We start from the raw sequence: 72,089 nt of genomic DNA on the forward strand, positions 1-72,089 counted from the left end.
TGATGATGATGATGATGTTGGGGATGTGTGATGCCCATCTGGCAGTGGGCAGGATTTAGCTCTAGTCCCAGAGTCCCTCGGCAGGGAACCCCCAAACTGCTGATCATGCCCCCCCCCCTTGCTGACAACCTCAACACTGCAGACCTCCTCCTGAACATAGACGCACAGTGACCTGGGACCAAGAAAACACATACACACACACACACACACACACGCACACAAGACCTTGATATTTCCGCAAAAACTTTCACAAACTGTGTCTTATCATCTTATACTAGAAATATACAGTACATGTATATGTCAATATTGAGTGAATGGTTTTGATATGTTCAGCTGGGACACACAGGCTTAGTGGATGGACTGCAGTGCACAAACACAAACACGCACTATGATAAACAAGGTGGAAATATGACCCAAACAAATAATGACACACAGAGGGGGGGAAAACACATCCATACAGAGGGTGCAGAGAAGACTTGTTGTCGTGAGGCAATATGCAGTAACACATTTATCACACACACACACAACGGGTAAATATAAGCACGCACACGCACTTACACACACACACACACACACACACACACACACACATATAATTACAAAAACACAGACGGATAGGGGACAGGCAAACATACAAAGACACCCAGAAGCAGTCACCCAGCCATACACACCACACCTAACCACTGATAATCCCCTAGACAGAGGAACACACACACACACTCATACACACACACACACACACACACACACACACACACACACACAGCATCATTATGTTTATCACTGCGAACCAGCCCACCGACACCCATCACTCTAATTCCGTTTGTCTGTTTAGATTCGTTTTGCTTTAATCCTCCCTTGTTTGTGCACATCTGCAAGCACTGCAGTAGTAGAGACAGAGAGAGAGGGAGAGAAAGAGAAAGAGACGAGAGAGAGAGAGAGAGAAAGAGAGAGAGAGAGACAGAAACGGAGAGAGAGAGTGCTCATATGTTGCACTCTCCCTCCTGAGTTTGTGGTTCTGGTACCAAGAGCTTCAGTGCAGGGGGCACACAGGCATATCTCCTAGCCGAGAGAAGCTCCCTTGTCCCAGCCTTGGAGCAGCTACCAGGCCCGCAGGCCCCCGGTAATCACTGCAAACAGTCAAACACCCAGTCACACAGGCTCATACACCAACACAACATTACAGGCTTTTTACACAGTATTACACCACATCTTATTATCCCATTCAAGTCCCTCTATTAGCTCAATTGGATGGTGGGATTTTCATTTGTAAATTGGGGGATTTTAGATTAGCTCGTCTGTCAGCGATGAAATGCCCCCTGAGACTGTGAATTATGTGACCAATCACGTATGAATCAATGCTTACGCATGCTGTAGTCATGTATGAATGGATGACGTCGGGGGTGCAGAAAGGAAATCAGGCAACCTGAACTTGAACCATGTCTTTATGGGTCACATGCACTATCAATCCAGCAAGTCATTGTTTCAGGGTCTGGAGGATATAAAATAAACAAGGTTCCTGACTTGGTTTAACTGCGGCGGCTTTAATTTAGAGCTAAATCTGGGCATGTAGTGACACAGTAATAATGAGACTTGACACCGTTTTCATACACTTGACAATAAGCAGCATTAGGTTGTGTGAAGCTAATGATATTCAGGTCTAATAGCAAAGTATCACAGAGATAAATATTAGCTGCTATACACACCTAGCAGCAACATTATGCAGAATTCAAGCGAGTCGACTGAAAGCAGGCGAATGAATTACCCCTCTTCTTCCCCGGGCCCTCCGTTCAGACACGGAGTGAGAAAGAGAGCGAGAGAGAGAGACAGAGAGAGAGAGAAACAGAGAGAGACAGATACTGAGAGAGAGAGAGAGAGAGAGAGAGAGAGAGAGAGAGAGAGAGAGAGAGAGAGAGAGGAGAAACAGCTAGAGAGAGAGAGAGAGAGAGAGAGTGAGTGAGGAAGAGAGGCACCCCGAGCAAGTCGAGAGATGTGGCAAATTATGAAAATGCCTCTCTGTGTCCTAAATGGAGGCCGAGCTCTTTAATGTGGCACAAAATTAGAACCTGAGGGAGAAAGTGTGGCCCGCTTGATTGGCGAAACCCCTCCTAGCCCACTAGCCTCCGTCCCCCCTCCCTCTCACCCCCATCTCAAAGCACAGAGAGATATTATCCTGTGCCCAGTGGCGCTCTCTTGTATGGGGAAAACGGAGGGACCCCAGAGAGAGCCCAGAGGCGTCCATAAAGGTGCCTAATTTGTCAGTTTACCCCTCAATTATTTAAATAGATCTAAGAAGAGAGCGGAGAATGGGGCTTTTTTCTGCCTCGTCGTACTCAAAGCACAGGGAGACCTTTCTCCACGGTAGCCATTTTCAATTATGCTCTGCGCTGCTGTCTTTGATATACAGACGTGCTGTAGTAGAGAGAGGGGCTGTATCAAATAAACAAATGTGTGTACACAAGATAACAACAGGGACTTGGGGATACAATTCAGTTTGTTCCAGAAGAACAAAAAAATTAAGTTATTTTGTACTCACAAATTTAGATTAGAATTAACTTAGATTAAAATTTACTTTACAAACACGCTTGCATATGCAAGCACATACACACAAGCCCTCATGTTTACATATCATACTACATTAAATGTCCATCTGCACATAAACATACATAATATACACTGTGTATGCACACCTCTCATTGAGGGGGAGGGAGGGACGATTGTTTGGTTTGATGATTGTAAGGATTGTTTGTCCACTCATCCCCTGGGGTCTTCTATCCATCCATCCATCCATCCATCCATATACCATCAGGGCAAATCTCTTCTCCCTGTGCAGCTACAGCTCTTGTCCTCTCTGCCTATCCTCACACCCAGCTGGAGGAACCAGCGCTCACCGCCTGGCAGGGCAAGCTCTCAGCCTGGCAGACCACTGAAGGTATGCGAGGCCCCGGTGGTTGTCGATTGATCCTGGAAATGTAGATGGGCGAATTTCCCCAGCCACCCCCAGACCCTAATCCTCACCATATCTGTCAGGTGAAGATGAGGAGGATGATGATGATGTAGTGTGTAGGTATAGGGGGATCCACACCAGGTGCTGGGGGTGACTACACGGTACACATCTGCCCAGATGCCATGTGGCAGCAGGTAAAGCACTATGTACTGTATGTCTGAATGCTTTGCTGCAGACCCCTGTAGCGAAGGACTCTCATCTGTGTGTGAAACCAGCACAATCCTTTCAATAATCCTTGCGTCGGCAGTGATGCCAACATCGGGTCCAGTGGCGGTGGTACAATAGAGGCCGGGGACGCCTACGCAGAGACGCCAAACAATGCCGTGCTCCATTAAATACAGGCAAGACACACTTGCAAGAGGAGATGCACTGTGCATTTTTGACACAATGGAAGCAAAACAAACCACCGCAAACAGGGGGGGGGAGGGACACAAAGGAGAGCACTACAAACACCTGAACAAATAAACTCAGCAAATCTGCAAACATACAGCACTGTACCTGCATTGCAGGCATACTAACAATGACTGCCACTGCCCCCCACACACACACACACACACACTCATCAAGGTGATGGCAAACTTAAGAAACCGAGGAAAGTTACACATGAAGTCGTGTCAACAACACAGACAGCCATTAAAAGCCTAATTCCACCCAATATACGCATTCTTATGCGTTCGTAGGAAAACATCCACACTCTAAAAATAAATGGTGCGAAATGGGACCAAAATGAGTTATTTAGCTCATAATCATAGGGGAACGACTATTAGTGCTATATAGCACCTATCAAGGTGCAATGTAGCACCTTTGTCAAACGGTGCCATATATGCAACCATCAGGTGCCTAAAGTAAAATGAAGAACAAGTAGAGAACCAGTAAAGAACCATAAAGGGGCTTAACAGGGTTTTTTTATATGGCAGAAGATCTATATAGCACGTCAATCATTGCAAAGAACCGCTGAAGAACCAATTTTTTTTTGTTAAGCCCCATGGGCATGCTGTGCTCATGACAACAGCCATTTGGGTGATTTATTTAAGTGGTTATGTGGAAAATATTTGTTTATGGCATGCAAATACATACTTAAGTTTAGACACTGGTGTGTTGAGAGGCTCCGCTGTTAACTACAGTGAGAGGAACCAAATGGACGGACAGTTGATGACTGCGATACATAAACCTGCCAACTTCACAACTTTAACAATAATCATCCAACAATCCCGTGCTAAAAATAGGAGTGTGGAGTTTGGTGGCTGGAATTGGCAGCATCCACAAAGATGGGTGGCACCTCGTAAACATCCTTGAAACAGGTTTCTCCTGCTTAGGAAAGGGATCTGCAGGCGAAAAGTTTTTCCAGAGTATAAGATTCTGCGAAATCTGTGGCCAGCTCAGTATATCATGCCTCTCACGCCCTCCATTCTCTACCCAAAACACTAACCAACACCCCATACCCCCCCGCCCCATCCCCGTCCCTGACTCCACTCCACTCCAAGCCTCCATCCAGCCAGGGAGAGGAGAGAGGAGAGAGGAGATAGGCCCGGCTGCTAAAGCTGCCTTTTCAGCCCCTGCTCCCGCTCGGTCTATCTGAGATACACAGCACGCGGAGGTGTCGCTTTTCTGCTGGCATTTCGGACAGTATCTACTTATAGACGGGAGGAGAAGAGAAAAGAAAAACAGAAGGGGTATTATCAGGGAGGGATGAGAGCAGCAAAGGCATTTTGTCTTTTTATTCCCCTCCTAAGCCCTGGGCTTTGCTCCCAATCCGATTGGTCGATACGGCCAGGGATGTAAATGAAATGCAAAGAGGAATAAGGCTGGCTTCCCATCTCCAGTGTGTGCCCCCCTAAGTCCCCCTCCCCTCTTTCTCTCTCTTCCTGTCTCTCTCTCTCTCTGGCTGGTTATAGTGTTGTGTTTCTGTCTCCCATTCACAGACTTGCCACTTTCCCTGTCTCTGTTTCACCCTCTCTCAGCCCCCCCCCACACCCTCTCCCTCCATCCATCCCTCCCCTCTCCCTGGCTGGGCTCACAGCTCTTATCTCCTCAGACGCCCCACATTCCAGCGTTGCCGTGGCTCCCTGCCTGCATCCCTGGTCACGGCGATTCCACGGGTTCCCACAATCCTCGGCAGCTTGCTGATTTAGGGTGGGCAACTGACTCTCAGAGACAGCGGAGAGGAGAGGAAGGGAGGGGTTGGGGGGTGAGAGAAGGATGAGAGAGAGGGAGGGTAACAAGGGGGGAGGACAGAGAGAAAGTAAAGTAAAACAGGCAAGGGACAACACATGAGAGAACAGTGCATGTTGGTACCAGGAACACAGACCGATACAAGAGGTTCAAGTGAAATCAGATAACGATTTAATAGCGAAACACAGTTCAAGTAATATTCTTTCATTATTCTGGGTACATTTGAACATAAGAAGAAAGCGTAAACAATATGAACAATGACACTGGAAATACTAAATGTATTTCTCAAAAAACCTGACGATAAAAATAAAGGATGAAAAGAAAGCAAACCATCTGCGCTCGGTCCCATCTCAAATGCCAGCCAGCGACAGAACACCAGAGTCAGGCCCGTGAACAGAAAACCTGCTTACTGTCGTCGACTTTCTAGTCCTATATCTCTGACAGCCGGCAGAAGACAGGCTTTTATGAGTGCTTATGGCAGCAGCACACTGGCATCACCTTGACATAGCAACTCGTATGGTCCCAGAGTCAATAAAATACACACCAACGTCTGACGTCTTAAATGAATGTCTCCACCTGAGGTCTTCTGCTGTAGACTACAACAAGGAAACAGAGGAAACTAGAAAAGTGCACTCCTCGGAGTGCAGATCCCCACCAGGCCGGGTTGCCTACCCAGGGCAGTTTTGGGACCCGTTATAGCACCAACGTGAGGCCGATTTGAAACATTTGGGGCGGCAGATCTTCCTTGGGCTACTGGGAGTGTGCGTGCAAAGTTTCACACCGATTGGTCCAGCGGTGCCAGAGATTAGCTGTTCACGGACGGACTCAAAGGAGCAACAACATAATGCTCAACACCATATAAATATATATTCTCATCACTGTTGATAGACAGGACATACTGTATATTAATTCATATACTGTATATATCGTGTTCATTGTTCACTGTATATTCATTCATATACTGTACTCAGTGCTGATACTGTTAATGGACCGTGTTTATATCCACCCGTATACTCATTTTTGAGAGATTGTACATATAGTTTCCAGTGTCTCATGAGGCGTTGCGTGAATTATGGGCATCACTTCCTGTTGCCATTCAATCCATGTCAGTCAATAATAATGTGGGAACACAACCTGACAGAAATCAAAAAGCGTCACATTAGTGTGCCTACTTCCCTACAAGAACTCCCGCCACACAGCCGATTCAAACAAACTCCTGTCTTGTGTTTCATTCTTACTGGCTGCTGTTGCTGCTGGACCACCTGCATCTCTGCATAGGGATTAAAACGGTGCTTGTTAAGAGACTTCAGCGCTTGATAACAAGCATTGATCATTAATTTGAATCAGAGTGTGTGGAGGGAGATCTTGTAGGGTAAGTAGGCAGAGACTAATGTGACCCTTTCTGAATTCTGTCAGGTTGTGTTCCCACATTAATGTTGACTGACACGTTCATTCATATATTCACTGATGACAGATGTGTAGCAATAGATATTCATTCCTATTATTAACTGTACATTTATGTTGTTCACTCCTTCAGAGGTGCAGTGCAGATATCTAGGGCCATCATCTCAGTTTTGTATTTGTATCTTTATTCTTATCCATCTTGGTTTGTTTCTTACTCTTACCTGTACCTCTCCTGTGTTTTGTTCTCATGCTCTAGCTGCTATGACAATAAAGATGATCAATAAAGCTTTATCTTTTCTCATCTTAAGTGACTCTCCAGGTCCATTTGCTGGCATTTGCGTGCCACAGTCTCTCTCCAAGCAACCTTCATGAGGCTGAGAGTCCATCTGTCAGGGAACAGAGTGCTTGAGGGTCTTACGTGTCTGTGTGTGTCTTGGGGGTTAGTGTGACTTGTGCTTCTCTAAAGACGAAAGCACTTCACGCTGCATGTGGTTGCTAGCTGCCTGTAGACACGTTTGCATACTGCATACCCATACAAGCAAGTGCACATGTATGCTCATGCACACCTCCACACAGCTACGTACTGTATGCAGGCACACAAACACCTCTAAAAAGGGTCCCTGGCATTGTGACATTTCGAATTTCATTTAAATCCACGAGGGATTATAACCCTGTCATCAGGAAGGAAGAGAGTAAAACGCTCATGGAATCCATTAGTTTTTAATGCGGAAAGGACCATCTAAGATAAACTGATGGAGGGATGAATGGATGGAGAGAAGGAGGGATGGATGGATGGAGGGGAGGGTGGTCAGTGACGGTCATAGTGAACGAGGGGCATATAAAGAAACATCACATTACAAGTCTGTCCTAGATTAAATTAATCTCTCATTTTGGCCCCCATAGTGGGTTTCCCTCAATCTCAGTTCTGTGCCGCCCTAAAAAATAAAAAATAAAAAAATATAACTGGAACAGCAGGAGGCAGAGGCCAAATAATCATCATGTTAACTCATTCACTGCCAGAACTTTTTCTTTTTTGCGTTTGCCCACTGCCAGAGATTTTTCATTGAAAAAAAAAAGTACTCAGGAGCCGAGATACAAAATGTTTAAGTTTTAAGTTAACAAGGAAGTGGATGGGAGTTTAGATCTTCGTTCTTGGCAGACAGGGCTTAAAGGACAGAAGTCGTTTTAGTCGTTCTAGGCAGGGAATGAGTGCTGTGAGAGAAAGACCAAAAATGAGATAAAGCGATAGAGCAAGTTAACAAGTTGAGTTGTAAGGGAAACACAAGCAACTTGATTGGGGAGGAGACCCCTGGGTTTACAGTAAACATCTATCCAATGACACAGAACTCAGATCTATGTGCTGAGCTCTGTTTTCTCTCTCTATATATATATATATTTTTTTATATACATTGTAACTTTCCCCTCACCTACATTTGTAGATATCTGCATCCTACAGAAGTGCTACAGTTCCAACTAGAATCAAACTTTGCCACCCTATATTGCACATCTAGAACGACACCTGTCAACAAACTGGTTCGTTCAGGCTCTGTCCCTGGCTGGTGGCGTTTTGGATTGAGGACTGTTGGCACGGTCTACCAGCTCCATGTATAGATCCCTCTGGACTTGGATTGGGGTCATTGGTTTTTCATCTGGCGGAGTTGGTCTCTCTCTTGAAGCAGGTCTGAAACAGCCGAACGGATGGCGTCGGCCTGTGGATCGGCAGGCTCTTTCTCCAAGTAGAGACCGAAGTGGCGTGCGCTGCAAGTCAGCAGGGTGTCCGGGTCGTGGCCGCTGTGATCCGAGCGGAGGAGCCTCTCACAGGCCAGTGCCAGGTTCTTATCCCAATTGGGAGGGTAGTCGGACTGGGCCTCCACAATCTCCTTGTACAGCTGCATGGCGGGAAACAATGCACATCGCACGGACACACATGCAGACACGAACACACAGAGGCAGATGTTATCCAATACTCTACGACGCCTGCCAGCTAAAAGCGAGTTCTAAAAGTGAGCAGGTTGGATCCTGGTGAATTATGTTTGCGTTTGTGTGTTAAGGGCAGACTCACGGTGTAAGAGAGCTCAAAGAGGCGAGCCTTCACATCTCCCTGCATCCTCTCTGCCAGGTCAAACAGAAAGAAAGGCGTCTTCATCCTGAAACAAAGCACGCAGCACTCAGGGCTAAGTGCTGGATGGATGAGCCATGCAGATTCAACGCTCTCTGACGCACCAGTCCAATAGAGTGGTTTATGTAGATTCTGGCAGCAAGCAGAAAGCACATGCAGATGCTCTGCCGCACAAGACTGGTTTATGGAGATGTTGTGTAGCGGGCCGGTGGTTAGTGTGCCGTCGTGACACAGCTTTCTATCTTGCCTGCTATGGTATACGACCCCCCCCTGCTCTAAAGAGAGCAGAGAGGCAGCGGTATCAGAGAGAAATAAAAAAACACCAACGTACCTGGCTTGCCACATCTCCTCGTTAGCAACGTGCTCCCAGGACGCAGGGTGGAAACTGTGCAGAGACACACGGAAGGAAATTAAAAGATATTGTTATCTAAACAGCTACAGGCTTTGCCTTGCGCAGAGTTCCACTGATTATAAATGATTATTCACGTAGGTGCATGTACTGTAGTAAACAGTATATAGAGTATACACTATTCTGTATACACTGTATATATAGAGATTATCAACTAGGCAGCCATGACATTAGATAACAAGGGCTATGACAAGTGCCGAGCGTTATAGCATTCCGCAATTTAAGGTAACCACTTAAAGCAATGAGCTTTATATTTGACTATTTTTGCCAAATGTCCGCCTATTATGACATGCCCAGGAAAGGGACACTGGGGTTCATGTGGTTAATAATTAGATTAACATGGCCCAGCAAATCAGGGAGTGAGCTGAGAACCAGGCAGGTGTTGCTGGCAGCTGGCAGCGGAGATCGTTGTTTCCCCGCTCTGTTCTGGTTCCTTTGCACCCGGTTAAACCCCAGTTACTCGAGAATTCTACCACACCTTTCAAAGGAACCATGTTTCGGCGGCCAAGTTTGACATTGCGCACTCCTTCAGCAGTGACGATGCTTGTGTTGACTGTTCAGCATACGGCAGCACTTTAGGCTTGCGCCGATTGGTCAGCTGCCAGGCACTGCCTTATCACGTTCTCAGACCTTTTATATACAGTATATGTATATAGTTCAACTCTGTATTTGCTTCATGAGCGCCAAATGATTATTCAACAATACCAGCCAGCATATATTAGACATGGACTAAACCACAGCACAGCAGCCCCCCCCCCTCCTCATTTTTTTATGCCCATAAACACTTGACCTCTTCTTCAAAAGAATATTTTAACAGGGTTGCTGAGCTAATATTTGGCTCGTGGGCATTGGCGGACACGCTTGTAGTGAGGGTGAGGGAAATAATGTCACAGTATTCAGTCGTGGGTATCTGAAGTGAAGGAGGGGCTGCTGCCGGCGCGTACAGCAGACATAATATGGGAGCTTTGACTAATTCCACTTTTGACACACTTATTGACAAAAAGCAATAAGAAACTCATTATGCTTCATCTTCAGTCTCATTCCGAATGGCCCGAGAGCATAATGTCTTTGCTCTGGTTTAATTCATAAAGAATCACATCACGGTGAACAGAGGGAAAACCTTGCTGGAGAAATGACCTGAGACCACATAGACATTTTATTTATGGTATTTATTATGTATTTACTTATTATTATTCATGATATTTATGCTTTTTTGTTGTTGATGATGATGAGGAAGAAACATTTCTGTAGGATGTAATTAACACCGTGAATGGTACTAGTGCCGTGCAATGATTACATTATTAGCTGATTGAATAGTGTGACCAAATATTTACAACGTCCCTGTCTCTAACCTCAGTTTCCTGTCTCTCTCTCTAGTCTACACTCAAAATAAAGTAGAAACGAACAAAAAATATCTTAAAATAACTAATCAAAACCTTGTGAGTTTTTTTTAAACAAAGAAAGCTTAGATAGTAAAAATGTGTGCGTGGGTGCGTGCGTGCGTGCGTGCGTGCGTGCGTGCGTGCGTACCTGTTGTGTGGTTCACTCCAGTTGTAGATGCCACGCGTGTGCTGGGCCCACTCTTCAGGGTGGAACTGCCTCTGGGCGGGCACCAGGTGGTCACACACGCCCAGGGGCCAGCGAGTGTAGCTTTGTGCCCAGCTGGAGTCCCCGTCTGGTAGCCCAATGCAAGCGAACATGGCCCTCCTGCACACACACACACACACACACAGGCCAGGTTCTCACAGCGCTCAGAGAGGCCAGGACCACAGGAGGTAAAAACCCCCACATCTATCTCCCTTAAAACACTTCCCTCTTTCAGCCCAGGTGACAGCTGATAACCGACCAGGTATTCATCTCACATTCCCAACACATTCCACTTGCCCACTAGCCTCCCTGCTCCTCCCCACCACTGTGGGCCCTCAGGGTTAATCCCACAGGTCAGTGTTGCCCCTCTGGGAGACAGACGCATTGGCCTGGCAAATACTGCCCCCTGGTGGGCTTGGTATTAACAGGTCTCCTGTCTTAATGCCTCTGGTCCTCTGTTCCTCCCTGCAGTGAGTGGTGAGAGCAGTCCTATCTGCCTGGAAAGCGTTTAAGCAAATCGAGTAGATTAGTCCGCACTTGTACAGTTCATCAGACTCCTCTCACGGCAGCAACAGTTCTATGGGCTTATCTCTGCCCTGCACTCACTGCTGTATCGGCCCGTTCCACTGTTCTCCACCTCATTATATCACACGCACTCTTCCAGTCACTCCATTGTAGCTCTCCTCATTCACTCTTCTCTTCGTCTCACAGCTTTCTATTCTTCCACCCAGGCCATCTCTTTGTTCTCTCCACTCTCTCTCCATCTCTCGCTCTCTGCTCCATGTCTTACCGTAAGTTGTGGGAGAGGAACAGCTCCAGACTGAAGGTGTCCTTCTCCTCCGGGTTGATCGGGTCCCACCAGCGACCCGGGAAGTGGACCCCCAGGTGATGCCGCCCCAGTTTGGCCACGTACCAGCTGTAGGTCATCATCTGGAGAGATCAGAGGGAGAGAGACTAACTCAGTTTCACTTAACACTACTGACAACCATTTTCCAAAGCAGACAGTGGGTTGTTTGATTTTCGAGTAAGCCTTTGGAATCCATTCATTTCAGCATGCTATGCAAATTTCCTTGGAGGGACTTGGAGGGAACACACTAAATATTAATGCTATGATTGTTAGTCCAAATTGCGCTTTCATTGCATTTAATGCATTGTAAAGCTGCAATCCATAACTTATTTTAATGAATAAAACATGATTTAACCGATGTGTATGGTAAAGTATGTTAATTATATAACTAGAACATCTGCAGTGGTTGGAGGTGGTCTCTCTACTCTTCCACTGACAAATTTAGACCCTGTGTCAGATAGGACACCTAATGGTTGACAAGTGGTACTGCCTGAAGCTCACAAGCGCAATATCTCCCCTGCACTTAACTTAAACCCTGTATGCTTCCTTGATCGGAGTCCCGCATGGGTTTATACTAGGCCCCCTCCTTTTTTCCCTCTGCACCAAATGTCTTCACTGAATACTCATCCCAGAATACAGATGATAGGGTTCATGTGGCTTAAAATGGGCACTCACCCAATACCATATATTGATAATCTGGCCCTGATCAATAATATTTCTTTGAATCTTAAAGAGGAGTCCCTCAGAAATGTCATCTACCATGTTGATAGGAGTGTTACTGTGTTGAAATTGGATGGATTTTGATTGCGATCGGTGAGCACGCATTGTGATGGTGGTGTGAATGCAAAGTGCTGCTGACCTCCTGGTCGACCAGTTGTACATCAGGCCGCACTGCCTGGCAGTAGTGCAGATAGCGCAAGGAGTTCCCTGGCAGGTCTCCTCTGGTGAGAATGATGGAATCAGCCGGGACGGAGGCCAAAACCTCTCTGCCGAACCTCTCCACCACACTGTTACTGCTCTGATCACAGTCCCTAGATGACCACACATGACACACAGACAAACTTTTTACATTGCTTGTTGCGACTCAACCCAGCGTAGGATTTATTCATGATAATACATTAAAATGTACAATAACACACACCAGTAAGCAACATATGATTATCAGCGAATTCATTTTAAGAACAGATATCACTCAATGCAGTATGTTTAAAAGTCAACATTTAATGTAAAATTCTTTATTCATTACTGGACCATTCCAATGTTGCTGCACACACAAATACGTGACCCAAACAGATATCGCCCGTGACCCAAGTTTGAGTCTCAACCCACAGTTTGAACACTGCTGACTTACAGTATGGCTGAATGCTTCCTCACTCCCACTGAGAGAAGTGTGTGTGTCGCAGGTAATTGCATGTGCGCGTGTGTTTGTGTATAGCTTTCAAGGTTCTCTGAGGGTAAGTTGTCAGCCCCTCAGCATCATGCTCAGGCTGCCTATCTAATCATGGGTGAGACAGGTGTGATGGGTCTGACAACATGGGCCATGCTCTCCTCTTGATCAAAGCCGCTCAGTGATGGCTGTCTGGCGCTCCCCGGCACCGCACTAGTGTAATCTGCCTCCTCGGACGGCTAACATCTCAGACTGAGCACCGCGAAGGGAATCTATGTGCTAACCGTGGCTCTCTTTAGCCTCTACCATGGGGCAAGCACAGAGAAACCTGACATGTGGAGTTCAGGCCTCGAGTTTGAAGTGCAGGGGAGAAATAAATCGCGTTGACTCAGGGAAAAGTTATGCACAGGGGTTTTAGAAGGAGGCTAGAATCAAGTTCTACTATAAAGAGAAAGAGAGTCTGTTTTTTAATTATTCCGTTTAAGTCAACTATAGAGACAGTTGGGAGTGCAGCAAAGTCGTTGCAAATAAAACACAAGAGGTAGTTTTTCCCCAGGTATAATCAACATGAATGTATTTACAAGAATCACATGGAAAAAGCAATGGAGGTGAGACACTTGCTCCATTGGAAAATATTACCGCTATTCAGTTAAATGTCATGGGGTTTCTTTAGTCAGTTTCTGCTTTATTTTCTTGGAGATGGGAGCGTGTACAGAGACGGGAAGCTGAGGGTAAAGACGTGCATCACGGCTCCAGCCGGAATCAAACCGGAGACGTTGCAACTACAGCACAGTATATGGTTGCTGTACAAACCCTTCAGCTACCAGTGCGCCCCAAAATATCAGGTTATCAGGTTTAACTGAATAGAGAGAGCCAATATTTTAAATGGAGCTAGACTCATACCTGCTTTTCTTTTTTCTGTGAGATATATGCGTATATTTTGAAAGCGGCACCTCGACTCTGGTTGTTTGAGCGGCAATGAGCGCAAAACCTTCCAAACCTCAATGATCACAGGGAGTAAAAAAAAAGTCACAAAAATCACACGCACATCAAAGTCAGAGGAAGAGCATTATGCTCGAAACAACCCAGCTGTAATAAACGTCCTTTGGGGAATGCACAACTACAACCATCCAACAGCAGTGTCCTGCTCTGTCCCCACAATGCTCACCTATGGTTGGAGTGTATCATGTGTGCCAACAGAGCCCACGTGAGAAACCAAGCACTGGTCTTCCACAGCCTGCCACAACCCAGCCTCTTCTCCAGCCTAGTTTGTGTTAAACTCAGCCCAAGGCCGGCAAGCACACACACCACAGCATCACTCTGTATCCAGAAACGCTCAACCTGCAGGGGCCGGCAACAAACACACGCACGCATGCATGCCACACACAGAGACACACACACACACACACACACACACACACACAAACACACTTAAGCTCAGCAAGCGGATGTGATGTAAACCCAAAGGCCTCTGGGAGCGCATGGTTCTCCTTGACCACTTAATCTGGACCAAGCTCACAAGCTTGTAGATCTTCTATTTTCATTTCCACCAGAATGTGGATGAAGAAGTGGTTAAACCCTCATAGCTCACCACTCCCAGCAGTAGGGGTCTGCTGATGTCCAGGTTGGCTCTCCATGCGAAGAACAGTGAGTAGACAAACAGCATGATGGTCAACAGCCAGGACACAGTACAACACCGCCTAGGACAACATTCACCATGAGATCAAATGACATTTTTTTTAAATATGTATATATATATACGGTAACTGTATGTTTATTCAGTAATTAATTCAGTAGTAATAAAGCCATCTTTGTGTTGAATCAATCTATGAAAACATTAAGGGATGGTGTGCACCAGCCAACAGCAGGTGTGTATATACCCCAGTTAGCTTAGAAGAGCATGACTGATTATCTAACGCTGAGTGAGTCATAATGTATTTGGTGCCAACCACTGCATCATCACAAACGCATTATAGCATAGCTTTTAAAATGAATGTCCAAAATAACCAGACAACGTGCGCATGTGTGACCGCACTGTGCACCTGTGTGTGTGTGTGTGTGTGTGTGTGTGTGTGTGTGTGTGTGTGTGTGTGTGTGTGTGTGTGTGTCTGTGTCTGTGTCTGTGTCTGTGTGTGTGTGTGTGCGCATGCGTGTTCCCAGGTTTATTTAACACATTGGGTGCCAAAAATGTATATATACGTTTTTGCAAATACAACTGTTGAGTGCCAAAAACGTATATATTCCAAAAAAAAAAAATCCTTCACAGCACCAGGAGATATCATTTTTCGAAGATTTAGACTCCAATCCACTTCCTGGTTAACTTATGACTTCAAAAGCCTGTATCTCGGCTCCTGTGTACTTTTTGGGCGGTGAAACCGCCCCTATAAGTGAGGTTTGGAAATTTGTACAATTATCCTGCGCTGTGATTGGCCAGGATAATTGTACAATTATCCCGCACCGTGATTGGCCAATCACAATCTATTCAGGACTGTGATTGGCCAGTGTCACATGACACATGTGCATAGCCCTATATAAGAAACCATAACTTGGAAAAAACCATAAGTTGGTTTTTTCCAAGTTATGGTTTCGTCCATCATAAAGAGTGTTTCAATAAATGTATTTATCTTTTGTACATGATTGGTTGACTCCATTCAGTATTGTGATTAGCTAGCAAGTAGCCTCGATCTCCAGGCTTTTATTGTTTAGTTTTGCTAAAAAATAAAAGCCTGGCCCAACGAGTCGGTGAACTCGGTATGAGGAAGTGTTTCATTTCCCAACCAACCAGAGTGCAGTGGGCGTCGCTCGTAATGTTGTGTTAACGGGGCGGGGGTTGACGGACAGATCGGTGAACCAATGGGATCAGGCGCAGTCTCTCTCCGGCTCTATACACCCGCCCCTTTATACACGAAATCAGGAGGGTTGGGGCAGGCTAGCTAGCAAGACACCGCCCACTTCACACAGGGTGTGATTTTTTTTTTTACAATGTATTTTTAACTATTTTCAACTGGCTGCAACTATGGAATGGATTACCGAATGTTTTTACATTTTTTCCCCCAATTGTACGAGACCTCTATGTGTGTAATGAGGGGATCACCGTGAGGATGGTGATCACTGAAAATATTTTGTGACTACTTGAAAAAGGTTCAAAAATGGTTAAAAATCCTGGCACTCAACGTATAATATTTTAATAAACCTCTGGCACCTCAAGTGTTAAGTGCACCCCAGGGGGCCGGCCTTGTTCCTAGGTTTTCTGCTAGTCCTTATCAGTGCCCCCCCTACAGACCCCAGCAAAGACACTACTAGAACGAATGAGTGGATCACATAAGCATTGTAGTGGGTAGTGTGACAGCTGGGAGTCTTGGTTGTCTTTGTATTTTTTAAGATCAGCATGTGATTTCTAAGATCAGCATGTGATGGCGGGTTTCGTTCAACGTCTCTCACTCAGAGAGACTTAGATTTTTGGGTTCAAGTGGCTGGTGCAAAGCGTGTGTGTGTGTGTGTGTGTGTGTGTGTGTGTGTGTGTGTGTGTGTGTGTGTGTGTGTGTGTGTGTGTGAGAAAGAGACACAGACAGACAGACAGAGTCCGATGTCTTTCGCATACTACCAAACTTACCTGTCCAAGGAGGAGAGGAGTATGCCGGTCCCAGCCAGCACCAGAACAGGGGTGGAGAGATCTGTGAGGCAGTGGTCCAGTTGAGCCCTGATTTATTCACACACACACACACACACACACACACACACACACACACACACACACACACACACACACACACACACACACACACACACACACACACACACACACACACACACACACACACACACACACACACACACACACACACACACACACGCACACACACGCACGCCTATGATGGACATCGAGGACCAAGCTCTGCACAACCCCACTGCTCCACAGCTGCCAAACTCAAGGACACCAATTAGTAAATGCCCTTCTAAAACGCCCATCCATCCCTTATCAAAACAAACTCCTAGAACTGCGTGCTACCCCCTTTCAATCAGGATGACGGGTACCAACGACACCACACACACACACTGCAACCCCCCCGCAGTGCCTGTCAGTCACAGAGCACTTTCGCAGAGCAGAGAGAGAGAGAGAGACTTCCCTGCCTCTTCCTTAATACCCATCTCTATTTGACAGCTTATTGAGTCTCTATCTCTCTCAATGTACACTAAATGTGTGGATGTGCTGAACCGTTGCCTGCGTCAGTGTGTGTGTGTGTGTGTGTGTGTGTGTGTGTGCGTTTGCGTGTGCGTGTGCGTGTGTGTGCGACTATGTCAGCTTCACGAGCGGGTTTACGTCTCCAGTGTGACACGCCTGTCATGTTCGTCTCTCGTGCCCGTCATGAAGGTGTGCTTGTCCGTCAACCAGCGGGGGCTATGGGAAAGGGGGCGGGGAGGGGCTGGAGCTAGTAGTGGGGGGTCTTAAGATGAACACTCCCCATCCCGTCAGCTGGAGAGAGATACCGGGAGTGGGATGACTGTAGCAGAGGCGGGTGGGGGGGATGGGGTGGAGGTGGAAGAAGGGTAGGGGTGGGGTGGGGTGGCGGTTTGTTGGAGAAGAGAAATACAATTTTTCCAGCTATATTGCAGTGTCTGTCATCACAGCTTGTCACGCTTAAACAGCAGAGCTGAGTGATCATTTCAAACTGCTGGAGAAACAGAACACAGATTTGGCCATCTAAGCAGGTTCAGTTCTGCTTTGATGGAGAGAGAGAGCAAGAGCGAGAGAGAGAGACCAGAATGGGATGGAAGAACAAAAGCTGCCAGGTAGAGGAGGAAGAGGAGGCAGGCTCTGGAACTGACTGTGCAAACTAGTGGATCAGTTTGCATGCGGTTAAAACATCTCTGTGTAGAACGCCAGAAACGTGAAACGCTGCACTTTTGACTTGTTGACATGGAGCATATCGTAAGTCTGTGATATGATGGGCAAACCCTGTACAGTAGGAGCCAAACAAAGTAAGTAAAGCCTAATTTATACTTTGTTGCACCGAAAATAGCCAATCTACAAGTTCAACAGAGTATAAATTAAGCATACGGTCATTTCTCAGTAGTCAGTATTTTCTCATCAATTGTACATTATGTGTATTACAGCAATAAATGCTGTATCTGTGTCTCACTGCAGCAGTGAGCATGGCGGTTATGATCAATGTTTGAAATGTGTAAAGGGCTCAAGTTTATGTCAGAGACAATGACAAAAGGGTGGACAAGTCCAAGTAACACAGTAAAAATCCTCAGTGTTAACATGAGGCTATAAAAATTGCCCCAAATGGACCCCCGTAGCTGTCAACTGGTATACTCACTGCAGCATCATGGTCAGGTTCACTGAGGTCTCTGTCTTTGCCTGTGTCAAACAGGGAGAGGACATACTTGATGATTATTAGGAAACCCAATATATGACAAAATGCAATTAAATTCCCTTTATTGTCATTGCAGGTGCAAATGCATGCGTGCGTGTCAGTACCAGGCTGAAGGTGCCATATTCAGCCCTCAGAAGGTGGGTCAGTAGGCCAGACAGGGTGGTCTGGTCCCCCCAGCTCCAACGGGCAGTGTTGAGGTACGAGGAGATGGGAAGGTAGACGTAGGGCAGAAACCCTCCCAGGAAGCATGCACCCAATGACACCAGCCCACACACAGACAGCTCCTGTCAAAGTCACACAGAAAGGGATTAGCATGCTACAGCAACATGCTAACGGTGGCAGCACCAGCAGCAGCAGCGGTAATGGTAGTAGATGGTGTGGTGGTGGTAGTGGAATACATTAAGGGGGGTCAGAGCAGAACCTCCACTGTGAGAGCTTTTTCTATGAATTAGCATACCAACATACTAACAGTGGCAGCAGTCGTTAGTCGTAGAATGGAGTACAGTAGGGGACATCAGAACTTACCCTGTGAGAGTAAAGTCGGTACAGCACCCAAGGAACGATGACCAGTACATACAGTACTAGAGTGTGTTGGTTACATAGCCCCAATCCACAACACAGCGCCCCCCAGTGAGCCACCTGGCACAGAGCACAGAATAAGTGTTAATTCTAGCTAGAATCAGGGGTAAATACATACTAAAATATTAGTTAAACTGATCTTGAGTCATGATTATAGAAAAGTGATAACTTTAAAGGACCATACCATTGTAATTTTGTCTTTGTAATTTTGTCTTCTAACCATTAGCAAAGATTGTCCCTGTCTTCAGATTTTTTTGAACAATAGGTTTATGCAGTCAGTGCATAATTTAGTAAATCTCAGGCTGCATTTTTAAACATCATGTGTCAGTCAAATGTTTGACTGGCTTCCAACGTTTGTGGGACGGGACGTTTTCCTAGTTGCATCTAAATTTGCTGTATTACTCTAATAAAAGCCATTCACATTTGCTCATTGATATCAATACACCTGAAGAAAAAAATATCAAACTCAAATTTTAGCTTAAAGAGAAATTTTAATGATACAGTTAGTTTTAGATAACATTGAAAAAAAAATGTCCAGGTGCATTCAATGAATATGGACAAAATATCTAAAACAATTAAGCAATTTGGGGGGAAATGGTTTGTGTAACCTATATGCCAGATGCTGATCCTTTAAAAGTGGATTAATGCTAGAGGTATGAGGTGCTGGCTACCTTGTTCCTCTGTGAGGTGCTTTCAGAGGAATGAAAACTGGCAGTCAAAGAGAAGAGCAGACCGACTAAGACGTTGTTCAGGGTGAAGACCTCTGCCACCATGGACCACTGCCAACTGAGCCTGGACACAGCAAACACCCCTCCAGCCAGCACTGCTCCCGGGCCTGGGCCAGACAACCTGAGGTTAGGTAGAGGGAGCAGAGAGCTGAAGTAAAGGCTAGAAAGGTCACACCCAATTTGAGAAAGACTTTCATACTCAAGTCCCCTTCTTATTTGCCCTGCCTGCATTAAGACATGTTAAGGTATTGCAATCGCTCCTGTCTGTGTGTGTCTTTAAACAAAATAACTCTGAGAATAACTCAAAACCTGGTAATGATCAGAAGAATGCCTCTAAGAGATGTTGTGGTGAAAATTACATAACTGATCATATCTCAGGAAAGGAGAAAGATGAGATTTTATGTGTGGATGGGCAGAATCCTTCAGTATCATAATCATTTTATTGTACAAGTAAAGTATGTTAACATAAAAGGAATATGACTTGGTGCATTGAAAAAAATATATATATTTAAAAAAATATATATAAAAAAATCCAATATCAAATTCGGCTAATGGGAGGGCCGGCCGGCCGGCCGGCGGGCGAGCGGGCGGACCTCTAAAGTGTCTTTTGAAGAAAACGCATAGTGGGGATGTGCGTGCAAAGTTTCACGGCAATTGGAGGGTGCGTTCATGATTTGAGACATTTTGTACAAAATGGGCCACTCCTGCAAACTTTGGAAGCCAATCTTAGCCAATCAGGATGGAATATGAAAAATCTGACAGATCCGTCTTGATCACATAACTATAGGGATAATGTGTAGCGTGACATTTGGATAAAATCTCTAGGAGTAATATAAAAAAAATGTATTGCAAAAATCGGTCTCCTGGTGCTATAATAGGCCGAAAGATTTGGCCTCTGCGTGCAGTTCACGTTCAAGTTTCACGCCGATCGGTCCAACGGTGCCGGAGATTAGCTGTTCACAGACAGACGGACACACACACACACACACACACACACACACACACACACACACACACACGAGGACGGACAGAGGCAAAAACATAGTCTCGGCCACGCCTTCGGCCTGGCGGAGACAATAATCAGCAGAAGACTATCAAGGGCTATAAACTGCATGGGCTTTTTTTTTCCAAAAACTGATTGCCTGTCTGCTTTATGCTCTAATTTTAAATCTGTTAAGCTTTCCTGGAGGAGAGTATTGTAATTTCCAGTGCTGTGCTGTAATGTCAGTGTTAACAACATTATATTTGAAGTATCGTTTGGATGTTCATAACCTTGCCATGACTTATTTTTTCCTTTTTTAACAATTTGTAACTCATATTACTTACCAACATGGTTTGATTCATATTTAAAACTGACACTAGCAACCCTTGTAATCTACAGCACTTTTATTCAGTGTAACTTAACATTGCAGGGACACAATCTGATCACAATCTTTTAAAACGTGACCCACGTTTGCCATCCGGACAAGTCCTGAATCTCACTGTCCCACTCTAATGGGTCGCACTGGCGTTGGCGTATCATGAGAACTCTGTAGCACCCGCTTGATCTCTAGCAGACTGGCACAGAAAACCAGTGTATGCACAAAAGCCCCCCCCCCCCTTCTCCTCCTCTCCTGTACTGTCTCCATCTCTTTAGTAGTAATTGAAGCAAACTTGGGATAATCTGTCATACGCTAAGACCCACCACTTACTAAAAAAGAGAGACAGAAGGGGAAGAGAGAGAGAGAAAGAGAGAGAGGGGACAAACTACGAAGAGTGGAAGGGTAAGAAAAGGAGGAGAACGGTGCAGAGGAGAGGAGTGCGTGTAGTGAGGGGGTGAGGGGGGATAGTAAGGATGGAGGATGAAATGATGAGAAAAGGAAGAAGGGAAGTTGAAGAAGGGGGAGGGGGGGGGTTCAGCGGGTGTTGGGGGGGGGGGCAGCCCCGGTCCCCGGCATGCTGGCTCTGAAATATATGAGCTGGGGCTCGACAATTAGGGGAAGTCAGGCAGTATGGCCCTCTCCGCCATTGTGTGGAGTGGCTTAGAGTCCTCATCAGCCTATCAGCTAACTGACAGGCAGAGAGCTGCTCTATTCAGCGCCGCAGATACAAGCTGCAGGCCAAACGACTGCCAGCTCCCTCATGACCCCACAATCCCTCGCCGGTGACAGCTTCAAGCTCCATAGCAAATTAGGCGCTCTCACATTACAATCGCGGAAGACAGATTCCATTAACGGTATCTGAAATTGAGTAGAGAGCAGGCCCGTTATCAGACCTGACTCATAAGCACCGCCATTAATCACGAGGCATGATACCATTTATACATTTCCAGCTCTCTGCCTGCTGCTGTGATAGTCGGCCACAAAAGGCCTGATGAGACTTAGGCGAGGGGAACAATGGAGCTTTTCTGAGGAAACCGCAGTAAATCAGGAAAAAAAAAAGGCGAGAGAGGAGGGAGAGAGAAGAAAAAACTTGCATGCTGACTACTTCCACATTTTTGTGGGTTTTCTCTTTCCTACCCTTTATTTCCTCTGTGTTCTCTGTGAGCTTCAAGTGTGTGTGTGTGTGTGTGTGTGTGTGTGTGTGTGTGTGTGTGTGTGTGTGTGTGTGTGTGTGTGTGTGTGTGTGTGTGTGTGTGTGTGTGTGTGTGTGTGTGTGTGTGTGTGTGTGTTGGGGTGCTGATGGGGCGCGTCTCGCAGTGGGTCTTAATAAGAGATAGCAGCGTCTTTCTCCCCCGTGCCGCTTCAGGAATTAGTAGTAACTTGCAGGAAGGGTGGAATGTGTGTGTGTGTGTGGGGGGGGGGGTGCAGGGGGTGAAATGGGGACTTTTGTAGAGGTGCAGAGACCCCCCATACCCTCGAATCTACCCCCCCCTTGCATGACAATTAACCCACAGCTCATACGCTTAGCAGGGGGGCTGGTTTCAGGCTAGCGCAGGGTGCAGGGTGCACCATTGGGGGTCCGCGGACGAAGATATTTAACCAACTCTACTGTGGCTTCTGAAGCCCCGTCTGACAGCCAAGACTCGTCAAACACACGCACACGTGTTTGTGTGTCGCGCGCACACACACACACACACACACACACACACACACACACACACACACACACACACACACACACACACACACACACACACACACACACACACACACACACACACACACACACACACACACACACACACACACACACACACACACACACACACACACACACACACACCTCTTCTCCAACTCGTCTATTCCTCCTGAGTGGCTGCCACATCTCTCTATTAGAGCCTGTCAGGCAGTGATGTGTGTACACTGCTGTGTAAATGACCTGTATGTCTGCAAAGGACCACCTGGGTCCGCAGTCAGCCACTGAGCCTCTCCCATCGCTCATTCTTCCCGTCTCGCTGCTCCCATGGCAGGCAGATAAAGGCTGGAAAAGACTCTGACACCGTTTGTGGCCATGTTCCCCCTGTTATCACAACTCAATGCAGTGCAGGATGCTGGTGTGTGCTGTAATGTTGTGGCTCTGTGACAATGGCCGCGTGGTTGAGACGTGGCAGGAGAGGAACATGGCTGACAACGAAACTATTCCATCCTGAACTGATCCCACCCCCCCTACCCCACTGCCAAAATGTGTCCATGCCATCACTTGGGTAATTAACTGCATGACAAAGGAATGCAGCGAATAATATGCACAGAGACTTACAGTAAGTAAAGTGTGATTCATTTCATACAGGGATATCAACAATCCCAATAATTGCTGACGAATAATTCCTAGTTTTGTTAATAAAAAATTCACTGAGAATTTACCAGACAATAATGCAAAAAATATATATAAAATAAAAAATAAATTAATAAAATAATAATAAAATAAATTAAATAATGATTTCTACATAAATGGTAAGGATGAGTTCAAAGCAGAGGAAACCAACCAACCTCCAGAGAGGTGAAATAATAAAAGACAAAATGAGCCCAGATACAGCAATGTCCTCCGCAAGGACACAGGAACGGCTTGATCACTTTGATGTGTCAAAGCCGAACCTGCCTCGTCTACCCCCCTCAGTTCTACAACATGGGGCCAGAACTAGCCATGTGCTAAACAACAGCACGCACACACACACACACACACATATATACAAAAAGCCAACACCAGCACTCTGTGGTGAATGGAGCTTCACAATGGAGCTGGCCAGGGGACCCACTGTCACACAACCACCCCAGGGGACCAGACAAAGCCACAGCTGTGCCATCGCGGATCAGCTCTCCACTGTTCTCTCACTGCAGTGGTGGTTCTGGAAAAGAATCACACATTCCTGAAGAGGTTGTGGAACCTCATGGCGGAGGTTTCCTGGTGGGGCCAGGGCCGGGCTAAGGGTTCCAGCTGGCCTACGTTGACAACAACCCCAGGGCTTTCTTCTGGCCACGACACTGGGGTAGCTACTTAGCATGCTTTCATTATATGACACTGGTAAATGCTCTGTGCTGTGGCATTGCACTGAAAATTCTCAGCCAGGCAGGAGAAAAAAGGCAGCATCGACATTGATACACAATTTCATCACATACCCATAGGCTTTATTTCCCCTGCGTGAGGGGACTGATAAAAGGACAGAGAGGGTGATATCTGATAACCCCTTGGGCTGATATCCCCAGGGGCTGATATGACAGGTAACTAACCAATCAGTGCAAGCAAAAATACCATAGCGTGCTGAGCTGTCACTACGAGCAACCTCATTGCGGAAGGAACTCTTAATCATGGCTAGCGCCAGTTGCTGTGTTGATCAAATTCTATTTTCTCCTCTGTGACTAAATAAGGCTATGGTTATGTGATGAATTATCATCTGGGCATTCGTGGTTGTCCTCGGTAACCACCCTCAGGCCAGTATATCAGACCAAGTCGTTGGATAACCACGGGTACTGCGCGATTTGCCCGGGCGATAATCTATGTATATAAGCTTTCAAATGAACACCCCGAGTGCATTTCTTTGTTTGATCAGTGATGCCACATGGCCAATGGGTGGCATTGTGCGTTGCACCCAAACAGGCATTTCTCTGGTGTTCCTTGCCCGTCCAGAAGGCAGAGAGGAGGCTTCCTTCCTGCTCTGACAGAGAGAAGGGTAAATGAGGACCTATAGGCTCGTCTGCTGAGACACCCCACCTCCAGGAGAGCGCTCCAGTGCTCCGAGTGCGTGCAAAATTAATCACCACAATCCTACTCAAACAATGCAGCCACTGACATGACAATTTCCCCCAGAATGCCATCTTAATCTCCACCCAACACACAAATAGTACAGACAGGGGGGGGGACAAAAAAAAAGAAAACAATTTACAAAAATCCTGTGTTTATGCAATTCACAGAATGCCATTTTATTGCTGCTTTTTCCAACTAAGTCATTAGGCACACACAAGTGATATATGAATGTCGCTGTACAGATTCCATTAACTAATTCTGGGTGAATTGTAATTGCAGAGTCTGATCCGTCTCTGTGCCTGGTGCCTTATTAAGACTGCCTGTGGTGGGTGAAGAATGTAATATTTGACGTCCGAGGCAGACACAATCTCAGGCCCACGGGCGAAAGGAATATTAAACTGGTACTGTATTCTGCTATGCTGTCTATCTAGCTACCCCCCCCCCCTCTATCCCCATTCCATATAGCCGGTAATGAGGAAATAACATCTTCATTAGACATCTGTTTAAATGTATTACCGAATGGGTCCTGGGGGAATCATTGGTCATGCTGGGGATGCAGGGAGGGGGTTGGGGGGTTCTGCTGCCCCATAATATCACACGGGGATGCACTGAACAAATGGTACGTGCATTCCCAGATGAGGGGTTTTCAAGTAGATAGACTGACAGGACAGTATAAGATTAACCCCTGTATGGTCAGATGGAAACACGATGGCTATAGTCTCTGTTGCCGCTCAGGATGGAGATTTTACCTGACTACAGCACATGTGACACGGAGGGGCAGCCTCACCACCTGTAGGGGTATTACATCCAAGAGGGCAACTTCATTCGGTTGATTTCACGCCTACAAAAAGCTAAATCGTACAACACAATCCCACACACAATCCCCCCCCCGACGACATGTATGTGTAACCTTAAAGCAACCCCGCCCCTCCCGGTGGAAAAATAGCACACGTGAGGTTTGGTGGCGGGAGGGGAAAAGCGGGGAGCACCATCAGGACCATATGGTTGTAGGCCCTTATAAGGAGCTAGGGACACGGCACCACGACGCAGGGGATGGCGCTGCGCCCACCCTCCAGTCCACTGAGGTATCATCTGTGCCACATGGGCCAGCTCTTGGCAGGTGAGCCTCTCGCAGGTGTGTGTTCGGGGAATGTGTGTAGAGGGGCAAGGTAATGGGGGGGGGGGGGGACAAAACATTCGGTGCCCATCAGCAGTACTGTTATGTCATCGTGAGATCAGAACGAAAGTAAGAAAAGTGCTGACGGTTGTGTTGAGCCTTGCTCGCGTCGTCGTCGCATTTCTTCCCCCGCTCCGATGGCGGCCGTCAGTGTGCGTCAGGATAAGCTTCAGGGAGAAACGGAGAGAGATTCCTCTCAGGTAGCGCTGATTTGGAACAGCTTTAGCAGATAAACTGTGAAATGAGAGAGAGCACAGAATACCTAGCTGTCTGGATTATCCCTCTATGAAGAGTACACACGTTTTCATCCCTCGAGATAAAAGACCCGTGGATCGGGGGACTTTAGGATTCCTAGGCCAAGTGCCATTTCTAATGGCGCTCTGGTAGCGGAATCGATAGCAATTATTATCATTGCGGCGACCATCCTCAAAGGCTTGTCAGACCCTGGTGTGGAAAACATAACAAGACATGCAATTTGGCCATCAAACCATGTGATCAAGCCAAGAGGAGGAGGGTAGGATGACAAATCAAAGGCAGGCTAAGTGCTACATCTAAACTTATGCACGAGTGAAGTGGCTTCCAAGCCTTTCAACTTACATTCCCCCACATTAAACACGACAATCGGGACGACTAATTTAATTTGGTACATCAAAGGCTTGCCATGTTGGGAATATTCCAGATGAATTTTAAGGTCTGACGGAATTGCCTTCAAGTACCCAGTAATAACTTCAATGTAATTCATCGTCCACATTACTATACAAAGCAAGCAACAATTCATTTGGAAAATAAATAAATAAATAAGTCTATTCCTCAGCAGAGTCTTTCAAATTAATTGGGGGTGGATAGGTTTACGATGAGAGTCCTCAAAATGGACATATGATCAAATAAGTCATTAGAGAAGCTGTTCAAAACAAAACGCTGGACATCAGTGTCATTCTGAGGACATGTCAGGTAAGGTAGGGTGGCAACTGGTCACACTTGGCATTTCATGTGAGGGACAGACCTGGCCGGAGGACCCCCCACAGGGCCATGGCAAGCCTTCTATGTCATCCTGATGGCAATCAGCGAGGCACCTGATGCCCTTCATGCCAGGAGTAAGAAGGAGGTCTTGACCAGTCCGGAAACCCGCACCACTCCCCTCCCCTCCTCTGCCCTCTCCAGTACCCTCCCCCAGTCAGGCCTTACCAGGCCAAGTCTGCCAGCTGATCCACAGCCATGAGCTCAACCCAAACTGGGCCCCAGACAGATAATGACTAAAACCTTTTATGCTTATTTTTCAAATTGAAAACCCTAGATTATACATTCATACTTAAGGGCTTACAGGGTGTGACTGTGCGTGCGCTCTGGCTGAAGTCCTCAGCGGCCATCATCAACCCTGTGAGGGGTGGTGGGGGTCCTCATAATGACTTTTCACTTAACCATAATCCAAAATTGGATCTAAATCCCCAGAGATTACAAACAGGGCTGCAGTTAACATGCGCTGTGATCCAAATATCTCCGGACCAGCATGGATATTTCCTGGCCTCAAAATAACCATATGGAAATGTCTGGCCGCGAGCAGAGGCCAGTGCTCCAGTCTGACTGGTAATTCATCAAATACATCAAGGCTGAATCAAAATATCCAGACTTTCCCGCAGTTGCAGACTGGTAGACTTAACAGGCAAGTTCCCATGAAGTCTGGAATGGCTACAGCTACTCAATTCTACAATTCATCACTTTCACCTAGAGAGTCCTCTTGGGCACTTGCAATGGGCCTGGTCTACAAGATACACTACACCTCAAACACAAAGACAGACACCCATGTACCTGTCGAACTACTGCAAAAACGTTAAAGACGTCCATAAAAACAACACCAGAGGGAGCTCCACACATCACGTTCAACACAGATTTGGCTCAAACAAGGGGTTAAATTCGTTCTACTGCTATGCCACCAAAATGTGGAATGCCCTACCAACAGTCATAAAAAAAAGTTGACTCCTTACTCTCCTTCAAAAGCACTTGCAGGTGGCTGCAATTCGGAACTGGCCCCTATAAAAATCACCAGAAATGCCCCCCCCCCCCCAAGAACAGTTTACTGTACATATTTTTCTTTATGATTACAACTCGTTTATATGATGTTTTTGCATAGTATTTGTCTGTCACTAAATGTTCCTATGAATTGAATACACAGGAAACAAGCCATAGTGCTTTCTTGGGTTCAATCCTTTTAGCATTGTATTTGCATTAAACTGTACTTTCTGTGCTTTTTTTGCAAACCGTTAATAAAGTATTCAATCAATCAAATCAATGTTGCTTCCGGTGGCAGATCTTGGCTTTTGTCGTATCCATGGCAATGAGTTATTTCCCATCTTGTTAGCGTATCGCAAACTTGACATAATGAAGCAAAACACTTCAGTCAACATCACAGTACATACTGTAAGACAGAGAAGAACACTCTTGAGTCTTGAGTGTTGACATTTGATTCAGCCTAAGACTGGGGTTTATTATGGAGGATGAAGCCGAAACAGTCATACAATGGCTGCAATGGCTCAGGAGGTAGGAAGGCTTTCGGTTTGATCTCCTGGCATCATGATGCCGTGTTCTGTAGCAAAACCCTGAACACCTAGTTGTTCCAGACGAGTATGTCGGTACATCGAATGCCTTTCTCAGCTGGTGTGTGAATGGGGAAAGGGAAATGGGAGTCTGAAATTACTTTTCTGCATTCACCCAGCAGATGGCTTACTCAGGGACACGTTGACACGTCTAAACGGTGACCTTCTGATTACCAAGCGGCCTCTCTACTCACCTTTAAATCAATTTCACCCTGGCGTTACTATTTTGGGCATGTCATCCTATCCTAGCCTATATTAACATTGGCTAATAGAGCACCGAAGTCTGACGTTTTCCCCATTCAGAATTCCCTTGTTCAAGATCGTGTCAAATAAGAACTGTGTTCCAAAAATAAACAAATGAGCATGGCGGTTTGACTCATATGGATATGAAGCATCAACTGACGGCGAGAAAAGGCTAATGTTACTGCCACCGAATTTTCGCCAGAAAACAGTATCAAATATGAGTGACTGACTATCGTAAACGATGCAGAGACACCTACCTCCCAGACAATATCGCTGGGACAGTTTGGTTATTTTTGCACAATGCATATGAGACAATTCTAAGATGACCCAATGTTATTCTCCATAGAGAAATTACTTCCGTGAACTAGGCGATGATGCAGCCAATGTGTTGTGTAACCTCAATGTGTCGTCATGGCATCAGCTGCAAACAAATCAGTCAGCTCTATATATGGGCACAAAAGGGGGCATGCCCATATATGGGCATATACTGATGACATCAGCGATCTCCATATATGGGCATAAAAGGGACATGGGCTGACAGATACAGAGATCCGGTTGTCCAGAGCCACAGATCCGACCACTATGCCCATATGTGCATATATGGGACTGATCGACTTCAAACTCGGCGTGCACAGCGGCAAGGACTCGAGGGAGTGTGGTGCCGGCCGCTATCGAGTAGTTCGGATATCCAGTTGTCCAGAACCGCCGATCCAACCAATATGCCCATATATGGGCATTCCAATATATAGACATACATAGATATACTGATGACATCAGGGATCTCCGTATATGGGCATGAAGGGACACAGGTAGACAGACAGAAACAGACACCGAACTCTAGATGTGAGGGCCGCGTAGCGGCCTGAACCTCTAGTTATTATAAAAAACAAAGACTCTGAAAATTCAAACGTTCTAAAGAAATTACAAAAATAGCAAAAACAGCTCTACAAGCTCACAGCTTGAGGATCAGCTATTTTCACAATTCGTCATGCGCCCGAACTATAAATGCAGACCAATTACCATACAGAGGCAGAATCTTCTTTACTTGCACGTCACTTTCCATGCATGGCAGGGGCCGAGGCTGCTGCAGTATGGGCTGAGGGCCAGTCCCCTGGGGAGCGTTTCCTCTCCTCCGGCCCCTGTCCTGTTCCAGCAGGGCTGACCCAGCACACTGACCCTCTTCAGCACACCTGCCACCCAGCACTGCCTGGCGCAAGCACACAGGAAATGGACCCGGCCGCAATGCGGCCCACCTGGGCATGCACACTTGCCCAGCAACCCTGTATTTACCTGCTTTAACTGGGCCAAAACAGTCTGCTGAGAATTTTTATGTGTCATGCACCAGGAAGAAATGACATCATGTTTCACATTTCCTTGGCCGGAGGTGTAAACTAAAACAAAATCGCCACAGTGGGCAACCTGAGCACAAACTGGTTCAGTTATGCAAAAAAGGAAAAATGTGAAAATTACCAGAGATCAGCAAACGTGTGATGTAAGGTAGCCCAGCCGACCATGTGAGATAAAAGACTTGAAAATAGTCCTTATATGATGAGGTCAGCACTGCAAGACAAACTGCAGGATGGTCTGTCGAAACACAGTAATTCCTGATTTATACTTGGTTGCACATCGTGTCGCGCACCACAAATAACCAATCCAAAAGCTTGTAGAATCGGCTATTTTCGGTGCGCAACACTGGCGCGCAACTAAGTATAAATAAGGCTTAAAACACTCTTGGCTTCAGAAAGAGTGAGCAGAGAGGTGGTTGAAAAGGGAGGGTAAAGGGAGGACGGGAGGGGAGCTCTCCGGTTCCTCTCGGATCCGGGACGAAAGAAAAAGGGTGGGGGGGGATTAGAAATCGTGCCATATCAGGATTGGGAGCATGCTTGGCAGTGGGGGGTGGGGGTCTATGGGACTATGAGACAACACACAGACGCACGCATGCTCGCACACTCGCAACGGGAGGGCGATGGGTAAACAGGTCGGGCGTGTGGGTGGGGTGGAGAAGTTGTGGCTGGACCCTGCTCCTGAATACTGAACAGAGGATCAGGGACGCCATTGGCAATCAGTCAGTCGGGAACCAAAAAAACGTCACTCCCCATTACAGACAAGCGTCACGGCACAGAACGTCAGAAGAGAAACAGAAGCTTGGAGAACTGGACCATAAAAGCCCTGCTCTTTGGGAAGATCACATGGTGTTTTCTTGATCACTGTCAGTTAAAAAGAAAATTGTGTTTCAATTAACCTTAACAGAGCATTTCACTTTGCAAAAGCATGAAGATTTGTCACAGTAGCAGAGCTGCAACATAACACGAATACTGCACCAAGTTGCAAAGGACGGAACAAAGACACTTAACAGCCCTACATTACAGACGAAAACTTGCAATACAAAGTATATAGGGCTCAGTTAACAGTCATTCCATAACTAATCTCTCAAGACAGATTCTGCTAACAGCAGAATCTGTCAGCACCACTGCCCTAAACATGTAGTGCTGTTGTTATTAGGAATGAACACAGAAGCACCCAGGAGGAAGTGGACTAAGAAAGGGGAGGAACCAAACAGAGTTCCTGTTTATACACAAAAAAAGGAGGTGATCTACAATCTCACAATGTAGCTTTGTGAGCCCCTATAAAAATTGAAGCCTATCACCAGAAATGCCCCCCCCCCCCAGAACAGTTTACTGTACATATTTTTCTTTATGATTACAACTCGTTTATATGATGTTTTTGCATAGTATTTGTCTGTCACTAAATGTTCCTATGAATTTAATACACAGGAAACAAGCCATAGTGCTTTCTTGGGTTCAATCCTTTTAGCATTGTATTTGTATTAAACTGTACTTTCTGTGCTTTTTTTTGCAAACCGTTAATAAAGTCTTCAATCAATCAAATCAATGTTGCTTCCGGTGGCAGATCTTGGCTTTTGTCGTATCCATGGCAATGAGTTATTTCCCATCTTGTTAGCGTATCGCAAACTTGACATAATGAAGCAAAACACTTCCGTCAACATCACAGTACGTACTGTAAGACAGAGAACGCTCTTGAGTCTTGAGTGTTGACATTTGATTCAGCCTAAGACAGGGGTTTATTATGGAGGATGAAGCCGAAACAGTCATACAATGGCTGCAATGGCTCAGGAGGTAGGAAGGCTTTCGGTTTGATCTCCTGGCATCATGATGCCGTGTTCTGTAGCAAAACCCTGAACACCTAGTTGTTCCAGACGAGTATGTCGGTACATCGAATGCCTTTCTCAGCAGGTGTGTGAATGGGGAAAGGGAAATGGGAGTCTGAAATTACTTTTCAAAAAAAGGAGGTGATCTACAATCTCACAATGTAGCTTTGTGAGCATATAGATCTGGTATTTTTTGCAGAATGTTCACCTATTATGACATGCTCGGAATACGGACATCAGGATTCATGAGGTTCAGTGGTTGACGACATTAATTCATTAAGACCGGGAAAGCATCTGTGTCATTTTAGATTTCTTTGGCTATTCAAAAATAGAAGATATTATACAGCAACATACTGTTAGGATTTAGATATGTATTTGGCCGCAGACCCCCATCTGAAAATATTTTGTTCCAGGGACCCCCAGAAGCAAAGATTTGAGTTAAAAGAAATATATATATATTCAAAGATTTGCACAAATGTTCACGATTTTTCAAAAATATCTGATCGACAAGCTCATAGCGCGGCAATGAGCTTGTATATCTGCTATTTCTTGAATAGCCAAAGAAATCAAAAAATCACACCCTGTGTGAAGTGGGCGGTGTCTTGCTAGCTAATCACAATACTGAATGGAGTCAACCAATCATGTACAAAAGATAAATACATTTATTGAAACACTCTTTATGATGGACGAAACCATAACTTGAAAAAAACAAATTTATGGTTTCTTATATAGGGCTATGCACATGTGTCATGTGACACTGGCCAATCACAGTCCTGAATAGATTGTGATTGGCCAATCACGGTGCAGGATAATTGTACAAATTTCCAAACCTCACTTTTAGGGGCGGTTTCACTGCCCAAGATATTTGTACATTTTTCCAAATCTCACTTATAGGGGCGGTTTCACCGCCCAAAAATGACACGGATGCGTTCCCGGTCTTAATTAAGACCTGAGGCGATTCTTAAAAATGTTTTCTAAATCCTAACAACTTTTTTGAAAAAAAAAAAAAAAAAATGTTTCAAGATCTTTCAAAAATAGCAGATCTACAAGTTCATAGTGCGCCACTCGGTGCCGCGCTATGAGCTTGTATATCTGCTATTTTTGAATAGCCAAAGAAATCTAAAGTGACACAGATGCGTTCCAGGTCTTAATGGGTAATGGATTAATGTTCCCTCCAGGACATGTCATACCTGCAGACTGTGAAGCACAGTGCACCACCAGCTGCTGCCCCCAGGAGGCTGCACATCAGGTTCACGCTGTGGGCTGGAGAGAGCCACGGCAGGAGAGACATGGCCAAGCGAGCGAGCAGGGTGAACAGAGGGTAGCCTGGAGGATGGGCCACCTAAACACACAAAGACCATACGTTTGAATGACAGTACAACAACTAGACTGTGCTTCACACACAGAGTTCCTTGACAGTACAATACTTTCTGTACACCGTTGTATACGGCTCACTACAAGGCTAGCAGCATGCAAAAAACTAAAAGTCGCATTCAATGATGCTTTACGGTTGCTTGGTGAGGGTACCCAGATGGCACAGTGCCAGCCAGCTGTTTGTTAACTTGGGGGTACCGACCTGTCAAGCCCTTTTAAGAAACTGAATGTACAAATTCATAAGTCGGCTAGAAGAGTCTGACTATCATGTTATTACAATTTGAATTAACCCTGTGAAGAGTTCTACTCGGTTCTCTTCCATGATTTGGAGGCATTGGCGCAACAGCCTCTACAGACTGTGAGCACATGTGTGGCTAGCTGTAGTTGGACTGATTTTATGATTTAATCTTTTTTTTTTTTATCGTTGTGTATTTTGTAATTTTGTACAGTATGTGATATGGACCTTGAGTCTGAAATAAAGATTGAATTGAATTGAATACCAACCTGTACAAAACAAGAGGCGTTATGTGAATTCTTAACTTGAACCCAACATACTTAGTTGGCCGGAGTCACCTAAGGGTTTATACAAGGCCCCCTCCATTTTCCCTCTACACCAAATCTCTTATATAGCCGATCTACAAGCTCAAAACGTGTTGAGTTGTGACACGTGTGCTTGTAGATCTGCAATTTTCACCAAATGTTCTCCAATTAGGGATGCTAGGGTTCATGTGGTTAAAGGACCATACCACCGTCAAAACACATCATTGCCTATTCAAAGCTTCAGCCATATACTGTATTTTGTACATATACACCATTCTTTTGTTAGTGGATTTTTTACAGGATGGCTCTATAGGAGGCTAGCTATCTATAAGGGCGTTGATCTATGTATGTGATCTTTTGTGTGATTATCCAGAGCTGATCTCACAAACCGCCGGACCTCATTTTCTTTATATATATATATATATATATATATATATATATATATATATATATATATATATATATATATATATATATATATATATATATATATATATATATATATTTAACTTACATTTTATAATGGAAGTCAATTGTGCTTGGATCGGGTTGAAATGAAAATGCTGTAATTATGACAACAAATATCAAGGTAATGTCATTTTGTATGTATTATGTACAGTATATACCATGAGTCATAGTCGAAGGGCATATAACACCGGCGGTATGGGCCTTTTAAGGTGGCTGCATGCCACCATTTTAGGTGATAACCCTTTCACCTTTTAGGTGAAAATGTTTGACATTTTGCTACTAGGCGCTCATAGTCGGGTGATGTCCGTTTGCTTTCTGCTGCTCTCTGTTCCGTGTCTCCCCTCTTTTTCACAACACTGATCACAATGTGCCTGTGAAACCAAGGGGACGGCCCACCAAACTTCTAGACCAATCACAGAGATAGGGTGATTTCGGTTAGTAAAAACAGAGAGATGTGTTGGGGTGAGCGGTGACTCGCTTATCACCGTGGCTCAGTGATGTCATGTTGTAGTTTTCCAACCACCGCGGTGAGAGGGTGATCACCTAAAAGCGGAGTATGCATCCAACTTAAGAGTTTGAAGCAAAAATATAATAGGAGGAAATGGATGTAAAGCCTCTCGTTATTGAATGCGGTCTCCCAGTGTTCCGTTAATCGACTTCAGTGTAGTAATGACAGGGAATTGTCAGACATTAGTGAGTCTGTTATGGAACAATCTGGGAAACCCATTCGGTAAAAAAAAAAAGGGGGAGAATATATTTTTTCCTTTGTTTTTGCCTCCTTTTTGGAGGACACCACCTCCTTTTTTGTGTAGAAACAGGAACTCGGTTTGCTAATAGCTAATAGCTTCTGCAATTTTTTTAATTAATTTAGCCTATAATGTCATGCCCAAAATAGGTTAAACATAACACACACACCCTCCCCCTCTCTCTTTTCACTCCCCGCGTCCCCTTTTCCTGCAGCCACTTCCCAAGGACAGTGCTCTTCCCTGGGGATGGGGACGCAGCACGTGGTGCCTGCCAGCCAGCCCCCAGCCCCCCCAAACCACCTCCGAGCCACAGCCACTCTCGCCCGGGGGGGATCCCGGCAATCACAGCAATTAGCCACTAAGTCTCATCCAGCCTGATAAGGGCTCAGTCATTAAACACAGGCTCATTCCCCGGCACTGATAACATGAGCCAGTCAGGAATATACTGTATGGGGTGGCTGGCTCTTACAAATAGAGAGTGTCGTGAGAGAGGGACGACTATAATGACCCCACCACTGGTCTCGGGACACAATGAGGGTTCCTGGCTCCTCATAGATACAGTATGAGCGAGGAGAGTCCTGGCTCATGGGCAGGACAGAGAGGTCAAGAGGTATGGAGAGAGCAAAGGAGACAGAGAGAGAGAGAGAGACTGGGGAGAAAGAACGAAAAGCAAACGGACACTTGTGTAAACATCTGGCTGGGTCGGACAGGCAGGTAGCACCGCCAAGGTAAACAGGAGGTAAAGGACATGCAAAGAGAATGTCCAACAGGGTTGGAAAGGCCACCAGCCTAAAGGACGGCTGAGGGACGAAGGCTGCAAGAAGGAAACAGGGATCCAGAGCGCCAGCGCTCTGGGGATCAGAGGGGAGGGCCGGCAGCCCAGGGCCCAGGGTGGCCCTGGGGAGGCCCCCACGACAGGCAAGACAGGCAGGCCACACGGACTGCGGCACTAACGGCAGGATTACTGGCATAGTGACACCGACACAGCCTCCCTAAAAGGATCACAGCGGCGTAATAAACTTTATTAAATAATAAAACTTATTATAACTGTTAACCCGATTTAGTTCATTCTTCGCGGCTTACACACACACACAAAAAAGAAGGGTGGGTATAATAAGCCTTATACCGTACATAAGGCAAAGCCTACAAAAGCCATCGCCTTACCATTGGCTTTAATTGGATTTGAAAAACGGGTTGCAAATTATAGCATTCTCTACTTGTAACTTAGTAAAATAAGTGTGTAGAAAGGATGGAGGAAAAAAACCTGTGGACTGAAAGTAAATTAATCTGCTTTCTGCCCATGCTTAATTAAACTTCCTTAATGCTTATAAGAGTTAATGAATGAATTGATTAAACAATACGGCTAATACTCACCCCCAGCTCACAAGCAGCGGTGATCAGCTCTCCTGTGGAAGAGAATAGGGGATGAAATTAATGTAAACCCAATAATTATTATTAAGAGACAAAGTCTGCGCCAAAGTTTTCCCAAATCAAATACTTGCATTGGGGTTTTGCATTAATTGGCCAGGATCAAAACCTGCAAATCTTCCCAGTGTGACATTTCCTAAGCGGCACGCTCATTCTCTTCATCTCTTGCCTCTCCCCTGACACAGCCCAGCCCCCCCCCCCCTCCCCCGCCCAACCCCCCGCAAACATACATGCACGCACACACGCGCACACACACACACACACACACACACACACACACACACACACACTGAAGAGACTGTCACACAAACACACATACTGTATACTGTTATTGCTCCCAGTCCCAGGCTCTCCATGCACCAGGGTCCCATCGCTTTCCCTCCATCCTCTCTCCTCTGTCTGCTTCTCTGCTTCTCCCCTGCTCCCACAGTCCCACACTCCCAGTGTCTCATTTAGTCCACTGGATAGGACTACATATAAAAGGCGACAGCGGTGACAGTCACACAGTGAGGTAAGATGTAAAAATAGGAGCTGGTTGAGCAATTTTTTGACAAGCACTACGGGGGGCTGAAATAAACAAAAGGCACCCCGCTAAAAGCGATCTAAGACAGCCTGAATGCATTTGGGCACAAACCCATTTGTGCTAGACTACACCCAGAGCGTTTAAAATTGTACTGATTTCTCACCCAATGCTTGCATCTCCCACACATGAAAATTGACATTTGGTTCAAATTAAATTACACTGATAAATGTCTGCATTAAACACAGCACCCTCTACTGGTAGCAGGTTGGTAGGGTCCAGACAATGAGATGGTGGCCTCTTTCCTTCATGACTGGATAATCAACATATTGTATACCCCAAAATAGGCTATGTGAGATGCCTTACTGATATATTAGGACTGTCAAGTGTCTGTCAATAGGAAGTAGCATGTGATACAAATCAAATTAAATATGATAGAAGTGGTTTTCTACTGCTTCCATTACATCATAATAAATCAAATCATATAAATGAAACAAAACCACTACAGAACAGAAAATACTAAAAACAAAAATACTCCACAGCGAGGACATTACAGAAATCTCAGAACACTGCAGTTGAATTTCGGATGTTGTTGACTGCCTCACTTATTTTTCTGCATTTAACCTTGTCGTCACAGTGAATTACGTTGCCGGAATTCCTGCCACATGAGGAGCCCTCACTCTTATCATCAGGCTAATGGACCATGAAGACACAACTCCTCCACCTGCACAGCTTAAACACTGTCACAGCTCCATTCCACCTGGCGTACACAGACAACTAAGGTACCTTTCTTCACTTTACTTAAGTAAAGAAATTCTTAGTTGAATAATAGTCACAAGGAATTTATCGACTAATCGATTAGTTGATTCAATCAACAAATCTATACAATTGTAAAATGCTGCACACAATCATGCAGACAAGTTTTTTCAGGTTGGTGGTGAGGTTGAGAATTGAACATTCTAATGTTGATTTCACAATGGTTACTGCCTAGCTATTGTAAGTTATAGACTGGCATAATTAAAGGGTTATATGTAGATTTTATAGAGGGGAGGGACATTAAGAAATTACTAATCCAAAATTAAAGACTCGGGTCAACTAAGATCAAACGGACCAATTAATCGATTAATCAACCATGAGGGGACAGCCCTATACTTCACAACACCAGGCTCTCTCATCCATCATCAGTCTCTCCATTTTTCCAACCTCACTTGTGGCACATTTTTGCCCGATTCAACATAAACACTCAAACTAATACTCAGCCCAAAACATCCGACTCACAGTGCCACGGAGATGCAGTTCTGTAAGGGGAAATATTGAGTCGACGGGGTAGCAGACGCGAGCGCCAAGAGTCTTTGTGATAGCAGAGCGCGGGCACCGAAACCAGTCTTCCCGTAATCCCCACCATTTCCACACTCCACATTCCTAGACAACAGCGTACCCACAGGGCTGCGCTCAAGCCTCCCCAGGGCACATCACACCTAAAAGAGATTAGGACACAGAGACGGAGACCTGGAGAATTCGGAAGGGTGTTCAACTGGCACTATCAGAGCGGGCATCCTGCACCATCCCTAAATGCTGTGGAGAAGGGGCTGGCCATTTTTTCAAAGGCTCCTCTCGCTAGACAGCAGCACAACCAGCAGGGCTACTCAGCGCTGCTTTCGCCTCATCTCTCTGCTCACTCCGCTTTCTCTCTCCTATCTGGTCCAGCTTTTCTACATGCTTTTAGTCTGCTAAATGTGCATTTCTTTTTTTGCCGTTTCCATGCATGGGCACTGCAAACCCTACTGAGCAGAACTTCCATGCCCCCCCCCCCGAGTCCAAATGTACAAGTCTGTAAACTACTAGCTATCTCTCTAAATATTGTTTGTAATTGTAATTCATGAACTGCATTAAATGAGTGCTGTGAATCTACAATACACAACAGCCTACCACATAGGAAGGCTAGGCCTTCTGTGTTGCATTACAAGATGACCTTTAGGTCATCAACATCACTTAGTCTTAGAATATAAGAATGTAATGTGTTTTTGGTGTGTGTGTGTGTGTGTGTGTGTGTGTGTGTGTGTGTGTGTACATTTTAAAGCCTTAATGCATTTACCTATTTTTTTAGGTTAAGTACAAGTTCAAGATCATTTTTTTATTGAGCACACCAAAGTGTCTCAGCAATCAGCATGATTTACATTAAAAGATTAAAGCACATTAACAAATAGAAACTTTAAGAAAAGTAAATGAAAAAACATAAAAACAGTAGAGTGCCAATGAACAAACCCTTTCAACTGGGAGTTTTCCTTTTCTTTTTCAAAAATAAAAGATCTACAAGCTCACAACATGGCATGACACGTTGTGAGCTTGTAGATCTGCCATTGCAATGGAATGGCCCATAGTAGGAAAAGCTTTCTATAGGAATGGATAAATTAGTGTTCACAGTTACAGTTTCAGATTTTTTGGATTCTTACAACTAAGTCTCCTGTACAAGACCAAGTTAAAACAACAACAACAAACATGTTCAATGCAAGTCAGTCTGGCTACCACATTAGTTGTTTTCTGGGGTTTTAAAAGTCAACAAAATATACTGTAGATATGTATATATTTAATTAAAGGTAATTCATGCTCACAACAGAGCACATAGTTTTATTACATTTCCTTTTTTTTGTCAGCTCCCCTCTTTTATTTGTACTTGCACTATGTATACAGTATACTGTATATCACTGTTGCTCAATTATTCCTCCACCATATTCTGTACATGTTGTTGTTTTTTTTTGTTTTTTGCATGATGCTTACGGTCAGGTTTTTAACTTGTATTATATTCATATATATTTGTATATTGTATTACATTATTAAATCTTGTTTATATATTGTAGCACCAACATTGCACAGCACATACTTGTAAGAGTGAGTGACTTCACTATTTGAATCTATTAAAAGTCAGAAACCACTCGCATGGTACATTTATTGTTTTTAATGATGGTTTATTTGTGTTGTATGTCTCGTTGTTAATGTCTATGATTATTACCTCATCTTCTGTACAGCAATTTGGTCAATGACAGTTGTTTTTAAATGGGTTATATAAATCAATTTGATTTAATTTGGATAATAAAGGGTGATGGCAAGTCAGAAAAGGGTCACTTTTTCAAACCTGAAAATTGGGCAAAGAAAATATTTACTACCCAAACCAACTGTTCAGCAATGACATGGATGTGCCATGTCTGCTCAAGAAATAATATAATTGTGTTCCCTACACAGGAAAGCTGTTGCATTAGATATTATTCATGTTAAAACATAAGTGTCCCTCAATCAGGAGCAACAACTCTGCACCAATAGCCATGCAAATGTAGAAGAAGAATTTGATACTGAAATCAGCCATAAATATTATGGCAGATGTGAATAATAAATGTTGGGGTTCCACATCCACGATCACTTACTGTATGCGTCAGTAATCCTGACACTGGTGTAATTCCCTATCTGCACACAAGCAGAAAGACACTTCTGACAGATGAATACATTACTAAAACTTTACATTTCAAAAGCCATCCTTTTCATATCGAAACCTTGATCACAGTCCATACTGAGTTCTACCCAAACAAGCATGCAGATATCGCTCCCAGACTAAACTGGCAGCCATACTTGATAATAAGGCTCTACTACCAAATACCTCAATATTGATCTTACAATGTTGTGGGAATGACTATTGGTGCTTTCACAAAATATTTACACATTGAGATTTTTTGATAAATAATCATCAGTAATGTATGTCTTGTCTATATAACAATAAGTGGGTACAGGCAAATAATAAAACCGCTAGAACAGCCAGGTAAGTTCAGAAAATCATCATCTTTCAGACATCACTTTACTGTAAAGCCTTTGAAAGCAGGAGCAATATCGAAAATACCAGACGACATCTAATCTCATATCACAATAACAATATAACAATGATATAATGCCTACTGCCCAGCCCTATCAAAGGTTGTTTTTAGACCAGGCCAGCAGCTGTAGTGCTTTAACTATACTAAACTGCACCCATGTGTCTCTAATTGGAGATCGTAAAATAATAATAATAATCACCATCATCATCTTACATACACTGGTCAGCGACTTTCAAAACCGCCATAAAAGAGCACCTGTATGCAATTTGTAACTGCCCCCTGTAAAGTCTAAGCTTAACACCAGAAATTCCCCCCCACCCCCCCCAACTGTTTACGGTACATATACGTTTTTATTGCTACTGTTGATGATGCCTTGTACATTACTGTCCATGTGTCTATGTCTTTAGCCTTGGATCAAGACGGTCACGTCTTGTATCAAGACTAGTATGTCTTTAAATGTCTTGATGAATTGAATACACAGGACCACAATGAATGGAAACAAGCCCTCAGGGTTTTTGTGTTATCCTTTTAGTACCATTGTCCCACTGTACTATTTGAAAACTGTTAATAAAGTATTCAATCAATCAAAACCTGAGACCGCGCCTACTTATGAAAACTTTGGATGAAAAATTATATTTCACCTCAATCACAATCAAATTGTGTCATTGTTTTGACCAACTTTTTTTCTTTCTTTTTTTTAAAAGCTTTTCAAGGGAAGAGACATTACATTGTATCACTATGCATAGACAAACAGTTCACACAAAGTCCCACAATAACTTACAGAAGTGCATCTTTTCAGTACATAGATCATTAGTGGTCAGTGGTCATTCATGTACTCATGTCCTCTATAGTTTGCCTGCTAGTAGCAATAGTAACAGTCTCTTCCTCTGGTCTGGCGGTCCTGTGGTTACAAAACAACCCAGGCCGCTTCCTTAAGCCCCTCACCAGACCCCCGGGTTCACACAGACGTTATAATCAATTACCCTCAGGGAAAGGAAAGGAAAAAACCCATGATGTATATATATATATACGTATATACAACACAATAATTTTTAAACAATATAATAAAATGAAGACCAAAACAAATCATAATTATGTTACTGGATACCCTCTAAACCTGTTGATTGGGGGGGAAAAAAGTGTTTGTTTGTACACAAACATAGAAATGTATTCCTACTGATTGTGCTATAACTAGATTCAGTACCATGGACAGCAGCGCCTGTGTACTACTCTCATTTAAAGCTACGCGTCGCGATGCGGAGCATTGTGTGTAAGCTTGTAGATCGGCTCTATTTTGTTAAGCTATGCCGTCGTTGGTTCGATTACCTGATTGGCTGCTCGGCTACACAACAAAGCCACATGGCTACAAAGTAAGTTACTGTAACCAACACCGACCTGAGTCTCCTCCGGGGACCGTCTTCTGGACACAGGGCACATAAAGAGCCGCGACACAGGCGACAGTGGCGCCTGTCAGAGTCCAGCTCTTCCTCCTCTGCTGCTCCATGGAAAGCATCGCTCTCTCTCCTTTTACAATCAATGATGCACATTAAATCATAACAACTCACACGGTGGCTAGCGCTAAGCTAGCTTGCTAACGTTAGCATCGGGGGGTAAACAGCTGCAGGCGGTCTGCTCCTTGTTCAAAAGTTTGAGTTCGCACGTGTGCAACTTTTAAGTGATGTTTTTTTTGTATTTAAATAACGTTATTTACATACACATTATGTACTGACAGAGAGGTAGCTGTTGTAAACAGACAGAGAGAGAGAGACAGAGAGAGAGCGGCTGGAGATTTCACTTCCTGGTTCAATTTCAACCCACGTAGGAAAGGATTCAAGGAGGCTTAAATGTAATGAGGAAAGGACAGTGGTGGATAGTAACTAAGTACATTTACTTACTTTACTTAAGTACTGTGCTTATTTCCAATACTTTTTAGTGAGTTTTACTTCTACTTTTACGATACTTCTGCGACGCATTGTACTTTATACATTTTGAAAACTTGAAATGGGACATTCTGCATAATGAGTACTTTCTACTTTTGGTACTTCAAGTACATTTTGATACCAATACTTTTGTACTTTTCCTCAAGTAAATGTTGTATTCCGGACTTTTACTTGTAACAGAGTATTTCTATATTGCAGAATTGATACTTTCACTTAAGTAAAAAAAAAATGGAGTACTTTTTCCACCACTGAAGGAAAGGATGCAAGGAGGCTTTGTGAGGGTTATTTCTATACTGCGATTTTTCTCAGATTATGTCGGAAGCCCTCTCCCATCTCACTCAGGTTACCAACATAGTTCATTTACATTAATGTACGCTGTCTTTTGATATTTTATTCTGCTTTATTTCTGATCCTCCTGTGAAACATTTAATGAAGTGATTTTGCATGATGCCCACGGTCAAGATAAGCCCCACCCCCCTCTCTCCCTCGCTGTGTGTGTGTGTGAGTGTGTGTGTGTGTGTGTGTGTGTGTGTGTGTGTGTGCGCGCGCGCATGTGCGCGTGCGTGCGTATGTCCGCTTCTAACAAACATAATCATGTTTATATCCACTTTGTTGTTAAGAGTTGTATATAGTTGTATTTATTTCAAAATGTAGCCTATTATGAGTTATGGATGTGAGATGGCAATTCTTTCTCTTTCTTTATTTCTTATTAAAAGAAATGCCAATATTCAAAATATTGGTTTTACTATAAAGTTTATGAATTCACATAGGCCTAGATAAAAAAAAAAGCCAGCTCTTAAAACTGGTCCTTTTATCAAGTGTTCTGCCAGTCAGTTTGGTAAAGAAAAGTGTTTTGAAAGCCCACATTAGCCTAATGTGGCAAGGATATCCCTATAGTTTATGTTGGTTTTAGGATCGGTCCTAAATGCACGCTTCACTCCATTCAAAACCAAATAAAAAATGGCCTATTGTTGTAGAGGCGGCAGAAAGCAGCTTTCTCAGTGGACTGTGCGGTGTAAGAACCAGTCAAGGGATGCACAATGCATTACAACACAGGCCAACATAGAGGTCCAGCTTAAGAGTGTTGACAAACCAGGTAAACCCAAACTCAAACATAGCTGCCCGCCTTATCGGATTTAGCGCCTTTTGAAAAAGCTCCACTCCACGGTCACCATGGTTCTCTTTATACTCCAGAGTCAAAGTATGACTGATGGAGGCTTTATTTGTCTGTGATTCCTAATGGGTGTTGAGTGCTCAGTGCATGGATGTGTTCAGTGCATTCAAAAATACAGAAAAGGCAAGGATTCTTTTTTTTAAAGCTGTGTAATAGTCCTTGCAAGTCAAAACCCCCTCCTCAAAAAGCTCATTGTTGTAGGCTAGATGTAGTGATTTTATTTTGTAGGTGAATAACTTATTCTAATAATCAACTGCATCATTCACTCAGACAGGCCCAACGTCAAATGAAGTCCCGAAAATTATTTATTAATTTATTTTCCTACACTGGTCATTGTTATCGTAATATAATCGCTTGTCTGCTGCTAATGCAGAATTAACTTAAGTGAGAACACTGGATGTAACCGAAACAAGATAGATGATGCACCCTTAAAAATGTCTCACAAGTGTCCACATTCACAGGTTGCAGGGTTACCGTAATAAAGAAATTGCCCTATTGAACTGATAATAATCCCAGCCTACCATAAATGAGTCTGATCCCTCAGTAAATTGAGCCCTTGGAGAGGTGGAGTGGTGTCAGCACCTAGCCAACTCTCAGATGGCTCTCTAATCCTCCCTCGCCTCTCTCCACCACCCTTACTGTCTAATCAGTCTTAAACACACACATGTACACTCACACCCATCTGACAGACACACACACACACACACACACACACACACACACACACACACACACACACACACACACACACACACACACACACACACACACCAAGTACTCACCCTTCCTCACTCTCAGGCTCAGCCATCTCTTCGGTGTGATGTCACTGTTAATCCATTGCTTCATGGTTATCCGCCGGGCTGCAGCGCTGGCAGAGGAATATGGAGGGGGGGGGGGGTGAAGTTGGGGTGGGCGGGGCGAGCGATACATTCAGTCACACCAGGAAGTCTTCCCACCTCAACCCCCAACTCCCCCTTCCATTACTCCATCAAAATCCCTGCACACAGAAAAAAAAGGGATGTTTTAACTGCTCGGCCAAAGTGTGTACAGTATATATATGCACAGATGCTCAATAGAGTACTAATGTACATTCACATTTCAGTCCCAAAAGGGGAAATAAAACATGCAGCTGTGAGAATATGCGGTATTCATAGACGCGTGCCTATGTTGTAGCTCATATTAGAGGCACAGGGAAATCATTAGAGACCCTGGTGGATTAAGCTTCCCTGTTAAGCATCCCCGTCTACCCCATGCATGCGTGCAGAAAATGCAAGGCTTTTTTTATTGACAGCTTGTCCAACCATAGATAGGAATTACCCGCATGGGTGAGGCCCCACTTCCATATGGCACCAAGCTATTAGCAAACATTAGAGGTCTGTAATGGCAGTGGTATTAAATTCATTATCTTTGCAGATTGTAAGCATGGTGTGCGATTGTGTATGGTGTGTAGCCTACTGTACGCCTCCATGGGTCTTGTGTGTATGGACACACTTGTGTAGCAATGTGTGCGAGAGTTCATATGTTTCAGTCCAGGGGATTTGTAGTACAGTTTGTGATAAGAAAGGGCATTAACACTGAATTGGGACAGTCCAACAGAGCACAACTCTACATGTGTATGTACAGTATGCCTCTTTCACTGCCTGCATCAAAACAAAGATTCTTACAATAATGTTTTACAGCCCTAAAAAGTAGCTCCTCTTGAGGTCCTTGCAATTCTTTTCCTGTTGTGGCTCACAGGATGCATGCAGTGCAGCCATGCAGGAGCAAGGGGCTTATGAGGCCACTCGGTGAAATTTGATCTATTTGATTATGTATTTTCCTCACTTACCGCATATCTGTTTTTTTTTTTTCTTACCTTAAGCATCCTTGAAATGAGGTGTAATCCAGTTAAGCCCCTTTGAATCTGCTTCCCAGCCATATTACAACCGTTCATCCTGCCTAAATATCCTCGCTGCTAAACAGTTGCTCACAGACTGTGACACTGTCCACAAGCAGGGATTCATATATTGTAGACCCTCTGAGATCAAACGCTAAAGTCTTGGGTACGCTGCATCTGTATGCTGCTCACTGTGTTTTCATAATAAACCACAACATGATCAGCTTAAGATACTTTGGGCACAAAATGACAGTAACGGAAGACACCGATTTTAAGTGATCATAAAAAATTCTGATGTGTTATAACTACCAAGAATGTTGACAATAGTTCAGTTGTGATTGACTGTTTCTTTGAATAAAATTACAATAAGCTTATACATAGAAACTGCAGAATCATCACATACCCCATTTTTGTGGCCCCAGCTTATCATGTCAACATTGCCTTATATAGGGCCAACATTTCCATAGTTTGAATGGAAGTCAAATGCAAATAAAGCCCTGCCTCTGACCCAGGAAAGTGGCAGGAAAATACTGCAAGTCCATCAGAACACACCACTTTACTTCATAGAAATGTACCATATTTTTACACAGTGGCCATTTTGCTCTTTGATTGATTGGTTGAATACTTTTGAACAATTTGTAAAAGGTACAGAGGTACAGTTATACAATAATGCTTTCCATTGTGTTCCTCTTACGTCATACTCTGGGTGGGAATGCCCACCCCTAAGGTGTTCGTTGGAGCTATGACCATGTATGTGGCCTGTAGAAAGGAAGCAGCATTAATTATAACAGAAATTGTAAATTATGTAGAAAGCAGTGATGCAGTGACATTCTTTACAAAACATATTGTATATGATAACAGGGGGGTCAGCTTTGCGTTCCCTCAGAGTCAGGGTATGGGTTAGGTTTGGGGTTAACATAGGGCTGAGGGAACATAGATTCGTTCCCATTACAGGGCTGTTCATTGCTGTTTCTTTGCATAACCAACGGATTCTGAATTAGATCGATGGACTGGATCAAATGAATCACAATTGTGACAACCATCACCCACCCACCCTGCTTGCTGTTGCTGCTGCTGGGGCTGATTGGCAGGGTGGAGTCTGAGGGACCATCTGGTAGATTGGGTCACACCTGAGCTTGGTGTGTCATCCTACAATAACACTTATCGTGTCCAGTACCTGTGCCTCACCTCATTCATTCTCTCTCCTCTCCAGGTTGCTTCAGTTCATGTGTTTTACATTCATTTTGCACATACACTTCCACCCACACACACTGCTGACACACCGATACTCACCTATATTGATTGCTCTTGTGTTATGTTTATTTTTATGCTTATTGCACTTTTGGTTACAATTTCTATTGTGCCAGAGTCTCCTCTTTGTTACAAATGTGAGCCAGTTATAACAAAATCAACTGTTTGCACAATGGAACATAATAGTCTGAAGAGAACAAGAGACAACATGCAGAACCAGTACACCTAGTTCAGACCAATTAAATTGAGAGGATTCAGTTTTGTCAAACAGGAACCTCAAGAAAAATTTGACCTATGATGTTTGTTATGGTTTTTTTCTATTTCTTTTTGAGAAACATCTGGCTACTGACAGAGATGGTTAAACAACCCCCTTTCCACGATGACACTAATCCAAAACATTGCCGTGACACAGAGGGGCGAGGGAGAGGGGGACAGTGGTAGATTGAGACTGAATAAAAGAGAAGACAGTATTTTAAAGACTGCAGCTTGGAGAAATGTAGATGGCACAGGAGGGGGGCTAGCGAGACAGCACGTCACAGCATGGTTTCCATATGGGAGCAATCCACTTACTTGAACTGATAAAAGATTTAATTAACACCAGACTCTGCAATTACTCTGTAATTAAAGTAATTTGTCCCCTTATTTGGATGAGTAAGCAGTGCATCACAACGGCCTCTATACACAATAAAATCCTCTGTGAGGTTGGTTCTATTTGTACTCTCTGAGTTAAATTCCCACTGAGGAGTTTACTGTGTAGGAAGACATGAGCAAAGGAAAGAGGGCGTGAAGGAAAACAATTGACTTCCTTTGGTTTAAAATATTTCCACGTCAGCTCTGTTACAGTCTGTCTTTGTTTGGATTTTAGTTGACAGTTGAAGGACTAATAAGCCATGTAGGCTGAACATACAAATATCAAGAGCCATATGAAATATAAGAAAGTGAATAGGCGCGATATAGTCATAATCCTTTTCAAACATTAATTGTGTACCTTTGAAATTGTTGATGATTTAGTATATAAATATTATATAAATAAAGTTTTTAAGTTGCTTCAACTTAGTACTTTAGTGACATATATATGGCATATATAACTTAAAGTCGAATTTTGGTGTGGTGTGAATAATAAATATTGTAATAATATAAATATTGACACTTTTTTCACATGACAAAAATAGTGTGTAGGGGGGAAACATCATTTTGACTATTCTGCTATTACCATGCGCAAATTACACCATTATATCACAAGGCAAAGAATTATTGTCCACAATTGCCACTTCTCACATCTTTAGTATTTGATTAATTTGATCTTTTGAGAAGACAAAGAAACTGGTTCATATATACGTGTGTGTGTGTGTGTGTGTGTGTGTGTGTGTGTGTGTGTGTGTGTGTGTGTGTGTGTGTGTGTGTGTGTGTGTGTGTGTGTGTGTGTGTGTGTGTGTGTGTGTGTGTGTGTGTGTACTGTGGGACCTTTTGTGCCTATCATGTTTGGATTTGAAGCCCAACCAATGGCAGCTTAGCAGGTTGTATGTGTGTTCTCTCAGTTCATCAGCACTTCCATCTGCACTAGTCGCGCGTTGGTGTCTCCAGGCATTCTGTAGGGGATCATCCCAGCGAAGGTGATCAGGGCTCTGGCTTGGCTACGTAGTTGCACGTCTCTCTCCTCTATGGTCCTCTGCGCTCGGCCTGGCGTGCCCGACCGTGCTCCCTTCAGGCGCTTGTACTGTGTGTACAGTATGTTCATGGTGGCCAGCAGCACCTCGGACAGGTTGTGACGCAACTCGTCGCTGAAGTTACTGAAGGCGGCCACTCTTTCCTCCACACTGTCCTGACTGAGTGGAACAATATTCAAATGTTCCATCACGTCGTAGGCACTGCCGATGCGTTTAGCGTGGTATTCATCGAAGAACGTCATCAGGTCCAGCAGCAGATAGAACGTGCTGTCCACTGACTTCTCTCCCGATACGCCCTGAGAGCGATACCTCTCTGCGATAGCCACAGCGGTGTTTTTCAGCCTCTCCTTATTAGACTGAGGAGTGCTGACCTGGGCGATGACCGGACTTAACAACCTGTTGATCAGCTCTAGAACCTTGTCTGGATTATTGGCCAGCTCATAGAGTTTAATAGCTTCCTCAAACAAGCCTTTGTTCTCTGCTGCCAGAGCCACCTTACTGATGATGCCTCTGGTGTCACCGGCGAACTTATCTATCACTCCAGGCTTTCTGCTGCCATCCTTCTCTAGCCTCCCCAGCAGCATGTCAAACTCTTGACTCTCGATGACAAGCTCACTGACACAGTGCATGAACATATTCTCTCCCTGACTGTCCTTCTCATTGCGTAGAAAGTAGAAGTACTGCACGGCTTCGCGTGGATCTGTGGACTCAAACTTGCGAGTATATAGCATCAGCAGGTGGATGAAGTTGAGGCGACGCACCATAGGTGGATCGCCAGCCTCCCGACTCAGAAGCTGAGCGCTCTGGCCGGATGATTTGAGCAGCAGGCGGAGCTCGTACAGGACCAAGGCCACGTGCACGGCGTGACTCCGCAGCCTTTCCACCCGGAACAGGAAGGCAACGGCCGCCTCGAACTGAGCTGTCAGGAAGAGCACCCGGAAATACAGGAAGGGCTGCTGGGCGGCAGAGAAATGAGACTCCCCGTAATCCTCCAACAATTGTTTCTGGAGCTGTGGCAGAGTCAGTCTGTCCTGAGAACTGCTGCCATCGTCATCAAAACACACCTGGTTCAACTTGAGCCACAGGTAGTCTTCAGTCTTGTCTGCCACCTCTCCATGGATGTCGCAGATGTCACACTTCCCTATGAGACAGTAGACGGCTCTCTTATAGGGGTCAGCGTTATTCCTCAGAGCTCTGCGGTAGTGCACTCGAAGCTTGTTCTCTGACCCTGGGGCGAGGCGTCTGTCAGGGCTGTTCATGTACTCCTGGAACCAGGGCTTGAAGTCTCCTAGCTGATGTTGAGCTCTGTTCACCACCTGCATGGCTGCATTCAGGTCTCCACAGCGCAGACAGAAGTAGATCACAGCCCACACTGGATGACCCTCTACGTCACCATCCTGCATACCCGGGAGGGGTCCTGGTTGTTTAATATTGAGGAAGCTGCAGACAAGTTGGTACGTTCCGGGCACCCCTCCTAGTTGGGCCTGGTGGAGGTTCCCATACACTGTCACCAAGGTGTAGTTCTTATAACTGTTCTCTAGGAAGCTGAGTGCCTGGCGTACGAAGTTCATTTGCATGTCAACAGCCGTGCGACTTTTCAGGGTGTCTTTTGCTGGGACCAGCAGCACGTCTGTCATCTGTTTCACCATCAACCACATCTCTGATACATTCTTGTCATCCAGACTTTCAGCTACAGATGCACACAGGTCTCCTAAGTTAGGCTGGACATGGCCATTCACAATCTTCTCATTGAAGACGTAGATCTGTCGGCCGTAAGCCACCTCCACACTGTCCAAGGAGCTCCTTCCTGGAACTGCCACCTCGCTCACAAAGCTGGGCTCGGCTTCCTGACTGAAGCCTGAAGACTCCAGTGCATCCTCTCCAGCTCCCAGCAGTGTGTGTAACACCCTCTTCTTCACCTGTTCCCATTGAACCAGCATTGATTTGCGATGGTACTCTTCAGCCGATAGGAACGTCCTGCGGCGTGACTCCTCGATGGCTGACATGAGGGCGTTGTCTCTCTCATTCTTCAAGAAGCCCTGTATATCAGTGTCTTTGACTGGCTCCAGAGGCTCAAATGTGGTGGCAGCACTCAGGTTCTCCAACCTCTGAGAAATGTGAAAGATGTCAAGTCCTCTGGAACCAAGAAGTATGGACGCTTTAACGTCGGCTGCGTCCTGCGAGGTGCGTGTCTGCGTGCGAGACCGAAGGCGCTCCCCGGCCTGCTGGATTTCCTGGAGGTTCCGTTCCACGTGCGGGAGCTCAGACATGGCTTCTGTCTCTGCAGCCAGCTGCTCTGCCTGCTGCAGGAGCTCCCCAAAATCGTCAGCATCCATAACTCTGGTATCTCGTCCAGTCATATATATATATTAATGTCCTTATTCCACAGATGGTAGCTTTAGAGCTTATATTATTGTGGTGAATGAATTATGTGGTTCTCCGGTTCATATATTCTATAAGCAAGGGCCTAGATGATGGCAAAAGCCCAATGTGTAATTTGGGCACCCACACAAAAATGTCTGTATGCCGACTGGAACTTTGCAATAAAACCTTTATGAAGATGCAGCTTAATGAAAATCAGCATGTGATGTCACTCATCTATGACATACGTATGTATGATGTAAGACTCCAAATTTGGGCAAGGATTCAGCCCGATATGAGCCCTTTTGACTTCCATTTAGTGAAGTTAAATATTTCAGAAAATACAAAATAACTATATATATATATACATACATATTATATACACGCTTATATACTATTATATATATGTATATAATATATATATATATATATATATATATATTATATATATATATATATATATATATATATATATATATATATATATATATATATATATATAATATATATATATACTATTGCCTCTAGTGGTTTGCAAGATTAGCTCCAGACACTATTGCCTCTAGTGGTTTGAAATATTAGCTCCAGACACTCAGACCAACCCTCTTATAGACAGCTAGCCTCCTATCGAGCTATGCCATAAAAACAGTGGTGAAATTAGGCTAGTGCAAAAGTGCTGAAAAGTTTTATAGCAATTCATTTTGAACAAGGGAGGCGAGGATGGATACAGTCATAGTTTGTGTTTTCTTTTTTAAGTTTCCTTTTCCTTTTTTTCTTTATACCTAAGTCAGCATCAGTGTTATCATATGAAAAAAAAACATTTAAAAAAAGTAATTGTATTTCTTGTATCATTCTACTTTATTTGCATAACCCTGCCTTGCTTAAGGGAGGGGAGCCAACCAATGATCTCTACATTAGCATGCTGTCACCTTCCCTGTCTTTTCTGTCATTCAGAAAAACAGGCTGGTGTGCGGACACATGAACCCCCCTCACATCCACTGCAGAAATGTTAATTAGCAAGCACAGCATCCCACTGCTCCCAAATGCCTGACTGAAATGTTATGTATTTAAATCCTTTCCATGTGTCCTTATTATAGGGGAGATGGACTTCCCATGCAAAGAGATGGAAATTGTCACTATCAATGTGGATGAACATAAAGACTAGAAATTATATGCAAATATTCATATTTTCCACAGAAATTTCTTCACGTTAATAAAAATGATGCACTGCATTTAATTTGAGAAAGGCAAGTTTACATTATCTGAGAACAGCTGAATTTTATTAGTTATTCCAAAGCCAGAAATGATGTATTCTGTGGGTAAATATCCAAGTTCTTACATAAATACATAGGCTCCTTATTGCTCGTCTTCTTTCTCATTCGTTGTGGGAAATTACACATAACCCACGACTTTTTAAGCCACAGCCATAGGCAAGTTAATTCAGTTAATTAATTTACTAGCTAAGGGTTTGTAATGTATTTTACTAGCTCTTTTTTATATTCAACATCAATCTTCTATGTCTTTGCTCTGTGTTATAGGTTGTTTGACGCTTTGGGCCCCTATGGACAATGCCAATATTGTCATTGTTGATGAGGTAGTGCCCTCCTGTGGCTTGAGAGTAAAATTGCATCACAGAACACCAGGGAATACAGCTGATGTAGTGTCATACCTGTATGCCTAGGCTATAGTACTGTGAGAATTAAAATTCTATTCATCATGTGTAAAATGTCATTGAACAAAACAGACTTTAAGAGAAAAAGAACCGTGCACCTCATCTAAAGCAAATACTGTGCTCTATTGAGCTTTCAACATTCGTTGTCAATTTGGCAACCAAGATAGTGGAGAATACCGAGGAATGATGAAACACGTGTGCAACTGAATTATCAGACACTTTTTATGTTATGCTGTGACTACACAGCTCAGACATATGCAGTTGAAATCAAGTTGCAGAGTAAAAAGAGGAACTTTTCCATTGCACAAAAATACATCCATCCATATACACCAGTCTGTATACACCAAGTTAGATGTGATGATGCAAATCTTTTTCCAAATAGCCTCAGGGTCTCAGAGCATTACCTTTAATGGAATGACTCCTGGACAACATAGAGAAGCACTTGAATAACACAAGCTCATCATGAGCCTATTCAGGATTATGATTATGCATGGAGAATGACATTTCTTTTAAGGCGGTCATAATTTGAGCAGGGCTGAAGGCAGACATTCAACCACAAGAACACCAACTCGCTATACTGAAAAGTTTTTTAAAATAAGTTTATTCTTTGCAACGCAGCATTCGGATGATCAGTGCGTTCTATGGCCTGTGAACAGAATTCCTGTAGCAGACAAATTTATAGAACAAGCCCTTGTGTGAACTGAGGGCCCCACCCATGTTTACCAAGGAGGAATGTTTGTGGCAGCGATGTACGTTTGCAGCTGTTAACAGAGCAACAGTCTCTGCAGCAATGGGCACAGTGTCGTTCAGCTGAAATGTGTTAAAAGGAATGCTACTGTAGAACGTGGCTCAGTCCTTGACCCTGCACGGCAGTTATATTAACTGTATTTCTTTTGAAAAATCAAGCCATTCAAGGACCTGTGTGTGCCATCAGTGTCATGCTGCTGCTGCTGCTGCTAATGGCTTCATACTGTCAAGTGCGTTTCTCTTCAGGACAGACCGGCGAAGAAAGCACCTCGGCAGTCCACCGTTAATGACACAGTTTTGTGGTCTAGAGTTCATGTATATGTATTTTGACTCTTAACAAAAGGCGTTGAGTGTCATTCACTTTGACCTTTTTAGCTGACAATGCAACTTGGACAAATGCTTAAAAAGCTATAATAACTGGAACACTGCTCTCAACATCATGCTCACTACCCTATTCAATAAACTAGTGATCAATTTAAACTATACATATGGGCACAGTCCAGTAAGGCAACATTGCAAAGAGCAGTGCACAGATTTGTCTCTGAAATCTTTATTTTCAATAGATTTGCACTTAACATCAGGGTTTTGGCCAATTTTATTCATCTACACACAACTTGATTAACAAATTTGGCATCGTGTGCGATAATATCATTTTCATGGAGCTGATGAGTGCAACCAAACAGCCTCGACTGTAATCCAGAGCTGTCAGCATTCCACAGTGGTAGTAAGTTTGGCTTGGATCAGTTATGGGAACGCTTTGGATTGGAAGGAGAGGTTGTTGGGGGTGGGGGGGTGGTAGAGAGAGAGCGAGAGAGACTGTTCCTTATATTTGGTATAGTCATGCCTTGCTTCTGTGACTGTGCCCAGGTTTAATGGTGTATAAATCATTGGATCAGACCCAGCAGGGGATAAAGCTAAGAACAGTGCAGATCGAACACAGTACATGTGAGTGTGGGGCAAAAAGAACCACATCGAACCTGCAGGTGTGGATTGACGTGCATGGGAGTACACTTCCAATGTTCATTCTCTCTCAACACAGATGGAGAAGCCATTCACAGCCAGTTTTTTACAGTACGTTCTTAAAGGAAACCGCTTTGCCATTGCGCAAAAATGAATGGCATAATTCAGGATAAAGCACTAATGGTGAGGAAAGTCAATGTATTTGAATACATTCATTGTCGAGTCACACAAGGGTGATTCTTGTGTTCTCGCGGTTATGGTTGCAATCACAGGGGGGCCTTAGGATGAACCGTCTCCATGTTAGCAGAACAAGAAGTTTTAAGCACACCCACACAATCCAACCCACAAACACATACACATAATAGTTACACAAGAGAAAGAAAAAAATATATTAACATTTTCATTACAAAACAGTACAAGGGCCTCAGTGTAGTAAAATATCTCTTCTGACATAAAAATGTGAAGAATTTTTGTGTGGGTTAACATTTCATTGAAGTTTTTCTTGTAGGCAACACCATCTCTCACTTCGCTTCCAACAAAATAGCTTTTCTCATGTAGCAAAAATATTCCCAACGTTTCAATGGGACTGGAGGCACTGGAATACATCTCTGTAAAGAAACAAAAGGGGCTGTTGTTTTTTGTTTTGTTCTCAAACGTCTGTTCACCAAGTGGACTGGCATCCACCTCTGGATGCACAACATGGATGCCATTAACGTCTCAGGGTTGAGGGCCCAATCGGGAGCATTTTACTCGTTAGCCATGAGCCTATGTGGACTCCATGGGGCCTTCCTCCCAGCCAACAGTCCAGCTGTCTGGCTCTGTAAAAAACATGTGTGTCAGACCCAACAGGAACCAGACTACAAACACGCACGCACACACACACACACACGCACACACACACACACACACACCACTTCCACTACACACTACACCTGTTCAGACTAAGGATTTATGGCAAGCAGTGAAAACAGCTAACTCCTACTAGGACCCTCATCCCGTGGCCCTATGACACGAGGCGAACGGGCCGTTGGAGCCAAGACAACCCAAGGCTAAAACTCGGGTGAAAAGCAGCTTGTTGGCAAAACAGTTGGAACAGTTAATTCACTTTGGAGGAGTCTGTGGCATGTGTGGTGCAGTGTGTTTAACATGTTTGAATCCAACAGGGGGCCGCCCATACAGCCAGAGGACGACCCGGTTAAAAGCACTACGTAACGGACCTCTGAAGGTTCCTCTCCACAGAACCTCGGCACACAAACCATGTGCAGAATCCACAGTATATGAAGAGCCTTGATGGGCTTCACTCCTTTCCACAGTTGGGAGAAGGAAAAAAAAGAGAAAATCATAAGAGAAAAAGCACAAAATAATCTTAACAGTTTCACAGCATGTCGGCATTCCTGCCTAAATCTCTTCCCAAGAGCAGAACCCCGGTCTCAGTCGATTGGGCCCTGGAAGATGAGCTTGGCACAGCCCTGGGTGAGGTTGAGCTGGGTGGCACAGAACGGACAGGCGGCGTGGAAGGCGTGGGTACCGTGAGGTAGCGGGATCTCGGACCAGTACTTAGCCGACTTCTCCGAGCACACGTGTCCGCACGGCACGAAGGCGTGCGTGGGTGCGCCCGTGTCCACGTAGAAGGCGGGCTCGCAACCCAACCACAGCGGCACATAGGGCCCCACCGTCCGGCACATGGGGCACTCCCGCTGGGCGTTGGCGTCCTGTTCCGAACGATGGCCCCAGTTGTGGTAGCCGTGCACGTGGCCGCAGGCCAGGTAGACCCAGGGCTGCTTGTCCTCCAGAGAGGAAAGGGCGCGGCTGCGCTGCATGCTGGGAAAGGCCAGGGTGTTGAGACCGACGGGACACTGGGGACGCGCCGCGTTGATCTCCTGCCGCAAAGCCTCCAGGTGTTTCTGGGTGGGGGTGTGGAAGAGGCCATCGGCTGTGCGCCACAACAGGGTGGCTCCACACAGGTCCACCAGGGAACCATCCTGCAGCACGTTGCTCTCATTCTCCACCTGCAGGGGGCAACGTAGTGTTTACACATTTCGCTCCAGTGGGACAAAGGGTTTGTTTAAATTAATGTGAAGAATGCTGACACTGACTGTGCATATAATGTGATTTACTGTAAAGTATAGGGCTGTCTCGTATATCATAACATCGCACAGTTTCAAAACAGAGTAATCGACAGTTTGTGTGTTCTGTGATTCTAGAGTTTCACCACAGTGAAGGTGTGTAAATGTGTGTGAGAGAGATGGGGGGGGGGGGGGGGGACTACTAACCAGTTTGCCGCGGGTTTGTGCCGATCGAGTCTCTCTCAGAGTGTATACGTCCCCGCACACGGAGATCTCCCTCCAAACGCCAGGCTTAGACTCCTCTGTGAACCCGCCCCTGGGGTGCATCACCAACACGCCGTTGGTCGTCAACCCGTCCATGTGGCCATCTGGGTTCTTCCACTTGGCAGCTTTTTCCTGCGGGTGAGACGGAGCAAAGTTCACAGATACAAACTGACATGTTACGTGGCATTCCTCTTTTGACATAATGCTGCCACTGCGAAAAAGGGGGTGAGTGATCTTTTGAAAAAACTAAAAAAGAAACAAAAAAATAGGCTCTATAATCCATTTGCTACAGTGTGTTTGTTCACTAACAGGGGTCTCCCCATCTCTTTACAGTAGTATTAGAAAATAGATTTCTGTCTATCCAGTCAGGAGAGAACCCCACAAAGATAATTTATCAGCTTAAAATGTATAGTGTTCCAGTGCCAATTTGGTCTGCTAATTTGTTTGTTATCACTTCCAATTTTACTTTATCTTTCCTCGTATGAGTTCTCGTATGAGTTCTCTCTCCTGATTGGATAGAATTGGTATCCCAACCTGAAAATGTATTTTCTGTTTACTAAAGACCCGGAGAGATGGGGAGATCCCTGTTAATTAACAAACACTTTATTACAAAGATTTCTACCAGTATTTAATAAAGTTATTTAACATTTGGAGAAAAAAAAAATATCACTAAAACCTAACCTTAATCCTAACCATAACCTCAGTAAAACTATGCCTAGACCTAACCTTAATCCTAACCATAACCTCAGTAAAACTATGCCTAACCCTAACCTTAATCCTAACCATAACCTCAGTAAAACTATGCCTAAACCTAACCTTAATCCTTAAAAAATGGGATTTGATCCTGGAGGATTGAATTCACAGCCAAGCGTCGCTAGTCATCAAGCCACCAAGGTCACTGCTCCACTGGCGTTTTTAATGATATTTGAAGGTATAACCAGTGACCACGCCCCCTTTTAGAAGTCCCACGCGGGCGGTGCTTTAACCCTTGGAAAACAAGTGCTTGCAGCCCAAATCCTATGGATACAATATTAGCGTACAGTATATGAATAATTACCCCGAGAAAGATATTTTTGGAAGAGTCAAAGCCAGCTGCGAAGATGCGGGCGGTGAAGGGCGGAATGCGCTCACAGACCACTCTGCAGGCAAAGCGGGAGATGGTGCTTTGAGTGATGGGAGCTTCCTCTCCCTCCTGTCCCCCCGACACCGTGTCCGTCACCACAAAGTCTATAGGGCTCTCTGTGGAACGTCCAATCTGTGGAACAACAACGCAGAAATTAAGTTACCGAAACCATCTACAGCAGTGATTCTCAACTTCCAAATTTCAAGGACCCCCAGTTTGGGACTCGGCCCCATTTGATATGATTTTCTATCTCTGCGACCCAAATAGACCCAAATAGTGTTCATTTAACTGAGCGGGTCCACTGATATACATTACCACAGTCGACGTGACTCTGATGACGACAAGGCCACACTTTACCGAAAATGTGGCTCGTAAAAACAATAATGTGAACCACACATGTGCAAGGAAGTAAAAAGCCCAGCCATTATGGGCGATGAGAAATGGTCTTCTGTTACTGTGAGCGTTCACTAATGAGCTGTTTGAAAAACGTATAAAGACCTATTTGTTGTTAGTGTTCCTCCCACGGCATTTGTTTTTGTTTCTTCTGAAGACACACAGCATAAGGTTGTACATTTCTACTAAGCGGAACCCATTTCAAAAGTCCATATAGATTTCAAGCTGAACAAACAAGCAAATTACACATTTTCTCCTTTTATTTTCTTTATCGTTTTTTGTCATTTCCTCTATAGTTTTTGGTCTCAACTTTTGTCCTTGACCCTCTCACTGCCCCTCCTTTAATCGTCTCCCCTGCTCCACTGTGTGTCTGCGTTTCTGTTGACTTAGTAGCGTTCACAGACACATGGACACAATAAAGGCCTGAATGTGAAGCACGTGTCTGCATCAACTTCACTCTGCTGGGAGAGAGGAGCCGTCTCTTTGCTGTACATTCAGATTAATGCTAGGGGGGCCGGTAGAATGGTTTACAGTACACACACAGACAGAGCACATGCGCTCACAGTGGGAGGCAATGTATAACACAAACACTTATGACAGAAAATAATCAGTCTTATCGGATATATAGGATGGTATACATATGTAATGTGAAGTAAAAAAAAGGTGCAATCTTAGCAGATTGTTGTACCACTAAGCTGGCTTTTACCTGAAACATGTCTGTATCTTTGTCATGACAGTACTCGACCACTACCGTCTGGTTCCTGGACAGTGTGTAGGAGATGCTGTGCTGGCCTTTGCAATTCACAGCCTGAAACACAACAAAGTAAATCACTGCATGTTGTCATTGTTCACACACTATGCTTAAACAAACGACGCGCTAAGGCAAGTGATGAGCCCCAGTATAAACGACGACGACGACAACGACAACAGGGTCTGTTTATTTTGGTCGTCTGTGTTGTTGCCATTATGAAATCAGGAGGAAACCATGTGACAAGAGTCTGTTCCTTCAAATGCTGGATCATGCAGCCACAGAGCGTCAACGGGTTTACAAATGGGAAGTAGCTAAATGCATTCTGCAAGCGGAATCACAGATGAGGCAAAAAAAAAAAAGAAGAAAAAAAAAAAGAAAGCTCTCGTTATATTACTGGATGGAAAACAAAAGGTTCCAGCCAGGAATTCCTGGAATGGGAGTTGCAGGGAGCATTATGTTCCTGTGAAGTAACACTCCTATGACAGTGACCATAAACACACACACAGGCTTGGCCATCGGCTCAGCTCAGAGAATGTGTGGAGGGGTGTGTACGTGTGTGTGCTGGGGATTGGAGCCAATCGGGCCCCGGCTCACACAGACACTTTTCCACATGCCACTGCCATCCCACTGTAATCTGTGATTTCCATTTCCCTAAACATCTCCCCTCTCCGTCATGTGTGTGTAGGGTAGAGAGGGAGGGGAAATGGGTCATCGTTTGCAGCCTCCACTGCCATACTCTGCAGTAACATCAGAGGCAAACACAGACGTTGTCAGCTGGTGTAGCGAGGCTTGCATCGATCTTAACTGTATCGTATAGCACCTAGACTCATCCACCTGTTTGACAACCAGACCAGAGTCCAAAAACACTTGAAATGGACCCAGTGAGCAAATTGTCACACAGCCAAAATAACATGCAACCCCAAAGGTGACAAAGAAACATGAACAATATACAGTAGATCAAGAATGGAGATTAGAGGACAGAGACAGGATTTGAATAGGAGGCTGGCAGTGCCAGAGATCATGAGAGCTCCAGTCATTATGTGCCATGAGCAACAGAGTGTGTGTGCACAGACATGTGACGTGTGCTTGTTTTCCCCTCTAGTTCTCAGCCAGTGAGTGTTTTCAGCTCATTCGCATGGGGACAGCTGCATTGTGGGAAGGACCCCCGGGGTGGACAGGGGTGTCGGCTCTAAGACCGGAGAGGATCCTTTATAAAAAGTTTCTTTCGATATCACCTTCTGTTTGTATGAATTCAACAGTAGCCTAAACTTATAGAATCAGCCAGGGAGGAGGAAGGCATGTCTCCTAACAGGCTGCTCTCACTGCTTGCTTCTGAAGGACTGCTATTTTTGACAGTGTGTACACAGCTGGGAGTACAGGGTTGGCCAACTGCAACAACGTATTCCTTCGTTTACCCTCCTGGTCTAGGGCCTGGCAACAGTGTGACAGAAGGGAGCAGAGGTGAAGAGGAAGGTCAAGTCAGACTCACACCTCTAGCCCACATATACATCACCCAGGCATTTGTAATTGCCGGAGGTTGGCTACCACGAGCTACAACAAATGCCCAGACAATAATTTGTTTGTTTATCACATACATCAAAAAGCATTTGATCAACGAAGTCAGCCGGAGTTCCTTTCATAGGGAGGACACTATAGGAATAGGTCAACATGTGGTGGCAATTTATACTGTGCTGATTGGTCAGCTGCTAAGTATCAGCCCTAGGGATAACGGTACACCGAAGGGCAGCAGAGACTCAGGAGATAGAGTGGCTGTTCGATCCCCGGCTCTGCCTGGCTGCATGTCTAAGTGTCCTTGAGCAAGACACTGAAACCCTAAACCGCCGTCTGGAGGGGAATAACACCTAACAAATAATGTTTAATGATGTTACGCAATTGTGGGGTGTGTTTAGGTGAATGTGAAGTACTTTGTAAACAGCATGTCTATTCACCATTTATCAGCCCTAGGGCTGATATCAGCGATCACCCTCTCTGTCTTTTCATCACTCTTCTCACCCAGGGCAAATAAAGGCTGGGTATGTGATAAAGTGCACTATTCATTCTGGTGTGTTACACCCCAAGTACAGCAAGGCCCAGTACAACATTGCTTATAGGCTAGACCATGTGAGAAATAATTCCTAAGAAAACCTACATAAGCTATACACTGCAGAATCAATGCAGCATTCTGCACACTCTCTCAACTGTGTTTGATTGGCACAAAGCACAGTCTAAACACAGAAAAATCTCAGGCAGATATTATAGTCAGGTTCCAGTATGTGAGAGTAACCTGAACCCAAGGGCCCTGGGCCAGAGACAAAACTCCAACAAGTGTCTGAAATATTGGACTCAGAGGTGCAGACGTAAGCAGGCCCTATGGCTTGTTTGGCAGTTTTTGCTAGGGAACCAGAGGATGGAATGTAAGAGGACAGACGAGTTATACTGGCCTGGGCAGTTTCTGGCAGGCACTCTACCACAGAGCAAAGCTAAGAGGCCTGGCTACGTTATGCAGTCATTGTACTGGAAATGTCAACACTGAGGTCCACCAAGAAAACAGTAGTTTCCACGTTGCTCGCCCTCTAAGACACAAATAAACCTAATGTTTTGCAGCCACCATGCAACGGTCTCAAAATCATTTAGGTGGTTTAGCGTTTGCTCTTGGATTGACTGTTTACATGGCCCTTTGTATGCCAGTTGACATGAAAACTGCCATGTTTGGCCAGTTTGACAGCATATTAACCAGAGGGCAATTGTTTCACAGATCCACAAAGTGAAACAATTGCCCTTAAAGGGACTACACCATGAATTTAAAAAAAAATGATAATATTTAATATCATATTGTTTGTGTCCCTCAAACGTTTTTCAAAAGGTTTGAGCCTAAATCAAGCCTCAGATATACTCATTCCAACTAACTTCTCTCTGGCTTATAAAGCACTTTTACCTGCAATACCACATTGTCCTGTTTGGCACGGGGCGCTATTGAGCCAGTTTGTATGCATGTTATCTCCTGTTTCTGTGTGGAAAAAGTAAAAAAATAAATAAATTTAAAATTAGAAAAATAACCAAAAAAAAGATATATATATTTATTTATTTTTTTGGTTGGAACTGAAAAATGGGAGGAATTGTTCCCTGACGTGACGTCACCCCTGACGTCACGTCAGGGACCAAATCAGTTTGGCCTGTTTTGAGACCAATAACAGAAAACTGGGGTATTTTTGAGGATAGAAGAGAGGTAGGGGAGACCAAAAACACACAAAAAAGAAGAAAAAGTTAAAATTCATGGTATAGACCCTTTAATTAACAGTGTTAATTAATACCTCCATTCTTTACCTTGCTGGCCTGTGGTGTGTTGAGGATGTGCACGGTGCTTGGCTTGACACCGTTAGCTTTGGTTCTCCTGTATAGGGCGAATCTGCTTTTCCTTCTACCCCGATCTCCATTGGGCAGAGAGCCATTGTACCTGTCAGACAGAGGGAGGAGACAAAAGTGAGCACATTCTAACCACAGACAGATCATTCAGTTTTGTTGAAATGCAAACAAAGTCTGCTTGTTTGTGTCTGTAAAGGGATGGGTTCAAAATGTTTCAATATCAATTCGATACTTTGATTTCGATACCGGTTCCTGAACAATACTTTTTACGATTAGCAATTCTTTAAAAATCCATTCAAAAAAAAGTAAACTATATTACACATTGAAATTACGATACAAATTGTTGTATTCCTTTTAAGCCATTTTAAATGAGTTACAGCGTAAATAAAGCCTAGAAGTTGTCTGTGACTTATTGCCGCCCCAACCAAGAATGTACAAACAAATGAAATAAATGTAGAAAAATAAATAAAAATAGGGCAAATAGTTTTCAGTTCTAAAACGTAGAGTTGCTTCATACTAAGGCATGGCTTGACTCAAGAGTTCTTCAGACAAATCAACATGTCTGTTTTCTCAGGCAGGTAACAGACAGGCCTACTCCTGGCTGATGTTTAGAGCATAAAGAAAATAAACCTAGTGTATTTAACACAACTTCAACTCATCTGTAACTGCACCAACAAAAATAGTTTTACACAAAAGCAATGTAAATAAAAAAACAGGTCAGTGCTAATGGTTTCGATAGCCCTTTCAAAACCCCCCCTTCTTTTTTGATAACCCTTAGTATCTGTGCTTTCATTTCTATGCCAAGAAAGTATCGAAATTCGATACCAAGCCCTAGGTGGGCCTAATAAGTTTTACTGAGAAGACACTTATATCGTATAAGTAAATGTGGTTGTGGTTAATTACTAAGGATGTGCATGGCTACTTGACTAGTCCACGTTTTTTTCAACCGATTGTGTGAAGCAGGGACCAGTGGACCATCATTCTAAGAATCAACCTGAGGACTACTGTTGTTGTGTCCGGTGGGGAATCGGATAGGTTAAGATTAGTGTTTTATTATTCTTGCTTATACAGTGGTAGACAGGGACAGAGTCTCATATCACTTTCTGGCTCCAGCCTAGCATTGTACTTATTCTTTGGGCATGTCAGTGTGGGGGAAAAACCTGTCTCACAGAGTTCCAAAGGGTAAAAAAACACTTAGTTGCTTTTGCTCTCTAAGCTCTGGGAATCCTGCCTGAAGTCTCATCCAGATCTTTACAAGGAGATGTATTTCCTACATGCCTGATGCCTCTTGACAGTGTCTGTGGATCTGAGCTGATCCTCTTCTGCAGTAGTTAAGCTTGACAATATACTTTTGGAATTGAAGCAGAAGCCTCCTCAAATGACCACTGATAACAATGTTAGTCTTAACTTCCACTGTCCTCGTGTCACACAAATACTAACAGTTGGTGTTTCTCCAAAATACCAAGTTTCTCCAAAATAAAATAATTGGAAGAAAAATAAATGATCATTATTCATAAATGCATTACTTAATGCATGATCAGGGATCAAATGCATTCACAGACCACCAGTTGAAGACCCCTGGACCAGTCTATTAAACAGTGCTTCCCCTGTAGGCTACTAATTGTTTACTAAATAGTCAAAACTATAATTTATTATCACAATTTTATTATACAGGCTTTTGTTCTGCGAAAAATATTGTTACCGTTAAATCGTTTTTAAATTAAAATCCCACACAGCTCTCCTTCAGCTTCCTGAAGTGCTCAAGGTGACTTATTTCCTCGAGTTACTTTGAGAAATCATGGCGTTTTCAGCATTTTAATGCAGTGGCTGCTTCATGGTAAAAGTTACAGTAAAACAACTATCTTTTTGTGAAGACAACCAGCAATGGTAACTTGTGTCAGAATCTTTGCTGGAGCAGCACACTTCCATACAGCGAAGTTAACCCGAGTTAACCATGGTAGATCGAAATTAGGGGTTTGTGATATCACAATATTAGATTGTGAACGATTAAAATGTCTGATGATCTGCCTTTACAGAGACATTGTTCTAACGTGATACAGTGATTTAGTGCAGGTTCTATTAGTTGCAGTTCTATACATGATGCGAAGCCTGCAGAGCTAGTTCAGGCAGACAACTCAAAGGAGCGCCAATTCCAGATCAGCTGATCAGTCACATGCTCTCTCCATATAATTGGGGTGGGCCATTTAAACCTCCCTGCTCACAGCTCTTTCTTCTTGCTGCTGCTCTGCCATCGTGCTGCTCTGCTATGCTGCTGCTTTGTGCTCTGCTCTATGAAGTCTTTTTTTGTGCTCCCATGCCACCACCACCCCCGCATCCACCTGTGGGCTCTGTTTCTATGATTCCCTTATGGGGGTCTATTTCATTCCATTCCCTGTAAAATCGAGTTGGCAAATCAATTATTATAATTTATGCTTACAGGGAATTAATGAAATCAGACAGAGCCGTGATGCGAATATACTTAAATATTTATGATCTATATATTTATGCTCAGTAAATATATTTATTTAAGTTCCCCAAAAGGATTTTGTGATAGAATTTTCCAAAACCGTTAAGCTTGATGTACTTTACAACAAAATAGCCAATTGATCAGCTATTTTCTGAGTACAAAAATTAAGCATTATGTGCAAAGTTTAGGTTTGCACGTTGGATGGCAACACAACAAACCTTTTCAACCACCTCAACTAATAAGCACTATTGCCCAGTACGTCTCATCCCCGTCCCCCACACACAATAATAATAATTATTAATGAATAATAAAAGCATAATAAAAAAATTCTAATATAATAATTATAGAAATAAAAAGACAAGAAAAAGTGATTTATGTTGCTTTTTGTATTCTCTTGAGTTGATATGTGGTAGGGTTGTGTGCATTTGACAAACAAAGACCAATGTCTTTATGCCTCGTCATATAATGGTGTCGTGGGGTGAAAATAGCTTATACAGCTCATACTGTATGTGATGCATAGTGAGCTTGTAAACCTTCTATTTTTCCACATGACACCATCATGATGATGAGTATAAAATCGGGCTAAAACGAAGCATGGCTGACAGGCATTGAAAACAAAGATGTTGTGCCCGTTATACAGAGGTATTATGAGGGGTGGAGCTAAAATCATGGTTTGATGACAGCGCTGTAGTTATGATTGGAGCATATAGCAAGACCGTGGTGTGTCATCTGGACTGATTTCAACCCCACCCAAAACATAACTCTGATATGGTGAAAAACAGTTGTTTTATTACACAATTCAATAAGACATCATTCTCAGAATATTTACATGTTTTCAGCCATGACAATGTAATGTGTTGTGTTAGAAACAAATCATTGAATTTCCTTTACAGTGTCTTACAGTGGGGTTATTTCACATTGAAAATAGCCTAAGTATGTACTTTTTAACGTGCCTCCAAGTTTGTGTGATTGGTTTCAATTCCCTTTACCTGTCCCTTCCTTGTGGATTTGACTCATTTGGCTTGCAATATTCTGTTCTCCAACGGACAGCAACAGTTGCACCGTCTGTTGTACAAACTATTTCCCTCTACAGCTTCCTCTATCCTGACGGCTGCAGACCACGACTGACACAGTGCTGGGTTTATGCAACACTAGAGCACACTTTTCTAGATTTCTTCTTTTTTTGTTACCCTGTAGGGCTATAGTTGTTTTAATTAAGGAAATGTGTGTTTGTACTGTTCAGTAACTTGCAAACAAATTGTCTTAATAATATATCTCTATACATGAAAAATAATTTTAATAAGATGGTGGATCGTGATGCCTGAAAACCTGTGATATCTTTGCCATCGCCCACCATGAATTGAAATGTCATCAGTTTGGGCTGTTGTCTAAGTGTTCCCTTAATTTTAGACTAGGCGTGTAGTTGGTTACAAAATCACTGTTTAAAATGTCGGTGAAATCAGTTGCTGTGCACACATCCCTATTAATTAAACCAAAACATTGCAGCATTTTCAGAAGCAGCTTTGGTGCTCATTTCATCACTGGAAGTCCATTTCTCCCCATTAGCAACTGAAAGCGTCACCTTGGATTATGCTTGTTATTATTACATAATAACGACAAGTTGGTGCTTGTCGTGATTTCAGCAAGGCAGCTCTACGTAAACTACTGCTGTTCCATGTGGTCCCATACATCCCAGGCAGGAGCAGGATTTAGGATGTGCGTCAGGTTCACTACCTCACTGACGAATCTGGGTGGAGCTCTGATTCACAGCTCAACCGTGCGTGCACACACACACACACACACACTTACACACACACACCTCATGTCTGTTTTCCTGCAAGGAGATTAGGAAACTCCAGGGACTCGTTCAAAGTAAATACAAAACACACCTGAAAGTTTGGTCCATTTTCTCCTTTCACACAGTTGCTTCTGATACCCTCCCTGTCACACTTTTCTTCCAGTCGGCTGTGAGGCGAGCGGCGTAGGTTCTGGTGAATGGAGGAGTCCCTTCCGGTCTGACCGTCCCTCTCCCTATCCACCAGCTGGTTACTACAGCTGGGACACCCCATGCTCTGCTCCCATCCAACACACAGGCCTTCTGTTACACTCCCTCCCCACACACAACCACAGTGTGTTTAACTGACCCACACTTTATGCAACAGTAAACGGTGCATCAAAGACTTCATGAGGTCAGGCTCATATGGCAATATCATTTCCCCCATCATGAAAAAAGAATGAACGCTACCAACCACTAAATAATCCAATATGTCTGCCCAACCTTTGAACATAAAAACACAAAACGGAACAGACCACAGCTTCTTCCTGCTCCTAACCCACCTCCCTCTTAAAGGCTGGGCCACCTGTCCCCTGTCTCCACACGGCTGGCCAGGCAAGGAAACACATGGTCCCAGTCAGCAGAAAGCAGAGAGCCGGCCTGGAGGACAACCCACCCACAGAGACCTGGATATGATCATATTCATGAAAACACTATAACTGATAGACTAAATACAAAGTGATGATGATAAGGCTGCGACGTGAGCTTATAGATACATTTTGTTCATGTGGGTTAGTCCAGTGTCAATCGAAAATTCACAATTTATTTGTCATTAAATCAAAAAGACATAAAACATCCACAACTGCTTATATCATACATGGAGATCTAAGTTCTCTCAAATTCTCCATTTATGGTACTTCATGTTTAAAAAGTTGTCCTAATTGGTCAGTCATTAGTCCATGAACAGGGCCCAGGGAATCCCCACAAAGAATGACTGAGTTTATGGTTCCTAGCCAAAGCACTTTACAGAGTGCATTACATTCATAGTTACACCCGTTCATATACTGACAGAGGGAGAAACCATAAAATGTATCACCACCACCAACCTACTCGTCGGGAAGCAGTTAGGGGTTCACTGTAGCCAGTATGAGCTGGGGATTGAACCGGGAAACTTCCGGTTCCCAAACGTTCACTCTACCTCCAGTCCTGTTACTAGGCTACTTAATAGTCAGCAAAATGCTCAGCTGTCCATCTTTCTAACAAATAAATATTATATATTAATCTATAAGTACTGTATTATTTCAGGGCCTTCACTGAAGTCTGATAATGCCTCTGGTGAGACAGACTCCACCTGCAGAGTAAACCCTGGGATTGGTACGACACGACGACATACAGTAAACGTGTTGCATTATTCATCATTACATCGAGGAAAAAGTGCGTTGTATCGCTAGCTTGGTTGGGACAGGCTCTATGGAAGCTGCGCTCCAACTAATTGCAATCCCTTTCCCTTTTGACCTGTGCCAGACAGACAGCGGATTTACCTTCCAATCCCCAGCAGGGATTAGAGGCTTGCGAATATCATCACCTGTCCTCCAGGTTTGCGCTACACAACCAACAGCTCCTCCCACAAGTCATGCCAACTGAAGAGGATAGCAGAGGGAGATATGACTACTACTGTTAAGTGGTAACCCTCATTTATGAATGAGAGAGAGGCTACAGAGGGCAGGTTCAAAGGAGTCTTAAAAGAGTATTAGAGATGAGACTGGGGGTCAGGCCGTTGTACACAGAGTTCAAGTAGGACTAGGTGGATTTCAGCACACTCCAGATCACAATAAACGGCACAGCTGCACTGACACATGCCTGCTTTCAGTGCTTTGGCCTTGCTCTGTGCATTACATTGCATCTCAACCGGCTACAACCAATCTGTCATAGACTGGATATCTGTGTTCATCAGGGTGGAAGACATGGCCCCAAGTTGGTCTTCTCCACTTCCTTTAACCATTGGTTCTTGAGGGAGCGATGTACAAACTTTCAAATCAATAGGATCAGTCTCCCCCGGTCACAATGAACAGAGGGTAGTAGAGAGAGGCAGTGACTGGGTCTCTGGATCAATCCATCCATTCATTCCCAGGGTACCCACTCACTCAGCCTGCTCACTGCCCCAGTGCCAGGCCAAATGCTGCCAGGCAGAGCCAGGGAGGAGCCATGGAGGCACAAAAGCCACCTTTGGTCATGGAAAACAAACCATTGAGAGAATGGCTACTCAAACAACCTTTGTTTCCATTATACTATAGGCTATCTTGTCCACCATCAGCATTAATCCTAGAGGATGTGATGACATGGCAGTGTTTCTACATGCATCAGTGTGATCAAAATATACAGTCTCTATAGTTTTTTCCTGTGAGAAAGAGGTGCAAAAGTAAAAGCATCAACTTCCATCAACCCACACTTTCAACGTTGGGGTAATAAGCAGTCAGCACTTTTGGGCCTTGTAATAATGAGCAGTTAATGTGACCGTCTGTGATTGTGTGGGAGGACACGAAGCACAGAACCACAACCCCCCCATGCTTAGTAATAATATCAAGCTTTCGTGTCAACACTCAATTCAATTCACTCTTTCGATAACCACATTAACCCTTGCATCAATGTTTGGGCACAATTTTCCAAAATGTTAACCTAACCCTTTTTCTCAAATTTGTAATTAAAAAAATGAAATCTTCAGAAATAGAGAAAATAGCAGATCTGTCTATTTTGCTATAGTATATTATGTAGTATATTATGGCTTAAGTGATAAGATATTAATACAGTGCACCCAATTCACCCTTATTTAGACCTCCTCACACAAGTTATGTGCTGTTAATTGCCATTTTATTTATCAGTGTATTGATTTTGATGACTTTTATACATTTTGCTTAAATGACCATATCCACAGATGTCATTGGTGGCTGTAGATTAATTGAAATCAATAAGACACGGATAAACTGGTATGTAAAACAAAATGTTGTCCTCCCTACTTTCCTGCAAAACCATTACAGACATCAACATTAGAACAAGACAATGTGATACTTCTAAATGTCCTGTGCTGGCCATAGTATGCTATAAGATGCCGTTATTATGCAAAAACTACTTTTGAAATGAAGGCCCTGCCCCAAGCCAAACGTATGCATGCATGTACACCACCTTGCGTGTGTACCCCAACTATAAAATTAAACCCTTATGCATGGGCTCTTTATAGAAACATCTGCCATGTCAGCTTTGTGTGTGTGTGTGCGTGCGTGCGCGTGTGTGTGAGAGAGAGAGTATTTGTTATGAAAAGAAAACCTGTGGTCTTTCTCGCTCTCGATTCTGACCTACAGATAGACCTGTGGTCTTTCTGTCTCTGGGTCCTGGTCTACAGAAAGGCCTGCGGTCTGTCTTTTTGTCTCTGGGTCCTGGTCTACAGATAGACCTGCGGTCTTTCTTTCTGTCTCTGGCTCCTGGTCTACAGATAGACCTGCGGTCTTTCTTTCTGTCTCTGGGTCCTGGTCTACAGATAGACCTGCTGTCTGTCTTTCTTTCAGTCTCTGGCTCGCAGTCTACAGATAGACCTGCTGTCTCTCTTTCAGTCTCCTGATCTACAGATAGACCTGCGGCCTTTCTTTCCGTCTGTCTCTGGGTCCCGGTCTACAGATAGACATGCAGTCTTTATTTCTGTCTCTGGGGCCTGGTCTATAGATAGGCCTATGGTCCTTCTTTTTGTCTCTGGCTGCTGGTCTACAGATAGACCTGCGGCCTTTCTTTCTTTCTGTCTCTGGGGCCTGGTCTATAGATAGGCCTATGGTCCTTCTTTTTGTCTCTGGCTGCTGGTCTACAGATAGACCTGCGGCCTTTCTTTCTTTCTGTCTCTGGCTCCTGGTCTACAGATAGACCCTGCTGTCTTTCTTTCTGTCTGTCTCTGAGTCCCAGTCTACAGATAGACCTGCGGCCTTTCTTTCTGTCTCTGGGTCCTGGTCTATAGATAGACATGCGGTCTTTCTTTCTGTCTCTGGGTCCTGGTCTACAGATAGACCTGCAGTCTTTCTGTCTGTCTCTACGTCCTGGCCCCAAAGCCAAACAGATAGCTCTACAAAGTGTGCAGACTCAGAGCTGGGGGAGGGGGGCCATCATCACCACTTCCGAATTCCTCAAACTCCACGAACCCAACTTTAGGTAGGAGAGTGCGCAGCAGCAGTCATAGTCGAGGAACAATGTAAGAATTTCTACCCATAATAATACTGAAAACAAAAACTTAAGTGCCGTTATTTTGGTACAGAACCATGTTTTAATGGATGGCCCTTTGCCTTTTTTTATCTTGTGCCTGGGTAAATGGAATGAAACAATGTTGCCAGCTCGGGAAATGGAAACACACACACTTGTTATTGCGCACGTGTCTGGGTTTGTTGAGTAACGTGAGCACTCGGTCAGCTTTCTGCGGGGTTCGACGTTTTGTCTCTCGTCGTACAGAATAGATGAACCGTGGAGTTGGCTTTAGTTTGGGCACATGATGACATTAAAGTTCACGCACTAGTCTTCTAAAAAAGCTTACTCGCCACAGAGGGTGTCGCTTGCAGAAAAGAACAGATCAACAAGCTGTTGGTGTTTAGCTTGTAGATCTGTTCTTTTCGGCAAGCGACACCGTCTGACTCGTAATACCATAAGAGGTTTAAAAATACAACTCGACAACTTGTATGTATAATAAAATAAACTTAATTGAGACAGGAACACGCTAAGGTTTATCAGCTTGGAAGTGACTTTAAAAGCAGTGGTGTAAAGTAACAAAAGTACATTTACTCGAGTACTGTACTGAAGTACAATTGGGGTATTTTTACTTTTCTGGAGTAATTCAAATTTTCAGTACTTTAACTTCTACTCCACTACAATTATTTGAAAACTTACTCGAGTGCTGTACTGAAGTACAATTGGGGTATTTTTTACTTTTCTGGAGTAATTCAAATGTTCAGTACTTTAACTTCTACTCCACTACAATTATTTGAAAACTTAGTTACTTTGTATATTTTCATTATCATTACAAAACATACATTACCCACTTAAGCCCTAAATACTTTTCGGCCATTTGAAAATAGAAGATCTACAATATGCTATTTTCAAAATATTTGTAGACATTTTATGCATTTGAAAACGTGTGAAATGGACGGGACATACTGCACAACGAGTACTTTTACGTATGTACTTTAAGTATATTTTGATACCAATACTTTTGTACTTTTACTCGAGTACATTTTTAATTCCGGGCGTTTTCTTGCAACAGAGTATATTTCTACATTGCAGTATTGATACTTTTACTTAAGTAAACAATGAGAGTACT

The 72,089-nt window shown here is 44.1% G+C and overlaps 3 protein-coding genes across 8 annotated transcripts in view; all 3 read right to left on the minus strand.

The window, feature by feature from the left end:
* Positions 1-5,333: 5,333 nt before the first annotated feature.
* Positions 5,334-42,691, minus strand: tmem260 (transmembrane protein 260). Of its 5 annotated transcripts, none has more exons than XM_080415204.1 (16): positions 42,292-42,691; positions 36,463-36,494; positions 33,151-33,302; positions 19,564-19,741; positions 18,839-18,952; positions 18,418-18,597; positions 18,257-18,297; positions 16,546-16,632; positions 14,524-14,632; positions 14,101-14,273; positions 12,405-12,576; positions 11,489-11,628; positions 10,642-10,818; positions 9,034-9,087; positions 8,646-8,730; positions 5,334-8,472 (listed from the first exon to the last, which is right to left on the minus strand). In XM_080415204.1, exons 1-16 carry the CDS (start codon positions 42,407-42,409, stop codon positions 8,218-8,220), a joined length of 2,067 nt encoding a protein of 688 aa, XP_080271330.1. In that variant the 5' UTR covers positions 42,410-42,691; the 3' UTR covers positions 5,334-8,217. The 5 variants fall into 5 exon arrangements, with proteins under 5 accessions (XP_080271330.1, XP_080271333.1, XP_080271331.1 ...); XM_080415207.1 differs by having other exon boundaries at positions 42,223-42,691; XM_080415205.1 differs by lacking the exon at positions 42,292-42,691 and adding an exon at positions 36,836-36,895.
* Positions 42,692-48,666: 5,975 nt separating this feature from the next.
* On the minus strand, positions 48,667-51,183 carry LOC308075357 (nuclear pore complex protein Nup93-like). The gene has a single exon (XM_080415201.1). The coding sequence runs from the start codon at positions 51,162-51,164 to the stop codon at positions 48,672-48,674; it is 2,493 nt and encodes an 830-aa protein (XP_080271327.1). The 5' UTR covers positions 51,165-51,183; the 3' UTR covers positions 48,667-48,671.
* Positions 51,184-53,041: 1,858 nt separating this feature from the next.
* The window catches only part of peli2 (pellino E3 ubiquitin protein ligase family member 2), a 19,491-nt gene continuing 443 nt past the window's right edge, over positions 53,042-72,089 (minus strand). The window contains exons 2-7 of one of the 2 annotated variants that reach the window (XM_080413262.1): positions 62,466-62,595; positions 62,077-62,148; positions 59,097-59,198; positions 57,932-58,129; positions 56,818-57,006; positions 53,042-56,553 (exon numbers count right to left, since the gene is read on the minus strand). In XM_080413262.1, the coding sequence (XP_080269388.1) occupies positions 55,975-56,553; positions 56,818-57,006; positions 57,932-58,129; positions 59,097-59,198; positions 62,077-62,148; positions 62,466-62,595 (1,270 nt within the window). In that variant the 3' untranslated portion in view covers positions 53,042-55,974. The remainder of the gene's footprint in view (positions 56,554-56,817; positions 57,007-57,931; positions 58,130-59,096; positions 59,199-62,076; positions 62,149-62,465; positions 62,596-72,089) is intronic. The other variant, XM_080413263.1, reaches the window with a different exon arrangement.

This window comes from Gymnoscopelus braueri (assembly GCF_963280865.1).
Source record: "Gymnoscopelus braueri genome assembly, chromosome: 19".
NCBI lineage: Eukaryota > Metazoa > Chordata > Actinopteri > Myctophiformes > Myctophidae > Gymnoscopelus > Gymnoscopelus braueri.

Bases quoted from the DNA above. Each gene is read 5' to 3' on its own strand.
- tmem260 (XM_080415204.1), bottom strand. From the start codon at position 42,409: ATGCTTTCCATGGAGCAGCAGAGGAGGAAGAGCTGGACTCTGACAGGC. The intron at 11,629-12,404 runs GTCAGCAGCACT...TGATCTCTCCAG, and splicing joins TACAACTGGTCGACCAGGAG to ATGATGACCTACAGCTGGTA. The intron at 9,088-10,641 runs GTACGCACGCAC...GTCTCTGCACAG, and splicing joins TGGAGTGAACCACACAACAG to TTTCCACCCTGCGTCCTGGG.
- LOC308075357 (XM_080415201.1), bottom strand. From the start codon at position 51,164: ATGACTGGACGAGATACCAGAGTTATGGATGCTGACGATTTTGGGGAG.